This window comes from Elephas maximus, chromosome 4, assembly GCF_024166365.1.
Source record: "Elephas maximus indicus isolate mEleMax1 chromosome 4, mEleMax1 primary haplotype, whole genome shotgun sequence".
NCBI classification, from domain to species: Eukaryota; Metazoa; Chordata; class Mammalia; order Proboscidea; family Elephantidae; genus Elephas; species Elephas maximus.
The window spans coordinates 116,930,900-116,991,041 of record NC_064822.1 but is presented as its reverse complement, the minus strand read 5'-3'; the positions used below and the strand labels follow the sequence as shown (position 1 = coordinate 116,991,041).

General features: G+C 44.2%; 2 protein-coding genes across 2 annotated transcripts; both read left to right on the top strand.

Moving 5' to 3' along the window:
- The first annotated feature begins 3,687 nt into the window (after nt 1-3,687).
- On the top strand, nt 3,688-33,990 carry NEMP1 (nuclear envelope integral membrane protein 1). The gene is made up of 9 exons (XM_049883627.1): nt 3,688-3,820; nt 18,444-18,568; nt 19,724-19,943; nt 21,306-21,378; nt 25,837-25,930; nt 26,391-26,505; nt 27,208-27,433; nt 28,207-28,380; nt 29,069-33,990. Exons 1-9 carry the CDS (start codon nt 3,694-3,696, stop codon nt 29,247-29,249), a joined length of 1,335 nt encoding a protein of 444 aa, XP_049739584.1. The 5' UTR covers nt 3,688-3,693; the 3' UTR covers nt 29,250-33,990.
- Nucleotides 33,991-39,457: 5,467 nt separating this feature from the next.
- On the top strand, nt 39,458-58,081 carry MYO1A (myosin IA). Its single transcript, XM_049881576.1, has 27 exons — nt 39,458-39,571; nt 39,708-39,823; nt 40,082-40,176; nt 40,399-40,503; nt 40,715-40,761; nt 40,917-40,980; nt 41,187-41,285; nt 43,323-43,426; nt 43,546-43,693; nt 44,196-44,314; nt 44,396-44,482; nt 47,946-48,011; nt 48,362-48,466; nt 50,491-50,553; nt 50,731-50,931; nt 51,099-51,325; nt 51,691-51,891; nt 52,161-52,254; nt 52,711-52,860; nt 52,997-53,065; nt 53,437-53,511; nt 55,317-55,451; nt 55,884-55,990; nt 56,703-56,835; nt 57,021-57,173; nt 57,344-57,471; nt 57,758-58,081. The coding sequence occupies exons 1-27, from the start codon at nt 39,458-39,460 to the stop codon at nt 57,882-57,884; spliced, it is 3,132 nt and encodes a 1,043-aa protein (XP_049737533.1). The 3' UTR covers nt 57,885-58,081.
- Nucleotides 58,082-60,142: the final 2,061 nt, after the last annotated feature.

Here is a 60,142-nt window from a genome sequence, read left to right as displayed (position 1 = left end):
GTACAACCAAACACCTCATGGGATTTAGTTCCTTGCTTTGGAGGTTTAGGGTCTTGGTTTCATGGGACAGCCCAGTTAATTGGCCTAATATCATGCTTAGTGCTTCTGTTCTCTCTCCTAGTTTGTTGCATAGTGCCTGGTGTCTTAAAAGCTTGCAAGCTGCCATCCATGGTACAACAATTGGTCTTTATTTGCCTGGATCAATAGCAGAGGAAGGAGAGTCAGGAATAGGAGGAAGAAATGGAATGTGTGGCTAATTGCCTCCGTGAACAACTGCCTCCTTTGCCATGAGACCAGAAGAACTGGATGGTGCCTGGCTACCACTACTGAACTTAAAAAAAATTTTTTTTTTATTATGTTTTCAGTGAAGGTTTACACAGCAGTTTACATTCCCATTCAACAGTTTGTACACAAGTTGTTCAGTGACATTGGTTACATTCTTCACAATGCATGAACATTCCTATTGTTTACATTCTGGTTGCTCCATTTCCATTCATCTAGTTTCCCTGTCCCCTTATATTCTTATCTTTGTTTTTAAGTAATTGTTGACTGCTATTTATTACTAAACATTTTGATCAAAGATTCTGTAAAGAATCCTGATCAAAGGGAGAAAATGTAGAACAGAATTTCAGATTCTCATGGAATCCAGGACTTCTGGAGCCATGGAGACTGGATGAACCCCTGAAACTATTGCCCCGAGATAATCTTTAAATCTTAAACCAAAAATATCCTCTGAAGTCTCCTTAAGACCAAGCAGTAGCTTAGCTTAACTAGTAAATAATGTCTTCCTTGAGCGTGGTGCTCTTTTAAGATCTACCTATATGGGATCAACTTGACAACAGCAATTCAGAAGATTAGGTAGGAAACTTAGGGGGCAGTGAGTTTATGTCAATGGGAGAGGAACAGTTCCTAAAAGGAGAGTGAGAATGGTTGTACAACTTGAAGAATGTATTCAAGGTCACTGAATTGTACATACAGGAATTGTTAAATTGGTGTGTGTTGTGTATATTTTCAACAATAAAATGAATTATTAAAAATAGCTCTGTACAATAATATTTAACAGGAAAATAAAACCACCTTTAGACCGTATTTTCACAAATTGTTCTAAAGACAGTAAACTTTTGCTCAGTTGTCTTTCCTTTGCTTTAAAATTAGCTACCAATCTAAACCACTTTAAAATGTATTGTTCCTGGATCAAATATAACCAGTCATACTTTCTTGTTTTGCAATGGGTCCTTGGCCTCTATGAAAAGCATAAAACTGCTAAGGAGGTTCGAGTTTATTTTCAAATACTGTTACTGACTTCCAATAATCCCTTATCAGTAGAAGTATTGTCAAAATACCAGATATTTAGAATCAGATTTAATTTTTTGGTCTAAGCATGAAACTGTTATTAATAGCTTTCCGTGGCTAGCTTCCTAGTAAACCAGTAAGTAACCCAAAGAGCACAAGAACCAATGAAGTCTTATGACTACATTTTTTAAATATTTTTTTTTGTGCTTTAAGTGAAAGTTTACAAATCAAGTCAGTCTCTCACACAAAAACCCATATACACCTTGCTACACACTCCCAATTACTCTCCCCCTAATGAGACAGCCTGCTGTCTCCCTCCACTCTCTCTTTTCGTGTCCATTTCGCCAGCTTCTAACCCCCTCCACCCTCTCATCTCCCCTCCAGGCAGGAGATGCCAACACAGTCTCAAGTGTCCACTGGATGCAAATAGCTCACTCCTCACCAGCATCCCTCTCCAACCCATTGTCCAGTCCAATCCACGTCTGAAGAGTTGGCTTCAGGAATGGTTCCTGTCCTGGGCCAACAGAAGGTCTGGTGGCCATGACCACTGGGGGCCCTCCAGTCTCAGTCAGACCATTAAGTCTGGTCCTGTGAGAATTTGGGGTCTGCATCCCACTGCTCTCCTGTTCCCTCAGGGGTTCTCTGTTGTGTCCCCTGTCAGGGCAGTCACCGGTTGTAGCCAGGCACCATCTAGTTCTTCTGGTTTCAGGATGATGTAGTCTCTGGTTCATGTGGCCCTTTCTGTCTCTTGGGCTCGTAATCGCCTCGTGTCCTTGGTGTTCTTCATTCTCCTTTGATCCAGGTGGGTTGAGACCAATTGATGCATCTTAGATGGCTGCTTGGTGGCGTTTAAGACCCCAGATGCCACTCTTCAAAGTGGGATGCAGAATGTATTCTTAATAGATTTTATTATGCCAATTGACTTGGATGTCCCCTGAAACCACGGTCCTCAGACTCCTGCCCCTGCTACGCTGGCCTTTGAAGCATTCAGTTTATTCAGGAAACTGCTTTTGGTTTAGTCCAATTGTGCTGACCTCCCCTGTATTGTGTGCTATCTTTCCCTTCACCTAAAGTAGTTCTTATCTACTATCTAATTAGTGAATGCCCCTCTCCCACCCTCCCTCCCTCCCTCCCCCATCTCATAACCACAAAAGAATGCTTTCTTCTCAGTTTAAACTGTTTCTCAAGTACTTGTAATAGTGGTCTTATACAATATTTCTCCTTTTGCAACCGACTAATTTCATTCAGCATAATGCCTTCTAGGTTCCTCCATGTTATGAAATGTTTCACAGGTTCTTCACTGTTCTTTATTGATGCATAGTATTCCGTTGTGTGAATATACCATAATTTATTTATCCATTCATCTGTTGATGGGCACCTTGGTTGCTTCCATCTTTTTGCTATTGTAAACAGTGCTGCAATAAACATGGGTGTGCATATATCTGTTCTTGTAAAGGCTCTTATTTCTCTCGGATATATTCCAAGGAGTGGGATTGCTGGATCGTATGGTAGTTCTATTTCTAGCTTTTTAAAGAAGTGCCAAATCGATTTCCAAAGTGGTTGTACCATTTGACATTCCCAGCAGCAGTGTAGAAATGTTCCAATCTCTCCACAGCCTCTCCAACATTTATTATTTTGTGTTTTTTGGATTCATGCCAGCCTTGTTGGAGTGAGATGATTTTTTTTGTTGTTGGAGTGAGATGAAATCTCATTGTAGTTTTGATCTGCATTTCTCTAATGGCTAATGATCGTGAACATTTCCTCATATATCTGTTAGCTACCTTAATGTCTTCTTTAGTGAAGTGATTATAACTATATTTTTAAACGCTAATGTTTATGCCTGCAAAACATTGACAACACAATTTTTTGTGACTGCCGTTTTAAATCATTTAGGACTTTGGAGGTCCACACTTTTGTTACCCGTCTTACTTTAAAAAAAATTTCCCGTCAGGAAGACCTTAAAGATATCTCAATTACAGGCTTGCCGTAGCAAAAAGATGGTGATGAACCGGAAAGAAGCCTGATGGAACTCAAGACAGCTTCCACCGCAATATCAAGTTTGGTTAAGGAGGCGTCGCCCATTCTGATTTTCTATTGGTTAGGCTTACCGTCAATTGCCTTGGTTGTAAATAAACTGGAGACGGAAGCGTGTTGTTAAGGGGTGGGATCTTCCTCTTGCCATGGCTAATTTTCTAATAGGCTGAAAAGTGCTTTCCCGCCCTCTCCCGTCAGTTGCTAAGGCGGGGTAGCCATAAAAAAAAAAAAAGACTGAGTGATGATGCTCTGCTCATCCGATTGGTCGTTAGGGGGCGGGCCTTTTAGCTGATAGGCTGCTGGCCCTGCCTGTTCAGGGTTAGTTGCTGGGGACAGGCACGTGAGGAGGAAGCGGCTTGAGCGACCATGGCGGGAGGAATGAAAGTGGCGGTCTCGCCGGCAGTTGGTCCTGGGCTCAGGGGATGGGGGTCCGGGGACGGTGGGGCAGTGCGGCTGCTCTTGGTCCTCTCCGGCTGCTTGGTCTGCGGCGCAGGTACCGCCAGGGCAGCAGCAGCCAAGTGGGCGGGTGCTGAGGAGGTTATTTTTAGAGAAACGGTGATTGTTTAGCGGGCGTGCTCCATTATTCTGTCGAGGGGCGCTGGCGGAGTGCAGAGGAAGGAGCTCTGTTGTTGGCGAAGGGGCGTTGGGACTGAGGGTCAGGGTCTTGGGGCGTCTTGGGGGAGACGCCTGGATCCTTGGGACGGGGGCAGAGAGGGAGGCCTGGGCTGGGTGTGAGGTGGTCCTGGGGGCTGCGTAGCGCTGCAGAGGCCTCCTGGTTAAAATGAAAGAGATCCGAGACCATTCTGGGCCAGCGGTAGTGCCACTGAAAAGGGAGCATCCCATTCATTCAGCAAGTTAGCAAACACTTTCTGAGCGTAAACTTGGTCAGGCCGAGAGCACGGATGGCAGAACAGATCATTCTAGTTGACAGAAATGCAATGATTTGTATATATTTTCTGCCGTTGGAAGACGCTGGCGCCTACTTGCCCTGTAGAACAGACCTGAAGTCATTAAATCCCCCTATTTCAAAAGAGAGACCAAGGCCGTTCAGCATAGGGTATGTTTCTTCAGGCAAAATTATTTGGTACCTGTTGCTGTAGATTGGCTTTGGACTGAGAATGAAAGTATTTTCCTTTTCTGCTCTTAAAATCCAGGAAACCTAGATTGTACTTTTAAAAGCCTCCTTCTACCCCTTTGTAAAGTTACAAGAGCAAAATAAGTGAGGTTTCCAAGCTTCCGCTGGAGGGAGTTGAAACTCAGGTATAAAGAAATCTTATCTTGGAAACACATGCTGTGTGCTTTCACCTCTCACTTGGGTTGCTGCGTATCTCATGCTGTCACTTGTATTATCCTTAGCTGCAGCTTTAAGGTGGTCTCAACATCCCCAAATCTAGTTCCAAAGTATAAGCATCCTTCTAAAAAAAAAAAAAAAAATTATTTATTTATTTATTTATTTTAACATATAGAGGGGAAGAGGTATCCAGGAAGGCACTTTCCAGAGACAGGGCTCAGAGTAACACTTGAAGGGCTGTTTGTTATCACGATGAACTGGGCTAGATGGTTAGCTTCCAAAACGAGGCCAGCAATACCTACCTTGAGGGTCATAGGGATGAAATGAGAAAGTACGTGCAAAAATGCTGGCACATATTAGCTGCACAATCAGTGGTCCCTTTCTCTTTTAAGTTTCTTTAAAAAGAGACTTCTTGGCTTGGAGAAGGGTAAACTCAGGAGATAATTTGTTCTGTGTGACCTGATAGATTATATGGGTGGCAGCTACAAAGAAGCCATCATGTAGCAGAGAAGAACCTTCTAATAGTCAGATGTACCCAAAGATGATGACTAATAGCTCAAAAGATAACAGGTTCCTTCTCACTGAAAGTTTAAAAGCTTGATCGTAAGAATAAAGTATGTTTATTTTAGATTATTTGGAAACTACAGGTAAGTATAAAGAATTAGGAAAACCCAGCATATTAGATTCAGAGGCAATCCATTTTAGCACATTTTGTTGTCTTTCTCACATGTTTTTATTGAAAAAAATTTGTTTTGAATTGGTAATACACTTGTATGCCTGTGGGTAATCCACTTCCCTTCCTTGGGGTCTGCGAGTTGTTACTAGGGATAGTTTTCTCACTTGATGTTCTGTCACAAGAATTTCCCTATGCCACTTAAAATTCTTTGTAAATATTATTTTTACTTGTACTGCAATCCATTGTATGGACAGGCCATTATTTACTTTATGTTCTCCCTATTGTTGGTGGAATATTTGTGGTGTTTCTAGTTTTTCACTGTTGTAGATAACACTTTTTAAACTTTTTGTGTATGAATATTGCATTTGGATTTTTTTTAAAGGTAGATTTTCAGAAATAAGAATCAGAAATTATTATATCAAAAGGTAAAATATATTTAAGATCCTTGAAACAAAGGCTTCGAACTGGTTCTACCTGGTTTGGTCATGGCAGATGAAGTGACACCCAAATGAACCCAGAATTTTAAAACTGGGACTTTAAGTGGAAGGGGGAAAAGCCCTGCTAGAAATTTGATCTCCCTCTTAGAAAACAAGGGCAGCCTGTATGTTGCATAGCAACCAAATTTTTTGATGGGCAGAGTCAGAAACAGCAGCACCCCACTCAAAGATGGCAGCAGACTATCCTGCTTTGAATGTGTGTCATTCTCCACAGTCCTGGCAATAATCCAGCCTCCTGCATCAGCAGTCTCCAGAAGGGGCTTGCTATCCCTCCTCTGGGCCTCCCATTCCAGGGCTTTGACCCGTAATTTTTCTCATTCTGGTTCTCATTTCTCTTTAACCAAATTTTAAAAATTTGGCTCTGTTCTGGCCATGACTGAATGGGTTGGAACCGATTGGAAGCCCTGCTTGAAGCCTCTTGCTAAAATGCTTTCCTGAAAAGGTGTGCCAGTTTACACCACGGTCAGCAATGTTTGCTTGTGGCCCATACCCTGTAATATTTTTACTAATTAAATAGATCTGATAGGTGGCAGATCTGTTTTACATCTTATTTTACTTTGCATTTCTTTTAAGATTTGTGAGATAGTATTTTTCAGTTGTTAATAACCATGTTTATAGACTTGAAATTTTAGATGTGTGTGTGTGTCCTTTGTTCTGTGCCTATTTATTATGATTATTATTTATTGGAATTTTGGTCTATTTTAAATATCAATTAGTGTGAGCTTTTTTTATATATTAAGGATATATATGTATACCCATACCCATTGCTGTCGAGTCAACTCTGACTCATAGTGATTGTATAGGACAGAGTAGAACTGCCCCATAGTGTTTTGAAGGAGCGCCTGGTGGGTTTGAACTGCTAACCTTTTGGTTAGTGGCCGTAGCTCTTAACCACTGAGCCACCAGGGCTTCCGTATATATGTATATATCCTTAATAAATAATCATTTATTGTAGAACTATTCCTTAATTTTGTCTTTTTAATGTGTTCACTTGATTGTGTTTTTTAGATTTCTTCCATTGCTTTTATGCTGAAATAGTCCTTCAAAATTGAACTGATACTGGTTTTGTTTTTCTAGCAGAACTATTTCCCTATGTGTATGATTTAATTTTTTTCTTTTTAGTCTTTAATCTGTCTGTAAAAATTCATGTTGGCATTTGGTATGAAATTCTAGACAGATACTGTTTCCCAGATAACCAGCCAGTGGTCCCAGCATCCCATTGAGTATCTTTTGCTAAGCTTATTGATTTAAGACGCTAGTTTTTAAGGAGACTTTTAAGTGTAAACTGATTACCACTTAACAGAAACGAGTAGAGGTTATTTAAGAATTAGAAGAGTTTGTTTTTCATGACTTTTTAGGGTCCCTTCTAGCACCTACATGCTGTGAATCATTTTCATTACTTTCTATCAGCAGATGTTAAATGATTAGTGTTTGTAGGCTGAAAAGTAAGTTTGTAATGATTACAAGTGAATATGAAAGTGATTAAACCAAACAAAACCAAAGCTGGTGCCGTGGAGTCAATTCTGACTCATAGCGACCCTATAGGACAGAGTGGAACTGCTCCATAGAGTTTCCAAGGAGCGCCTGGTGGATTCGAACTGCTGACCCTTTAATTAGCAGCCGTAGCACGTGGTTACACCACCAGGGTTTCCTGATAGTGATTAGCCAAGAGAATATGAACTCGATAACTCCCGTATAGGTAAATACAGTAAGCAAGTTGTGATTCACTAAATTCCAAGAAGGCATTTTTTCAGAAGAGCTAGATTTTTAGGCTTAGAAGGGTACCTTCCTGAATGTTTAATTTATTCTGCTTTTTAACACGATGGCTAACCCAGTTTGGGGAGAGGAAAAAAGGCGATGTAATGTGTCGTTTTGCCATGGGAAGCACAAGGTACTATCGTGAGCGTTTTGACAAGTTGTGTATATTTAAGGCCATTTACTTTAATTCTGTCTCTAAAAATTTAAGCTACAGCTGAGTCGTGGTTGTTTCCACAGATCATCCCTCTCAGGTTGAATTCATCCCCCCTCAGTGAATTTCCAAAGATGTGGTGGCCAAGGTGCTGATTTTCACTGAAGGTTTAGGTTAAAAGATTTTTTTTTTTTTGACATTGTTTCCATCTTTCCCTTGAACTGGAGCCCTGGTGGTGCAGTGGTTTAAGTGTTTGGCTGCTAACCAGGTCAGCAGTTCAGTCCACCAGCTACTCCTTGGAAACCCTGTGGGGCAGTTCTACTCTGTCCTGTAGGGTTGCTATGAGTTGGTATCGACTCAGCGGGCAATGGGTTTATTTTTTCCATTGAATGGTGTGGAATTCTGGAAAGGAAAGAGCTAAATTTAAGAAGCTGTTAATTCTAACATTTTTTTGTTGTTGGTATCCTATTGTGTTTTAGGTGCAAGTTTACAAAGCGGATTAGTTTCCCATCCAACAAATTGTACACAAAGTGTTCCATGACGTTGGTTGCAATCCCCACACTGTATAAGCATTCTCCTCATTTCCCCTCTGGGTTTCCTATTTTGTTTCGTCTGGTTTTCCTATCCCTTCCTGCCTTCTCATCTTTACTTTTAGAAAATGTAGCCGTTTTGTTCTCTTGTAACTCTTTGTTTTACGGAGCAGGTTCTTTTCAGGTGTTATTGTTTATTCTATAGGCCTGTCTATTGCTTGGCTGGAAGGTGGTTTCTGAGAATGGCTTCAGTTGAGGTTGGAGGGGTGCTTGGAGCCATAGTCTTAGAGATTCCTTTAGTCTCTATCAGACCAGTAAGTTTGGTCCTTTTTTTATGAATTTGATTTTTTGTTCTACATTTTTTCTCTGACTCTGTCTGGGACCCTCTATTGCAATCCCAGTCAGAGTGGTGGTAGTGCTAGCCAGGCACCATCTGGTTCTGGTCTGGGGTTGTGTAGGATGTGGTGCATGTGGCCTGTTAATCCTTGGGACTGATCGCTCCCTTCTGTCTTTGGGTGTTTTCACTCTCCTTTACTCATGACGGGAAGAGACCACTAGCTGTATCTTAGATGGCCACTGGCAAGCTTTTAAGACCCCAGACAGTGCTCACTAACATGTTTTTATGCGCTACGTTATGCTAGGTGATATAGGTGTCCCCCGAGTTTTTTATGACCCTTAGCCTTAAAGTCTAGTGTCTTTATCCTGGGAGGTGTTTTGTTGTACATAAGAAGTTTCCCAATGCAATGCGTCTTGATTTCTTGCTGCTTCCATGGGTGTTGATTGTGGATCCAAGTAAAAATGAAATCCTTGACAACTTCCAATCTTTTCTCCATTTATCATGATGTTGCTTGTTGGTCCAGTTGTGAGGATTTTTGTTTTCTTTATGTTGAGGTGTAATCCATACTGAAGGCTGTGGTTTTTGATCTTTATCAGTAAGTGCTTCAAGTCCTCTTCACTTTCAGCAAGCAAGGTAGTGTCATCTGCATAATGCAGGTTGTTAATGAGTCTTCCTCCAATGTTGATGCCCCGTTCTTCTTCATATAGTCCAGCTTCTTGGATTATTTGCTCAGCATACAGATTGAATAGGTATGGTGAAAGGATACAACCCTGACGCATACCTTTCCTGACTTTATAGTTGTGGTCACATATAATATTTGTCCTTCTGTGATTGACTGATTTCACTCAGCACGATGCCCTCCAGATTCATCCATGTTGTGAGATTGTTCTTTATCATTGCGTAGTACTCCAGGTGATAAAGAACTGTAGTTTGTTTACCCATTCCTCTGTTGATAGCATTTAGGTTGTTTCCATCTTTTTGCTATTGTGAACAATGCTGCAATGAACATGGTTGTGCGTATTTCTATTTGTGTGGTGACTCTTATTTCTCTAGGATATATTTCTAGAAGTAGGATTGCTGGATCATAAGGTATTTCTATTTCTAGCTTTCTAAGGAAGTGTCATATCATTTTCCAAAATGGTTATATCATTTTGCATTCCCACCAGCAGTGCATAAGAGTTCCAGTCTCCCCGTAGCCTCTCCAACATTTTTTATTTTATGTTTTTTTTAATTCATGCCAGTAATGCTGGAGTGAGATGGTATCTCATTGTGGTTTTGATTTGCATTTCTCTAATGGCTAGTGATTGCAAGCATTTCCTCATGTATTTGTTAGCCCTTTGAATGTCTTCTTTGGTGAAGTGTCTGTTCATTTCCTTTGCCTATTTTTAATTGGTTTATTTGTCTTTTTGTTGAAGAGATGTTGGATTCTCCTGTAGATTTTGGAGATTAGACCTTTGTCAGATTTGTAATAGCCAAAATTCTTTTCCCAGGCAGTAGGTTCTCTTTTTACTCTTTTGGTGAGCACAAATGTTTACTTTTTAGAAGATCCCAGTTATTTAGCCTATCTTCTGGAGTTTGTGTGTTGTTAGTTATGGTTTGTATCCTGTTAATGCCCTGTGTTAGGGCCCCTAGAGTTGATCCTGTTTTTTCTTCTATGATCTTTATAGTTTCTGGCTTTATATTTGGGTCTTGATCCATTTTGAATTCGTTTTTGTGTGTGGTGGGAAGTATGGGTCCTGTTTCATTTTTTTTGCAGATGGACATGCAGTTTTGCCGTTTGTTAGAAGAGACTGTCTTTTCCCATTTGGTGGACTTTGGGCCCTTGTCGAAGATCAGGTGACTGTGGGTGGGTAGATTTACATCTGGGTTCTCAATCCACTTCCATTGGTCAATGTACTTGTCATCATACCAGTTCCAGGCTGTTTTGACTATTGTAGCTGGATAGTAGGTTCTGAGGTCAGGTAGTGCGAGTCCTCCTACTTTATTCTTCAGCAGTGCTTTACTTATCCGGGGCTTCTTCCATTTCCATATAAAGTAAATGATTACTTTTTCCATCTCTTTAAAGAATGTTGTTGGTATTTGGATCCGGATTGCATTGTATTTGTAAATGCTTTGGGTAGAATTGTCATTTTCACAATGTTGAGTCTACTTATCTGTGAGCATGGTATGTTTTTCTATTTATGTAGATCTCTTTTGGTTTCTTGCAGTTAGTATTTTGTAGTTTTCTTCGATAGGTCTTTTATATCCCCGGTTAGATTTACTCCTAAGTATTTTGTTTTAGAGGCCATTATAAATGGTATTGTTTTCCTATTTCCTCTTCATCGTTCTCCTTATTGGTGTATAGGTATCCAATAGATTTTTGTATTATTTATCTTGTATCCTGCTACTCTGCTGAATCTATTAGCCCCAGTAGTTTTCTCATGAAATCTTCTGGGTTTTCTATGTGTAGTATCATATCATCCACAAATAGGGACAGTTTTACTTTTTCTTTACCAATTTGGATGCCCTTTAATTCTTTTTTTTGCCTTATTGCTCTAACTAGGACTTCCAGCACAATGTTAAATAGGAGTGGTGATAATGGGCATCCTTGTCTTGTTCCTGTTGTCAAGGGGAATGTTTTCAGCTTCTCTCCATTAAGAATGATGGTGGCTGTTGGTTTTGTATAGATCCCCTTCATTATGTTGAGGAATTTCCCTTCTGTACCTATTTTATTGAGAGTTTCTATCATGAATGGGGGTTGGACTTTTAGACTGAGTATTTTTTAAGGAAGCTATAGGTTCTTGTTCAACATCTAGTTTTGGTAATGCTTCCCAGTGTTTTTGCAGGCCTCAATGAATTTTTAAGTACGGTATTTTTAAATTTCATGTAACCTTACTATTCACTTTCCAGAAGAAAATACACTCTTAATTGATATATGTGAGTAGGTATTCTTTTCAGTGGAGCCCCTTCGTGGTCCAAACAGTTAACGTACTTGCCGTTAACTCAGAGGTTTGTGGTTCAAGTCCTCCCAGAGATGCCTCAGATGAAAGGCCTGGTGATCTAGTTCTGATAAATCAGCCATTAAAATTCCTGTGGAGCACAGTTCTACTCGGAAACACATAGGGTCTACAATGAATCAGAACTGACTCCACGGCAACTGGTTTGGTGTTTTTAGTAGTCTTTTCGGTAGATTTGTGGACTTTTTAGTGAGACATATGGTCAACAGGGTTTTGGAATGGTTTCATTTTAGGAAAGATAGGATTGGAGAAAATCCAAATTACTATTAGGTTAAACCCTAGTGAGAAATTGATAGTGTATCCAGACTGTATTTTAAAAAATTGAGATATAATTCATATACCATAAGATTTACCCTGTAAAAGTGTACAGATCAGTAGTTTTTATTGTAGTCACGAGATTGTGCACCCATCACCACTGTCTAATTCCAGCACATTTTTATCACCTCAGAAAGAAACCCTGTACCCATTAGCAGTCACTTCATATTCCCGCCTCCTTCCAGCCTCTGGCAACAACTAATCCACTTTGTATCTGTATCTGTGAGTTGCCTATTCTGGATATTTCATGTAAATTGTTGTTGTTAGGTACTATAGAGTCAGTTCTGGCTCACAGTGACCCTGTGTGCAACAGAACGAAACACTGCCTGGTCCTGCGCCACCCTCGCAATTGTTGCTGTGTTTGAGCCCATTGTTGCAGCCACTGTATCAATCCATCTTGTTGAGGGTCTTCCTCTTTTTCGCTAACCCTCTATTTTACCAAGCATGATATCCTTCTCCAGGGACTGGTCCCTCCTGACAACATGTCCAAAGTATGTAAGACGAAGTCTCACCATCCTCGCTTCTAAGGAGCATGCTGGCTGTACTTGTCCCAAGACAAGTTTGTTCTTTTGGCAGTCCATGGTATAGCCAGTATTCTTCTCCAACACCATAATTCAAATGCAGTTCTTCTTCAGTCTTCCTTGTTCACAGTCCAGCTTTCACAAGCATGTAAGGTGAGAGAAAATACCATGGCTTGGGTCAGATGTACCTTCGTCCTCAAAGTGACATCTTTGGTTTTTAAACACTTTAAAGAGGTCTTTTGCAGCAGATTTGCCCAGTGCAGTACTTTGTTTGATTTCTCAGCTGCTGCTTCCATGGGCGTTGATTGTGGATCCATGTAAAATGAGATTCTTAACAAATTAAATATTTGGTCATGATGTTGCTTATTGGTCAAGTTGTTTTTTTTTTTTTTAATTGAAATGTAATCCATATTAAAGGCTGTATAGCCTTTGATCTTCATCAGTAAGTGCTTTAAGGCCTCTTCACTTTCAACAAGCATGGCTGTATCATCTGCTTGTCATTTTAATGAGTCTTCCTCAATCTTGATGCCCTTTTCTTCATATAGTCTGGTTCTCTTATTATTTGCTCAGCATACAGATTGAATAAGTTTGGTGAAAGGATACAACCCTAAGGCACACCTTTCCTGATTTTAAATCATGCAGTATCCTGTTGTTCTGTTCGAACAACTGCCACTTGGTCTGAGCACGGTTAAATGTTCTGGAATTCTCATTCTTCACAGTGTTATCCATAATTTGTTATGACCCACAGAGTCAAAAGCCTTTGCATAGTCAATAAAACACAGGTGGAAATCTTTCTGGTGTTCTTTGCTTTCAGCCAAGATCCATCTGACATCATTTCTGGCAGTTACCTATCAGTGTTCTGCTGCAACCATTTTTGAATGATCTTCAACAAAATTTTACTTGTATGATATTAACGATATTGTTCTATAATTTCTACGTTCTGTTGGATCACCTTTCTTTGGAATGGGCACAAATATGGATCTCTTCCAGTCGGTTGGCTAGGTAGCTCTCTTCCAAATTTCTTGGCATGGGCGAGTGACAGCTTCCAGTATTGCATCCATTTGTTGAAATATCTCAGTTGGTATTCCGTCAGCTCCTAGAGCCTTGTTTTTCACCAGTGCCTTCAGTGCAGTTTGGACTTTTTCCTTCAATACCATTTGTTCTTGATCGTATGCTGCCTCAGTGAAATGGTTGAATGTCCAACAATTCTTTTTGTACAGTGATTGTACAAAAGCATCTGCTTTTGATGCTTCCTGCGTTGTTCAATATTTTGCCCTTAGAATCCTTCAGTATTGCTACTTGTTGCCCGATTAGGGTCCGTGCCCTGGAGCAGTCGAGCCAATGAAATGTACTCCAAGTCAGAAAGAGTGAGAAAGCTTATTCAGGAGATGTATACATCACTGGGGACCCAACAGCAACACAGGCTGTCTCAATGGAGTCCCAAAGAGCAATTTTACATCAGAGTGTATATAGAATTTTACAAGGGTGAGAAGTGTCTTTGTAGCCTGCAGATGGCATGGCTGGAGGAGTTATTCATTACAAGATAGTAACAAAAGACTCTTTATCAGACTAAAAAGATACATAAAGTTATCTCTTTATCAGGCTGAAAATATACATATCAGACACTTGTGCTCTGATTTTCCTGTGGGGGGGGTCGTAAGTCAGAGGTGGTTGGACAGAACAAAACAGTTATTTGCAGCGGATTAAAACAAAGAACAGTCATTAACAAAGGTATGTGAAGGAGGAGCTAGGCAGAGAAAGGAGAAAAACTCACAGGTTCATCAGGCATTAGTTATGTCAAGCTCTCTGTGGCCGATTTTGAAAAGGAGAAAACATGCTGGGGAGTATTAGGATCACATGCTTGAGGCTTGAATTTTTTCTTCAATTCCTTCAGCTTGAGAAATACTGAGCGTGTTCTTCCCTTTTGTTTTTCTAACTGCAGGTCTTCACACATTTCATTAGAATACTTCCTCTTCTTGAGCTGTCCTTTGAAATCTTCTCTTCAGCTCTTTTACTTCATCACATCTTCCATTCGCTTTAGCTATTCTATATTGAAGAGCAAGTTTCAGAGCCTCTTCTGACATCCATTTTCTTTCTTTTTAATGACCTTTTGCTTTCTTCATGTATGATGTCCTTGTCATTCCGTGACTTGTCTGGTTTTCGGTCATTAGAGTTCATTGGGTCAAATCTATTCTTGAGATGGTCTCTAAATTCAGGTGGGATATACTCCAAGTCATACTTTGGCTCTTGTGGACTTGTTTTGATTTTCTTCAGCTGCAACTTGAAATTGCATAGGAGCAATTGATGGTCTGTTCCGCAGTTGGCCCCTGGCCTTGTTCTGATTGATGATATTGAGCTTCTCCACCATTTCTTTCCACAGATGTAGTCAGTTTGATTCCTGTGTATTCCATCTGGTGAGGTCCATGTGTATAGTTACTGTTTGTGTTGTTAAAAATATTTCCAGCGAATAGGTCATCGGTCTTGCAAATTCTATCATGCGATCTCCAGCATCGATTCTGTTTTATATAAATGGAATCACAGAATGTGGCCATTTGTGTCTGGTTTCTTTCACTGAGCATAATATTTTCAAGGTTCCTCCATGTTGTAGTGTATATCATTCTTTTTTATGGCTGAATAATATCCCTTTGTAGGTATATACCACATTATATTTATCCATTCATCTGTTGATAGACATTTGAGTTTTTTCTACTTTTTTGAGTGTTATGAATAGTGCTGCTACAGGTTTTTATGTGGGCATGTTTTCAGTTCTCTTTGGCCAAATTCCCTAGAAGTGTAAATGAATAATTTCCTTTATAAGGATCAGCACAAAGCTGGTTCCTGTGAGGCGGAGGTTAAAGATGTCCCAAACGTCTTAACTTTTCTAAGCTGCTGTACCACTCCATCATCTCTAACATCAACTACTCCCTCTTGCTTCAGTACTGTCCCTCCTGTCTTTGGGTTCCCCAATTCACTGCAATGTCTCACAGAACTCACGAACCATATAAAGGAAATGGCTCACGTGGTTGTGGAGACTGTCAAGTCCCAAATTCGTGGGTGTAGACTTCTTCCTGGCCCTCAGTCTCTGCCCAAAGGCACTCAGCTTTCTCACTCCATGGGTCAGGAAGCCCTCTGCACGGTCTCCTGCAGGTCTCTGCTGTGGATCTTTCCTTCTTTGGTGGAGGTGGGCTCTCCTCTGTGTTCTGGAATTGGCTTTTAAGGCAAAACTGACCAATCCCCTCAGTGGGCCACAATTATTTGCACAGCCCCACTCAGTCACCTGGATGGAAGTCAGAAGACCATGGCTAGAAAGGCCACACACAAAAATAATTCATTGCACCACAAAGTGGAATTGCTGGACCATTTGGTAACTGCGTTTAACTTTTTAAGGAACTGTCAAACTTTTCCAAGGCTGCTGCACCATTTCGTTCGTTATCCCTTCAACAGTGGATGAGGGTTGCAGTTTTTCCACAGCCTCACCAACACTTGTTATTTTAGTCTTTTTGATTATAGCCATCCTAGTAGGTGTTAAGTGCTGTCTTGTGGTTTTCATTTGCATCTCCCTAGTGACTAGTGGAAACCCTGGTGGCGTAGTGGTTAAGAACTAGGCTGCTAATCAAAATGTCGGCAGTTCGAATCTACCAGGTACTCCTTGGAAACTCTATGGGGCAGTTCTACTCTGTCCTGTAGGGTCGCTATGAATCAGAATTGATTCGATGGCAACAGGTTTGGTTTTTGTTTTTTTTAGTGACTAGTAGGTTTTAGTAGGAGCCCTGGTGGCACAACAGTTAAGAACTCGCTGCTTACCAAAAGGTCAGCAGTTTGAATCTACCAGCCGCGCCTTGGAAACACCATGGGGCAATTCTACTCTGCCCTATAGGGTTGCTATGAGTTGGAATCGACTCAACAGGAATGTTTTGGAAACCCTGGTGGTGTAGAATTATGGCTGCTAACCAAAAGGTCCACAGTTCAAATGCACTGGCGCTCCTTGGAAACCTTATGGGGCAGTTCTGCTCTGTCCTGTAGGGTCGCTGAGTCAGAATTGACTCGATGGCACTGGGTTTGTTTTGGTTTGGTATTGTCTATTTGTATATTTTTGGAGATGTATCCAAATCATTTGCCCATGTTTTAGTTGTGTTGTCTTTATTGTTGAGTTTTAAGAGTTCTTTATATATTCTGGATAGTAGACCCTTATCAGATACATAAATTGCAAATATTTTCAGTTTCTTGACAGTACCCTTTGAAGCATGAACATTTTTTAAATTTCATGATGTCCAACTTGTTTTTTTCTTTGGTTGCTTGTGTTTTTGTTGTCATATTTAAGAAACCATTGCAAAATATGAGGCTATGAAGATTTACAGCTATGATTTTTTTTTTGAAACAATGACAACATTTGTTGTATTCATGAAACTGCGTTTTGGGCAGGGCACAGAGGGACTAGTTTGTATCTGCTCTACGCAGGGTCATCAGGGGTGGTTCAAAGCCTAGGAGCTGGAATCATCTGAAGGCTTACTGACATGGTCTGACATTTGATGCTGGCTGTTGGCTTGGGGGAAATGCTGTTGGTATAGTGGTTAAGTGCTATGGCTGCTAACCAACGGGTTAGTAGTTCACATCCGCCAGACGCTCCTTGGAAACTCTATGGGACAGTTCTACTCTGTGCTATAGGGTATCTCTGAGTCGGAATCGACTCAATGGCAATAGGGTTATGGGTTGGCTTGGGGTCTCATTTCCTTTCCACATGGACCTCTCCATGTGCTCTCTCTGTGTGTTATTTTGGGCTTCAGGTAAAGAGACATATAGGGTGAAGTCTGGGACTGGGATGGTTCCCGGTAGGCGCTTCATGTACCAAAAAGGACACACTATCCGTCCATGTGCACGATGTCTTTCACCAACTAGGAAACACCACGCCTATGATTTTTTTCTTTTTAAGAGTTTTATAGTTTTAGCTCTTAGATTTAGGTTCAAGATTGGATTTGACTTCAATATTAGTCTTGGCTTCACCCTAAAACCATTTTGGACTGGTGGGCATCAATGCCACTCCGTAATTTTGGCTTTCTGAAATTTGATTGAAGGTTTTTTTGTTTGTTTTTTATTTAGTTTATTTGAATCAACCCACTTTAAACTCAGAACCAAAATGATAACTAAATTTCCCGATATAGTAGCACTTGATGAGTAGCTGAGCACAATGTAGAACTGAAGGAAGGAGTTATTTAAATGTTTTGTGATAAGGAAGGTAGCTTGGGCAAACTTGGGTGGGAAGGTACAGAGGAGTAGTCACTTGTAACCTTGAATTAGCTGAGATGGAATACAAACTCCTGGGGGGAGAATATTCTGTTTTGTTAATAACAAAGAGAATGTATATAACCATTGGTTGGTCTTAAGACTTGAGATGAAACAAAATAGCTGGAAAAAAGCCACTTTGCAATCTTTTCATATTCTCTTGAAGTACTGTATATACCAAAACTTTGTCAACTCTGCCTATCCCACTTAAGAGAGGGATGGAGAAAATCAACAAATGGGCTTACTCTTAGCTCTGCCTTAAAAGGGAGGCAAGGTATGTAGTGGTTAAAACCACAGTCAGACTTGGGTCTTAATCTCGGTTAAATTACTTACTACCTGTGTGATTTTGGGCAAATTACTTAATCTTCCTAAGTATTGGTTTCCTCATTTGTAAAATAGGGATTATGAGAGTGTCTCTACCTCACTGGGTTGTTGGGAGAGTTAAATGAGAGATCAAATGCAAAGTACTTAGCATACTGTGTGCCATAATAAACACTTAGTGATGGCTTTTATTATTACTTATTTTGGGTTAATGACTATTTGTAATATTTGGTTAACTAAATTTGACAGAAATAAGACTCTGCCTTATTCCTTTTCTCATCTCAGTTTCCTTCTTGTTTCTCAGTCCGGTTAACGTTTTAGCCCCAAGTTGAAGTACAGCCTTTGAAAAAGTATTGGTTTATTTCTTTTTATGAAATGAATTATAGTTATTAGCTTGCTGTGCTGTGTTATACTTAATTGTCATTTCCTTTCTTTGCATAAAGCTGAAACTGGTGTACATGTGGTCATGCTTCAGGAATCCAAAGTTTATTATAACAATATCAGCCAACAGTTCTGTTACAAAAATGTGCTTGTCCCACAGTGGTATGATATATGGACACGGATACAGGTAAGAACCTGGAAGCCTTGTCAGGAGCAGCTTCTGTAAATATGACTGTCTGTGATTACTGAATATGTGGACACATTTTTTTCTCTCACACACAATAAAAAATGTATCACTAACAACCTTGTTACAGTTGAGATTATCCTGGGTTGTATTTTTATCAGTAAGCGCTTTATTCCTACTTAGTGTTGCTCTCTCTGCTACCTGAGCTACTTAAAATACTCTGAATTCCTAAGCAGACCCTGTGGTAAACTTCTTTCCACCTTTTCCCTAGGAAATGTCTCTCTTCCCTCCCACCCCCGTTGACTTTTTCCAGCACAACACACCCTCTCTCTTCTCTTTCAAGGCCTTATACCTTCTTTGGGCTGGAAACTGTTGCGTGCCTATCAGGATGTAAACTGCTCCAACTTGCTGTTCCTATTCTATTTTGATCCTACACAAGATGTTTCATAAACCACCTGAGCTGAAGCTAACCCTTGATAGAATGATTTTGGTCTCATGTATTTTATAGCACTATTAAGTCACCTGAACAGCATATGTCTGGCTCTGATAGTGATTGAACAAAATGAGTCAGTTTGGAACTGTTGCTGTGCTATAAGCACAGCTGCTGATAAGGGCATTTATTGTTCATGTCAAGAACAGATGGGTGGGTTTGTAGGTTTTTTTTTTTTTTTTTAATTGTCTGATACAAAAATGATACTCCCTCTGGGGTACATTATAACCATAATCAGTAATTTGTGACAATGGGTTGAACTTCTCAGCCTGTCATTAAGGAAACATTTTCAGTTTTCTGGGACTGTTTATGCCTGGCAATTTTCTTAATATTCTAGACCCTGACTTTGTATGACTTCTCATAGAAAATGAATTGATAATTCTTTCATCTGGGAAGACTCCCTCCCCGCCCCCCCCCCCATGCTCTGGCCAAATAGTAGATTCAGCTCATGTTAACAAGACATTCTAACACCCGCCTCTCTGTGCCACGTGCAGTGTTATTTGCCTAATTATGTTTTAGCTGCTGCATCTCTGTATTTATTTTCAGCCTTGTGGAAGACTGGCACTAACACTGATTTAGCTATTTAAGGTTTTTTTTAAGATTGTATTTTGTGGAAATTTAAAATTCCTGCTTCCTTTGTTCTCATCCCAATGTTACTTGTCTTACAGATCTGGATAAATAGTTCCAAATTGATACGAGTCACCCAGGTGGAGAATGAGGAGAAGCTGAAGGAGCTGGAGCAGTTTAGCATCTGGAACTTTTTTTCCTCCTTTTTGAAAGAGAAACTGAATGACACTTATGTTAATGTGGGTCTATACAGCACAAAAACCTGCCTCAAAGTTGAGATTATGGAGAACGATACCAACTACAGTGTTGTTGTGACTCGGAGTAAGTTTCACCTCTATTTTGCTGATGGATCCTGTAGTGAGAAGGGACTGAGCTTTGGAGGGTATAATTAGTGAGAGAGAAGTCAGGCCAAGACAGCTCCATTTTGGTTCTGATTATAACCCTGAGTATACCGCTACTCCAGACAGTTCAGGGAGACTTCACCCCATGTAAGACTCTGGGTCTTGAATTGAGACTTCCCCCTCAGGTCATTCCAAGTACTTCCTTACCTAGAATTGCGCAGACTTACATTCCTAGTACTGCCAGTGTGCCTCATGGTTTTGAGAGTAAATCAGACAAATGTGTTCCTGCCTTCTGGGCATTTCCAGACAAAGGTAGATGTCACAAAATGTACAGGCCTATATATTTGAAGACATGAATGGTTAAACAATAAAAACTGAAGAAAGGTAAGATTGAATATTAATACTTCACAAATAAAAAGGATACTTTTGGACCTGTAAATAAAGAGGAAGACCACTGCAGCTTAGGTTTATTCAGTGGGACTGGGAGAAGTTTTCCCTTCTCTGAACGTGTCTGAGAAACTTTCACAGAGGAGCCGGCTTATTGTCGTGTTGAATTCTAACTTTTGGCTTCTCCCGGATTACTACCCAGGGTCCTGGGATGTTGTGAGTAGTGGGAACGATTCTAGGTTTTGCTATGAAATAGGTTTGTGCCCTTCCAATTGTCCTAGGATCCCAAAGTTCTTTGGTTGTAAAGAAATGGCGTATTTTTTGGTGTTCTTTCTACATTTACTGATCTCTCTTGCTCCTGTTCTGTTTGTGGGCCTCCCCTGGACTCCAGAGCTCTTGAAAGTGAAAACTGTGGGAGTGTCTGGTATGCCCCTGAGGGGCCTCTACTTGGGCCCCCTGGTACTGAGATGTGTATGAGTGCAGGCCTTTCCAGCACAGGGCTTGTAATAGCAAAGGGAAGTAGGAGGTGTTGGACAAGGAAGGCAGCCAGTTAGTGAACAACAGAGGGCCCTGACCCAAAAAAAAAAAATTCTGTGCCTCTGAGTGACTAAAGGCTTGAAAGCCTGAGTGGTGGAGACCCCTTGTGGATGATTGCATGAAGTGCTGATGGCACCATGCCTCACTTCATCCAGTGAGGCTTAGTTTCTTTTAGCCTTAGCATAGGTAGCCAAAACTAAAATAAGATCTTCAGGAAAGTACAGTTTAGACAGAGACCTAATTACACTTTCTCTTTGGAGGGGTGCCCAGGCTTTGTGTGGCATTTACATTGGTGTTTAGGTGTGCTTTTTGCATTTATCTAATTGTAGCTGACCAATAACACCAACATTGCCTTTTATTCTTTAGTGCCTTAAACTGTTTGGTTCTTGTATTAAACAGAAGTCTTTATTTATTTCAGGATTTGACCCCAAACTCTTCCTTGTTTTCCTCCTGGGACTTATGCTATTTTTTTGTGGAGACTTGCTGAGCAGGTAGGTTCCTAGGCTAGTGTACGGTATGATGAGGCTCAGGCCCACCCTCTTGACATTGGTCATAAAAATGCTAAGTGCTGGCATTTCCAAGTCCAGGATCTTTATGGCTAGGCCATTATCTGCTTGGAGATTTTTTTTTTTACCACTTTAGTATGTGCTATGATTTTTGTTTTTCTTGTTATTAATAAGATTGGCAATAATGAAATTTCCTCGTTAGAGGAACCCATCATGTGATGGGATTTAGCCAATATTATGAAGTTGAAGATTACCACCTGTTTCGGATTGACTTGTGTCCCCCAGAAATATGTGTCAACTTGGCTAGCCATGATTCCCAGCATTAATGTGGTTGTCCTCCATTTTGTGACCTGATACAACTTTCTTGTGTGTTGTAAATCTTGATCTCTGCCTGTGGTTAATGAGACAAGATTAAGTTATGTTAAAGAGGATTAGAGTGGGACTCAACACACTTACGCAGGCCACGGCCTTGATCCGATATAAGAGGAGTTTCCCTAGGATATGGCCTGCACCACCTTTTGTCTTAAAAGAGATAAAAGGAGAGAAAAGCAAGCAGAGAGAGGGGGATCTCCTACCACCAAGAGTGAAGAGCTGGGAGCAGAGCACATACTTTGGACCTGAAGTCTCATCACTTAGAAACTCCTAGACCCAGGGGAAGATTGATGACAAAGACCTTCCCACAGAACTGGCAGAGAGAGAAAGCCTTCCTCTGGAGCTGGCACCTTGCATTTGGACTTCTAGCCTCCTAGACTGTGAGAGAATAAATTCTGTTTGTTGAAGCCATCCACTTGTGGTATTTCTGTTACAGCAGCGCTAGATAACTAAGAGGGGAGTTAGCACCGAAAGTGGGGTGCTACTTCAACAGATACCTAAAACGTAGAAGTGGATTTGAATTGACTAATGGGTAGAGGCTGGAAGAGTTTTAAGGCGCCTAATAGTAAAAGCCTAGATTGCCTTGAAGAAACTCTTGGTGGAATTATGGACATCAAAGACAATTCTGGTGAGGACTCAGAAGGAAGTGAGGAGAGCTTTAACACCAGAGATGGTGCAGATGGTAAGAAGCAGCAGCAGAACCAGGAGACCAGTATAAGACAGCATGGGAGCCAACCCACGAAACGAGAGAGCTAAATGCCTTCGCACAGGAGGCTTTCTGGCAGAGTGGAGTGCCTCTGGACACTTACCCGTGGAGCTAGGCTTGCTGACCTATGGAGCAAGAGAGCTGAATTCCTTCCTGTGGAGGTTTACTGGCTGAGTGGGGTGCCTCCAGGCACTTACCAGTGGAGCTACAGAGCTTTGGAATGCTTTCTCGAGCAGACACTGGGCTGGCCTAAGGGCCCAAGGGGCCGAGAGGCCAAGGAACTAGGAAGCAGAAGCTGAAGAGACAACACAAGAAGTACAGCTGCCTCAGCCTCAAAGGGTAGGTCCATGACCTCCAGGGTCTCAAAGGATGTGGTCATGGCTTACGGGGCTTCAAAGGGTAGGGCCACAGCCTCCTAGGTTTCAAAGAGTCTGATCCTCACCTACTCGGTTCCAGAGTGTGGGGCTGCCTTTCATGAGTGCCAGTGTGATGGGGCCAGATCTGTCCAAAGCTGAGGGGGTGGGGCTGCCATGCTTAAGGGGCAGAAGAACAGGGCCTGCTGGGCTGAATGGGTGATGCTGCCACTCAGGCAGACTAGGAGAATGGGGCCACCCAAATGGGAGGAAACAGAGTTGCTGTTCCAGTGGGCCTGGAAGGCGGAGCTAAAGCCCAGGGCCGAGGGGCCTCCACCCAGAATCCGGAGAGAGTGGCCAACACAGAGGATTATTTTCAAGGCTTGGGAGCAAATGTAATGTGTTCTGCTGACTTGCTTGGTGTCTGTTATCTGTTCTTTCCCTCCAGTTTCTCCACGTCTACCTTGTGTCTGTTCCACCATTGTACTTTGGAAGCAGATAATTTGTATTCTAGATTTCGTAAATGAAGAGGATTTTTGAAATTTGGAGTTGATTTAAGACTTATGGGATGATATGATGGGGCGAAAATGTTTTACATGTGGCACGGATATGAATTTTGGGGGACCAAAGGGTGGAATGTTATGGATTGAATTGTGTCCCCCAAAATGTGTGTCAGCTTGGCTAGGCCATGATTCCCAGTATTATGTAGTTGTCCTCCATTTTGTGATCTAATTTTCCTATGTGTTGTAAATCTTAATCTCTGCCTGCGGTTAATGAGGCAAGATTAGGTTATGTTAAAGAAGATTAGAGTAGGATGCTGCACTCTTACTCAGGTCACGGCCCTGATCCAACATAAGGGGAGTTTCCTTAGGATGTGGCCTGCATCACCATTTATCTTAAAAGAGATAAAAGGAGAGAGAAGGAAGCAGAGAGATGGAGACCTCCTACTGCCAAGAATGAAGAGCTCTGGGAGTGGAACACATGCTGTAGACCTGGGATCCCTGCACTGAGAAACTCTTAGACCCAGGAGATTGATGATGAAGACCTTCCCCCAGAACCAACAGAAAGAGCTGGCACCCTGAACTTGAACATCTAGCCTCCTATACAGAGAGAGTAAATTTCTGTCTGTTGAAGCCATCCACTTGTAGTATTTCTGTTATAGCAGCACTAGATAACTAAGCCACTACCCTTTCCACCACTGGAAATAGTGGTAAGCCCTAATTTACGTAAGTCCAGGTGTCGATGAGTTTCATGCCGTTCAGAGGTGAAGAGACACTTTTAAGTAAGTGTTGTGAGTTTTGCTGTTATTTTTCATATCTTCCACTTACTCATTTCCTGCTTTTAGGAACCTACTAGCTAAAGATAGATGAAACTAACGTGCAAAATATAAAGAAAACATATAGATAACTAAACAAACATTAAACAAAGATAGAACTAACATTAACTGTGTACACAAATAAAAAGAGTATTTGCTGTTGTTATTGTTGTTAGATGCCCCCTAGTCGGTTCTGACCCTTAGCAGACCTATGTACAACAGAATGAAACACTGCCCAATCCTGTGCAATTCTCAAAATTGTTTTTATGCTTGAGCCTACTGTTGCAGCAACTGTGTCAGTCTGTCTTGTTGAGGGTCTTCCTCTTTTTCTCTGAACGTCTACTTTACCAAGCATGATGTCCTTCTCCAGGGACTGATCCCTCCTGATAACGTGTCCAAAGTATGTGAGACATAGTCTCGCCACCCTTGCTTCTAAGGAGCATTCTGTTTGTACTTCTTCCAAGACAGATTTGTTTGTTCTTTTAGCAGTCCATGTATATTCAGTATTCTTCACCAGCACCACAATTCAAAGGTGTCAGTTCTTCTTCAGTCTTCCTTATTCATCGTCCGCTTTCACACGTATCTGAGGTGATTGAAAACACCTTGGCTTGGGTCAGGCGCACCTTAGTCCTCAAGGTGACGACTTTGGTTTTCAACACTTTAAAGAGGTCTTTTGCAGCAGATTTGCCCAGTGCAATGCATCTTTTGATTTTTTGACTGCTGCTTCCATGGGTGTTGATGGTGGATTCACGTAAAATGAAACCCTTGACAAATTCGATCTTTTCTCCATTTATCATGATGTTGCTCATTGGTCCATTTGTGAGGATTTTTGTTTTCTTTATGTTGAGATGTAATCCATACTAAAGGCTAAGGTCTTTGATCTTCATCAGTGAGTGCTTCAAGTCCTCTTCGCTTTCTGAAGGCAAGGTTGTGTCACCTGCATAATGCAGGTTGTTAGTGAGTCTTCCTTCCATCCTGATGCCCTGTTCTTCTTCATATAGTCCAGCTTCTCTGATTATTTGCTCAGCATACAAATTGAATGGGTATGGTGAAAGGATACAACCATGATATACACCTTTCCTGACTTTAGACCACATGGTATCCCCTTGTTCTTTGTATTTGTGAAGTAGTAAATGAGAGATTAACAATCGAAGTTTGAAGTTGGGCTCTAGTGGATTGGTGGAAGTTGTTCCTTATTTTGGGGATCCTGAGAGAAACTCATAGTGAAGGAGGCATATCTAGTAGAAAGCCTGGAATGGTCGTAGGCGCTATCTGTTTTAGGCTGTGTGTTTGGTTAACCCTTCTGACTAAGCAGCTCAGTTCCACTTTCCACTCTCCGCCTGGGCAATGTTCTTGCCCCTTCTTTTTCCCCAGAGAAGTTGTGCAGCTCCTCAGAAGAAGATTCTTACGAAAAATTGGGTTGGAGGCATGCTGGGTGAGGGGGTTGGGAGGCTAAGCCGAGGTTTATTGTTATTGGTTTATTATTGGGATATATTTATTTGAGTGTTCTTGTTGATATTAATCTGGTAGCAGCTACATTGTACCAATATCTACACTTCTCTATCCTCAAGATTTTGGCAAATATCTGCTCTAATTTTGTACCTTTTTCTACTCTTTGACTGGAGTAGTTAACCTAGTTTGAACAATGGCATATGTGATGTATACACGTATAGTCATGAAGTAAATTTTCTTTGCAGAAGTCAGATTTTCTACTATTCTACTGGCATGAGTGTGGGAATTATGGCCTCTCTACTAATCATCATTTTTATACTGTTCAAGTTTATGCCCAAGGTAAGTAGCAGAATCCTTATATGCAGTTATGGTGAGCTTGGATAGCTGAAGGACTATTTGTCTGGATGTTGTTAGAACACTGAAAATTTGCATAATGACTGTCAAGTCAATGTCCTACTCTTTCCTTGATTCAGAAGGGTACTTTCTACCATGTAACTTGGAGCCTGATTACATATAAACTCTCCTTTTTTGTATAAAGTCCTGTGCTCAGTGGGGATTCAAGTCTCCTTCCTGTTTGTTAAGTACATAGCCAGGCTTTTAAGTTTTTTAGCATCTATCTTCCCAGTGTTCCTTGCAGACAGTATCATTTTAAATATAAAGGCCACCTTTTTTAAGAGGTGTGTTTTTTGTGCACTTTGAGTGGGCTGAAATTTTTTTTAAGTGATTGTTCCATTTTGCTTCTCTAATGTGTGGAAAGCCTGTTGTAACTTTTTGCTTTCACTTCTACCCTCTGTCCTAGAAAAGTCCCATTTACGTCATCCTGGTGGGAGGCTGGTCCTTTTCTCTGTACCTCATTCAACTAGTGTTTAGAAATTTACAAGAGATCTGGAGGTGTTACTGGCAGTATCTTTTAAGTAAGTGTCGTCAGTCTTGCTGTTACTTTTCGTGTGTTTACAGGCTGTTTTAGTTAATTTGGTCATGATAAGACTGTTGTCTGCTTCTGCGAGTTAATAATCATGTTATTTTATTGACTTCTAAAAACGAAAGTTCTTCATGTGTTTCTAACCTGTTTAATTTTCACTTCTTAAAATGATGCTGCTAGGGAGAAGACTTTAATTTGTCGGTATTTATAAGTGCACCTCTCTTTACATAATAGATTTCTTTCTGGAAAGCTATAAATTGATTTTATTAATGTAGTCGTATTTTAAATACACTTGGGAATCTTAAGAAGTAAAGGACTCAGCGTATCTACAGAATGAGAATCGTTTGGTCATATAGATAGTAACCCTTGATAATATCCTTTGAGAGGTGGTTAATCTGGATTTTCATATATTGGTGTTTTAAATAGACTGTTCCAGAGTTGTTCAGATGTGTCCTTATGTTCCATCTGAACCAAATAAATTTGGAACGGCAGAAAGCATAGAAATTTACAGATATAAATATATCCTAGTAATGACAGTGGTTTCAACGGCAGTGGTTTGACTAAAGATCTTGCTTTATTTCCTGATTCAATAGATGCTCTACAGTTAATTTACTGCTACCCCCCGCCCCTGACATACAATTACTTTTACCAGGTATAGAGGAAAAGGAATGTCTTTTGATGCCTCTTTTCATAGGCTACACCTTCACAGTTGGATTCATGAGTTTTGCAGTGTGTTACAAGTATGGGCCCTTGGAAAATGAACGAAGTATCAACCTGCTGACCTGGGCCTTGCAGCTGATGGGCCTATGTCTCATGTATTCTGGCATCCAGATACCGCACATTGCCTTTGCCATTATCATCGCTGCACTGTGCACCAAGAACCTGGAGTATCCTATTCAGTGGCTGTACATCACCTACAGGTGACTGAAAGGCGGTGTAACTTTGTACTGACATGTGCAATATGGGATGCAGTTGCAGCAAAAGGATACCAAGGTGTAAACCTGGCAGCCTCTTTGTTCATGCAAAGTTATTGTATTGTTCTTCTCTTTTGTTTTTGAGTCTAATGTTTTAGCGCTCTCTCTAGACATTTTCTAGTCATTTTACATGAAATAAAATCATCCAGTAAAATGTTATGTGTTCCTGTTACCACTAGGTGGTGCAAATTATAACACTATACCACATACCATAGGTCACCTGGTTTCAGATTGTTCCACGTTGATGTTCAGGTTGTCTGGGAGTCCGAGTCTTATTTTAAGATGTAACTCATAGCATATTACCATCTTGCATAGTGAAAATGTAATGGTCATACGTTATGAGGCTGTTGATGGTTCTTCTACGGGAGACAGTCAAGGTGATCCCTTTTGTTTGGGGAACCAAGTTAAAGGACCACAGTCTTACACCATCATTTTCTTGTTGTTTTTCCATTTATTGGAAAATAAATAAATATTTTATCATTTTTTGGAAAATAATTTATTCACATTAATGAATAATATTGATTGTCATGACATGTCACTCATAGCCTAACTTATCAAGAGTCCATTATAACTAAAGATGTCTTTGGAAGAAAGGTCAGGGTGTAATGACTCTTAATGTTCAGCTGTCTGCTGTATTGTTGCTCACTGAAGGGAGCTAGAGGTAAGGATGAGTATAGATTACTGATTAATGATTCATGATGTTATTTTGATGAGCACAGAAAGATGTGTAAGGCAACAGAAAAGCCTGTCCCCCCTCGCCTTCTGACAGAAGAAGAGTATCGGATACAAGGAGAGGTGGAGACCCAAAAGGCTTTACAGGAACTACGAAGCTATTGTAGGAGCCCAGACTGCTCTGCTTGGAAGACTGTTTCTCGAATCCAATCTCCAAAAAGGTAAACTCTTGGCCAAATATGCCAAGCATTTATCTCTGTAAATGACTTAAAGATCTAACAGAGATCATACTTCTAGATAATCACTTTGTATTTGTGGCTTTTGTTTTCCTGTTAACCTGGTAATAGCCAAGAGAAAGGTAAGTGTATCGTTATATGTTTAGCTATAGCCAGTTTCCTCAAGTCTTAAGGAACCGTTGACTCCAGCTTTGATTATAATGTTGAGATGGGAAGATTCCCATACCATGTTAAGTTTCTCTTCTGATAGTTTTCATTACCCCGAGTGTTTTTGTTTGTTTTTTGCCTTTTTATTTGGGAGCAGCTGTACAGTGAGTGTGTGAAGGTGCGGTTTTGAATCCTGATAGCATAAACTTTATAGGGCTATAAATGTATAATATCCTTTAATTTTCTCTTATCAGTATTACAGATGACCAATAGTACCTTAGCACTTCCATGACTAAAAAGGTTAATCTAGTGCCTATTAAACAGGATGGAGTTGTAAGGGATAGTGGCCTATGATCCCAGCTTTACTTTTCTCCATTTTTCTTACTTTAGTCCTTGAGCAAGGACAGTAATGTTGGCTAGATATAATTTGAGCTGTGAGCATATCAAGGGCATCAATTTGTTCTTATTTTGAAAGAGAGAATAGAGGGCAGGTTCCTAATGAGTGTTATTTTTCTCTTTTTTCCAGATTTGCTGACTTTGTGGAAGGCTCCTACCACCTTACACCAAATGAAGTTTCTGTCCATGAGCAGGAGTATGGATTAGGGAGCATCCTTACCCAGAATGAACTCTATGAGGACACATCCTCTGAGGAGGAGAACTCAGATCCTTGCCACCCCTCTATCACACAGAACAGCTTCCTGTCTTAGGTGGTGCTCAGTTATTTTTACATGGACTGACTTGGTATCTGAGTGGTCCATGTTGCGTGTGTTGTGCAATTGCTTTTTAGCTCTTTAACATAGGGCGAGAGTGCAGAAATTCTCCCACTGAAATTAGAGGCTTGCATAGGCCTCCCTCTGGAACTGGTCTAGGTGGTGTCTGTGGGATCCCTGGGGAAGGAGGATGGGTAGAGGAATGAATGCTGCCAACAATTTGTTTCCCTTTGGTTGAGCTATCAGTCCACCATTATGTTCTCAAAGAAACTGATGCCTAGAATGCCATGCCTAGCTAGCATGGCATTCTGGTGCCTCTTTGAAAGTTGATTCAGTTTTGGCATTTCTGCCTGTATTTTCCCAATAGGGTAATTTAAACATTTGTGGCATCTTTGACTGTGGCTGGCCCTCAGGAGTAAGAGTAGTTACAAGTGCGGTAATGCTTTCAGACCATAGGCTGCGTCTTCCGTAGAGAAATCCACAAATCTGAGCCTTTTTCACTTCTTTTATTTCGGTGACTTTAGGATAATCCTTGATTTAACACTTTTTAGAGGAAGATTAATTTTTTTCTGTCTTGTTTTTTAAGCAAGTGTATTTTTAAAAATATCGCAAGCTCGTGTTCCAGAACTAGCTAGCACTCTACAGTAACAAAGCCCACCAACCCGTAAAACCTATTGCCATTTAGTCAATTCCGACTCACAGCGACCGTATACTATAGGACATGGAACTGCCCATAGGGTTTCCAAGGAGTGGCTGGTGGTTTCGACTGCTGACCTTTTGGTTAGCAGCTGAGCTCTTAACCACTGTGCCACCAGGACTCCAATAAAACCCACAGGCCCCTACGTATTTATTAACAATGGATTTTCCATTAAAGCCCCAGGAGCTGTTGTGGTTGGTTGAGCTTTGAATTAGTTCTCAAACATACACTATTCTGGCTTTCTGCTTGCCTTTAGGGGGGATTGTGTCTATAGGTTCTTCCCTATGCAAGGTAGGGTCTGTTGGGCTTTTTATTATATTCAACTTTTAATTCCATCTTAAAAATGCATTTGCACTGCTCCCTTACCCTGCCTCTTCAGCTGCCTTGCTTCCTGCTTCCCTTTGTGAAGTGTCTGTCAGGTGAGGACCTGTGAAGTGTGTACAGTTAAGTGTTTGTTTCATTTCTTATGCCCATTCTCTCTTGGTTTATGGCATTATGCATGCCAGCTGGGAGACGTGATCTTATTTTGGGGATTTAAATACTTTTTATAGGTTCTTCACTTTTCCTGTCAGTGGGTTGTTTATCTTTTGGTTAGTATGGAATCAAGAAACAATCTCCTTTTCCTTTCCCTTCCTTTGTCTACTCATTCTACCCATTCCTTTCAGCCTTTCCCCAACACTCGTACTCCCTCCTCAACCCACCCCCCCCCCCCCCAAAAAAAAAAATCTGGCTAATTTGTAAGTCCTGCAACTATCTGGAAAGTTTCTTGATACACAAGCTGTAGCTTTGTGGCTGCCACAGTTTGCATTGCCAGGAAGGAAAAAGACCTTCAGGTAGTCTTCATGCCTCTGGATGCTCATTCAGTCATCAGGACCCAGGATTGGACACATTTTCCATGATCTTATTATCCTTATTTGCAGTTTTATTTCTACCCAGTGAGTCATGCTACCTTTCATTACAGTAACATTAATTTCAGGTTCCTTTGCCATTGGAGAGTAGTACCCTTATAAACCAGCAGTGTCTTTTATGAGGGGGCAAATTCCCAAGTATCGGTTATTTGCTTTGTTGTCTCTGTGGTCTTCATCCTTGTACCTTGGGAAAAGCTGTAATTACTTTAGGCAATAAGATAGACACTCAAGAAAAGAGCACATCATCAGACTTACTGGTTTACCATGATCATGGGGAAGGCAGTTTTTTTTTTAAAAAAAAGCTGTAATGACTCCTTTAGACCAGCCGTTTTGCAGATTATTTTGAAAGGTCCTGGGTTCCATTGCTGATTTCCAAAATGTCAACTCTGAGACTCCTCTCCAGGCAGCCAGTTGACGATTTCCACCAGTGTTTCCCACAGCTTTAAACTATCCTGAAGTGACAACTACCTCAGTTGGCAGCAGATAGACACACAGTAGAAAGTGAAAAATAAGCAGTATTTGGGCAGATGCTATGGGGTAAAGTTATAGGGTAAAAGGAGCTTTATATTGGGAAACCTTGGTGCCTTTATAAATTGTGTACATTGTAAAATTTATCCCTCTATGAAGTACTGTTAGATCTCTGAGATATAGTATTTTTACCTTATTTATAGAAATTTAGACCTAGCATGTTTGAGCAAAAGTTGTTTTGAAAAAATAATTCAGCTATACAAGTGGTCTCAGGACTCCCTGGTGACTTTGGTGCCTTCCCAAAATAGCCACTTAGGGTGGTAGCTTGCTTCCAGGGTGACTTTTCCTGCCTTATATCTTTATTTTAGTGATAAAAGATTGTGGAATAGGGAAGAGTCTCCTCTTTTTCTATTCACTAAACTTGTGAAACACAGTTTCCGTCTCAAGACCAAATTTTTCACTGTATTTGAATTTGGGGTGAGTCAAAGCAAACTCAGTTTATTACTCCCTGTCTGGTGGTTGGAGACCTGAGCTGTGGGCAGTAGAGATGACAATTGGTCCCGCAGCATGAGGGCCGCTCTCAGAAAGTGAAGGACAGTGTCACTTTGGTGTGCTGCGTGTCCTTGCCTTGCCTGCCCATGTGGCTCTGCCCCAGGTGCTTCAGAGCTCTGTGTGCCCGGAGATTGCCTGAGTCCATCAACCCTCTTTAGGAGCTGCTCTTGTCTCCCTCTTGGCCACTTAGTCTGCTGGCTCAGTCACTACTTGAAGACCCCATTTAATTTTCTCTGGCAGTTATAGCTCTTACAATTTCAGCATAGTCTCGTCCCCTCCCAGACCAATTTCATCAAGAAGGATTGAAGGGATAACTATGGGGTGAGCTGGCTGTTGGAGCCACGTCGGCTGCCGTGTCAGCGTCTTGCTCAGCAAATATCAAGCTGTAATTGGCCCTAGGGCTCAGGGTCTCATCAGCATTGGAAATCTATCCCCTGTAATGGTCTGACCAAGTTGTATAGAGCGTGACTCCCACTAATGGGAATAGAAGAGGCAAATGGCCTAAAACATTTCCCCTTCAGTTTCCTACTCAGATTGCTTTCATGAGACCAAAGGAACACAATGATCAAAAACAAAGAAAATTTGTCAACTTTGATATATTCTAATAAATTCCTGTCAGCTGTTGCTTCCCACCACAATTTTATTTCTTCTCCCAAATTCATGATCTTTATGTCTGTTAAGAAGGGGATTTGCTGATGATAGCTCCTTCGTCCCAATGTTCTATTTTGTGCTAATATATCCCATTCTAGGACCCAGCCCTCTCTTCATTGATTGTGTTCCCCTTACCCCAGTCCCCAGTTGGCATATATGATAGAGGTTTGATGAATGCGAGGACCCAGATAGGCCAAATAGTCCTCCCTGGCTCTGATATCCATAAAAGCCTTGGGAATGGATTACGCAATTGCCCTTAATCTTGTTGTTCCAGAAGAAAGATGGGCTCAGATGGATGCCTGCATAAAAATGGTTCCTAGCTATGTGCTCATAGCTTTTCTCTGAATTGAGTAGCAAAAGTTGAAGTAGGAGGAAAGGAAATGAAATGTCCTTCTTGTATTCCTTTGGACTTAAGTCTGACATATGAGATAATAGCCTGTATTGAAATGCCAAGAATGTTATCTGAATCAAGGAGAGGAGAGTCTGACAGATTTATTGTACGCCCATGTTCTATAGGCGCTGAACCCAAGTAATAAACATGTAAAATAGCCATGTACTTCCAAACCTCTTGCTTCTGTTTCAATGTAGCAGAAATTGATTCTAATTTTTTGGAAACCTATGCAATTGTGGTGACCCAGTGGTGTCTTTGGTAACTTAGCTTATGGATTCAGGTTACTATTGAACTGATTTCTAGATGGTTACTACCTTGCAAAGGGGTGTTTGGTGCCTTAGGTGATGGGAGCCAGAGCCTGCTGGGAATAAATAACGGAGGCTCACACCAGTGTCAACACACAGCTTTAGCAGGGGACAGGAATGGTTACACAGCCTCCCAAAATGTGGGGCTTTGGACTCTCACAGCCCCTGCCCATGTGTTTTGTCTTCCTCTTCACACTCTGGATAACTTGAAAATGGTGAAATCACCTTCTCTGAACTTCCCTACAGCATGAGGAACAGTCTTATGCCATGTTAACTAATAGCTCAAAAAAAAAAAAAAAACTCAAAATGTGAATATTGGACCTGTTAGAGCCTGCAGTTGCCTCAGTTTTCCATGAGTCTGGAATTCATGGTGAAATAGCAGAGGTAAGGAATTACTTGGTACGTTTTAGCCTATGGTAATGCCTTAGTGTTATTAAAATAAAAAAAAAAAAGATTTTGGTCGTTGTCATTTATATTTAAAATAAGTATTCATGAATATTTGAAAGGAACAAAATTATCAGGGACGGCTCTTTGCCATGGGTCTCATTTTCACCTACTTTTCTGTAAGAAAAAAAAAAGATGATGTCTTATTATATATTTTTTCATTTTTATTGTATAGTTTGTAAGTAATCCCAATTTTAATAAAATTTTATAGACCATATAGTGGTCTCTCTTGATGACCATGTACTTTTCTTGTTTGCATCTCTTGTTCTCAGGTAATCAGCAATAGCTCCTCACTTTCATCTTTCTAATAAGAGGGTTTACATGCCACCCATTTTTCTTAACACTCCCTCTACCATCGCAGGTCTGTACTGGTCAACTTCCATCGTTGGACTGGGTGATTTCCCAGGATGTCAGATCTCTAAGGAGTGTTCTCCCGCGAGTTACAGTTGTACCCCCACGCTGTCTCAGAAAAACATACAAAGTATAGCTTATTCCAGGGAGCTACTATGATTGTACTTCAGTTTGTTTATTTTTGGTATAAAGAATCCGCAGGTGGCACAAATGATTAAACGCTCAACTACTAGCCAAAAGGTTGGCAGTTGCAACCCACCCAGAGGCTCCTCAGAAGCCAGGCCTATCGATCTGCTTCTGAAAGGTCATCCTTGTTCTCTGTACACCATCGAATCGCCATGAGTCAAAATCGACTCCATATCAACTAACAACACCTTTTTTGTGTCTCCATAGGCCTTGACCAATTCTGGGTGAGGTCTGTGGAGCCAGTTGCGGAATGCCTGCCAAGAGCTTTGTGTAGGGTGGAAGAGGAAGCAGGGCTGCAGTGAGCACTAGGGGCCATGCAATAAAAACGTCAAGTTATGTCTAGGCCTAGCTTCTGCGGTAGGAGTCTGGCACCTTCCATTTTCTTTTATACATTGAGTATTTGCTTTGGGAATCCTTGATAGCATTTGCATTATTTATGTACCTGTTTTCCTCACTTAGACTACATGGAAATCCATTGTCCATTTTTTAGAGCCAATGTCAGAGGAAGAAAACAGAATGTAGGCCATATGTAAATTTATGTAGATTAATGTATGCTAATGACATCTTTTCTCCTTTTTATAGCTATCACTATCACTAGGTATATGAGAGACATAGGTGATCATTAATGGTTGAATGAATAAAAAAGCTACCTCATAGAGTTCTAGTGAGAATTTAAAAAGATAAGGCATGTAAAAATCTCTAAACAAGCATAGGGATCACCTGGTGATCTTGCTAAAATGCAGATTCTTACTTGGTAAATCTGGGGTGGGGCCCAAGGCATTTTTGGTAAGCTCCAAGGTGATTTGGATCTGCTGGTCTGTTGACCTCACTTTGAATAGCAGGGTTGTGTTTTTTTTTTTTTTTTAAAGGCCCTTAACTTGGTGCATGACAAAGAAAAAAAAATTTTTTTAAACCCCCCCCCCCACCAAAAGTTGCCATCAAGTCGATTCCAACTCCTAGCGACCCTATAGAACAGGGTAGAACTGCCCCATGAGGTTTCCAAGGAGTGCCTGGTGGATTCTAACTGCCAACCGTTTAGCAGCCGAACTCTTAGCCACCATGCCACCAGGGTTTCCATGACACATACTGCCAGATAACTGTTATTAGTTGATAATTTATGAAAGCCAAGAAGACCCTTTACTACCAGATATCTTCCCCATCATATCTGAAAACTTGTGTTTTTATTGTGTTACCATCTTTTAAGAAGTGAATACCCCTGGGAGAGTTAATGAGTTTGAATTAGTTTAATCAGATTACTGCCCTCCCAACCTGGCTTCCATTCCTAGCCGGTGCACCTCATGAGCGGCCACCAACCCATCGGCTAGTGGAGGCAGTCTGTCAGTGCATGTTGCTGTGATGCTGAACAGGTTTCGTCAGAGCTTCCAGATTAAAATGGACTAGGAATAATGGCCTGGTGATCTGCTTCCAAAAATTAGCCAATGAAAACCCTGCGTATCGCACAGTGGTCTGATCTGCAACTGATCATGTGGATGGCACAGGACTGGGTAATGTTTTGTTCCATTGTGTGTGGGGTCGCCACGAGTCGGGTCCTGGCTCAGCAGCAGCCAATAACAAACCACAGTCAGAAATCAATACTAAAGGATTTTTTTTTTTGGTCAGCTTTATTGAAGTAGAATTTCTAAAATAAAACTCATGAGTTTTAAGTGCACAGTTTTACTGAGTTTTGGCAAATGGGTATAGCTGTGTAACCAGCACCACAAGCATGAGGCAGAACAGTTCCATCACCCTCAGAAGTTTTCTCATGTCCATTACATGGGCTAGGGATTTTGATGGGAGGAAAAAGGCAGGGGATTTAGGGGTCAGATGCAAAGGAGGAAGACCAGTAAGCTCCAGTTGCTCCAGTTTTGCCTAGGAAGCGTCTCACACTCTCCCCCCTCCCCGCTTCCTCCTCATCCCTGGAACGCTTTGACAGATCTTGAGGTCCTGGCTGACTTGGATGTGTATTTTGTTCCTTGTTAACAAGCTTAGGGTGGTGAAAATTTACTAGGACTTTTTCTGGTTTTACCCACCCTAGCCCCAGACAAGCCAGGGCAGTTGGCGACCCAAATTGTGATGTTTATACCACTGTTTTCTAAGCCTGAGGTTGCCGTCTAATTTTTAGGGTCACACCCCTCATGCGAGCGTGTAGTAGGCACTCAGTAAGCAGGTGAATGGGTCGACACACAGATAAACCTGAAGTTGTAAACAGCCTGGGGAACAGGTAACTCGGGTTCTGGTCCCAGCTCTGTCAGGTTCATGATTGTTTTCTCACTTTAGGTCTGATTCCTCTACAAAATAGGGGATCTCTGGTCGCTTCTGCCTCTGACACTGTGATACTGCTCCACATGTACATGGGATTCGGTTCTTATGTCACTTTCTCTTTTCCTTGCCTTTCCTCTCTTCACATATATAGAGTAGATCAATAAATTATGTAAGGACAGATTGATAATGGAAATGTTGATGGGCCAGGCTTATACAGAGTGCTCCTGCGAGAGCTATAGAGTTTGTACCTTGAACCAAGCAGACGTGACTGGGAGTTGGAGAGGCAAGTCTCCACCTTCAGCTAAGTGCCTGTTTTGCTAGTTACCTAGTTTGCATGCCTGGGAGAGAGGATGGTGGGCAGAGGGAGCCTGCTATTTAGGAATTTTCCTGGGTGGAAGAGAGGGTACCTTAGTAGGATTTTATAAGCTTCTTATCTATCTGAGGCAGATATTTCCAGCTGGGACAGTGACTAGGGAATGACATCTCAGGGTCTTATTTATTGTCCTAACACCGAACTTGGGCTGCACCCCACGACAGGCTTGGGGTTAGAAGGCTTGTGTTCTGTCCCTGGTTCTGCCATGTACTAGCGGTGGAACCATGGGGACACATCATATAACCTCTCTAAACCTTGGCCTTTGCCTCTAATTTTCCCTTACAATGGAGTATCTGCACTTCCTGCCTCATGGGGTGGTGGGATTCAGTGAGACAATACAGGTGGAAGTTCAATGAAACTGACGTGCTTTACAAAAGCAAGGTGTTATTACCAGGTCTCTTTGATAGGGTCTGGGTCACAGGGGAAGGGAAGTGGAGAGGAATTGAGGATCTTGTCAGCTTAGCTCCCCAACTAATCTCATTAACACTCTCTGACCCCCAATAAAATAGGAAGGGTAGGTTTGAGGGAAGGACCATTTCTTTCTTTGCTAGGAAGACACTCTAGCTTTCTTGACAACATCTGACTTCTCTTTGGAAAAGTTCCTTGGTTAAAACTCTTTTTCTGCTCTCATTTCCAAATTTTGGGGGCAATGGAGCAAGAATCCTCTAATTGAGCCTCTCAGCTAAAGCCAGCCAGCCGCTCCTTCCTACCTAGAGGGGCTATCGGAAGTCACTGAGCTTCTCCCTTTGGGGCATCAGGCAAGCAAAGGGTTAAGTAAGCCGCACCCTCAGCAGGAACAGCCTCGGACTTTGTGCTGAGCAGCCGCCTCTGGCCTCTCCTGGCTTAACTGGCATAGGGATCCCAGGCTGGAGGAGGCAGCACAAAGAAAGGTCGAAGAGTGGACACTGGCAAGAGGAGGTCAGCCTCTTTCCTGGCTTCTGCGACACCATGGACAGCTCCCATTAACTAAGGCTCCTCTCCACCCTTGGGGCCTGGGACTGCTATGTCCATTCCTGTCAAATTGGAATTTCATCGCCATTCTCCAAGGGACACTGAAGTTACACTATAGTTCCAGTGCTGGGTGAGTCTTGCGTTGACCTGTCGCTGCTCCTCTTTCCACATCCTGTGTGGAATCTGCCTCCTCTACGCGCCCCCCCCCCCCCCACAACTACTCACATTCTCATTCCCCTCAGATTCAAACCCAAATCCAAAGGAGATCTCTTCTCCCATTCCCCCTTCTGCTCTCACCCTTCTCTGCCAAGTTACTTAAAAGACTTAATTTTTTTTTCATCTGGAAAATGGTGGAAAATAATACTACCTACCTCTTGGGGGTATCGTAAGCATAAAATGAATCTGAAAGTATGTGTAAAGTGGTGAGAACAGCACCTGGCCATGGTAAGTGCTGCATGATTGCACTTAGGATGGCTATTACCAGTATTATTGTGGCTTTCTCAGTTGTGTCCTTACAGGAAGTGACAAGTGCCCTCCCTTCCTGGGACTCGGAGAAAGCAGAGTGAAGGGAAAAGGAAGCCTATGCCCCGTTCTGGCCCTACCTTCCATTCCTGCTTCCTCCACCTCCCAGGTTCAGAGATACCTGCAGAGTAGGAGGATGTGTCTCTTTATTCCTGTGTGGGAGTGGCAGTGACCATTGTACTAATAATTCTGTTCTTCACCCAACCACCCCACCTACACCATCCCACAGGACAGACACAGGAGGGCTGGGCTTCCTCCTTAGGGAACATCTGCCATGTGCCTAGTGGAGCAGAGTCCCACAGTACTTCCTTCATTCTGCTCCCCCTTGCCCATTCCCTCCAGCTACTAAAAAGCTGGGAGTTGGGTGTGTCCCTGGGGCAAAGTCTGAGCCAGAAGGTTATAGGATGTAAAAGCTAGAGATCGAAAAATAGGGATAGATGTGGTGGCACATTGGAGATCCTGACAGCTACTTCCTTGTTGGTATTCATCTTTTTTAAGGTGTTCCAATCTTATGGAGCAACCCCTGCCCCTGTCATCTAACTCACCCCTCCTCCAGTCCCTGCTTCAAAAACAAACCTCGCTGTAGCAATGAGAGGAGAAAAGAGACCTTTGGAAGAACTCTTTCAATGGGTACGGGTGGGCTGGGTGACTGAAATGGGAGCTGTGAGAGGTAGGGCCTGAGAAGGAGAACTGGGGGCAAATAGGTGGTCTGGATCCTGGCCAGGGACCTCAGGGCATGAGGGAGAGTTTTCTGTAGATGGTTGCAGCACAAAGCTTGTTTAGCCTGTTCTCCCCAGCCTTTTCTCCTTCAAGCACAACTGTGCTTGCTCCCTTAGGCACCATGTTCGGGGTGTTTTCCTTACCCTGATGGTTGCAGGCAGATAGTTCTATCCCTCCTTTGCCTTGCCTCCACTGACCCTAACGCAAGGAGCAGGGCTCATTGCCGCTGCAAAAGTTGCAGCCTTGAGCTTGTCCAGAGACCTCGTCTAGGTTGGAGGCTCTCTCTAGAGTCAGGGCTGGGAGAGAGAAGTCTCTTTTAGGTCCTTCTGCCTTTTTCCCATCAGTTACTGGCACCTAAAGCTGAACAGACAGCAGCAAATTCCCACCCCCCCCCCTTACTCCCAGGATCAGTAGCCCTCTGGACATGCCTCTCCTGGAAGATTCCGTGGGGGTGGAGGACCTTGTCCTCTTGGAACCCCTGGTGCAGGAGTCTCTGCTCAAGAACCTCCAGATTCGCTATGAAAAGAAGGAGATTTATGTAAGTGCTGTATGGGTGCTGCTGGCTTTGGGTGTGTGGCCAGAGCACTCGCTTCCTCTCCCTCCCCAACTCTCAGCCTCATACCTCCTCTCCCAGCTTCCTGGCTCATTCCCTTTACCTTCTTCCCTGGCTCCAGACCTATATTGGGAACGTGGTGATTTCATTGAATCCCTACCAACAGCTGCCCATCTATGGCCCGGAGTTCATTGCCAAATACCGGGACTATACCTTCTATGAGCTGAAGCCCCACATGTGAGTAGAGGGCCAAGGGAAGGCTGGTAGGGCGCAGCTTCCTGACTATGAGACATATTAATTTCCTCTCCTTGCCCTGAGGGAGGTTCTCCAACTGTTCCTCCCTTGGCCCTCTGGAGGCCCCTTTTTAGGCTTATTGCTTCTTGCCTCAAACTGGTCCAAGTGAGGAAGGTGTATGAGCTTGGCACTGGGGTTTGAATGAAAGATGGTTTTCTAGACTACCCACATCTCAGTCATTGCCCACCTCCACCCCTGAAGCTATGCATTGGCCAATGTGGCGTACCAGTCACTGAAGGACCGGGACCGAGACCAGTGTATCCTCATCACGGGCGAGAGTGGAGCTGGCAAGACTGGTGAGGCACCCTACCTACTGGGGGAGCCCATGGAGTCCCTTCTGGAAGTCTCCCTTTGTCTCTCCAAGCCAGGCCTAGTCCTGTCCTATCCTCCACCGAAATTCCTTCCCAGCTTTTCTGAACCTGAGGGGTGCGAGGTGCTGAAATGAGGGGTAGTTAAGGAGGGTGCTGGGGGAATAGTCAGCTCTGGAGGGGATCCACGTGAGGATTTCTTTTGGACAGAGGCAAGTAAGCTGGTGATGTCTTATGTGGCAGCTGTCTGTGGGAAAGGGGAGCAGGTGAATTCTGTGAAGGAGCAACTACTTCAGTCAAATCCAGTGCTGGAAGGTGACATTTCTGGTCTCTGCCCTGCCCTCCCCACATCCCCAGAGGGTTAGCCTTAGACCCTCTCCTCCTATGTCCCTACAACCACTGTTTCTGTTTAGCATGAAAAATCTGAGATTGGTGTGATGACTAGGAGACCTTCTTCCTCTCCCTTCTCTAGAGCCCCATCTCTCCCCTCAGTCCCACCTCACATCCCCCCTTCTCATCTCTGCAGCTTTTGGCAATGCCAAGACCATACGCAACAACAACTCTTCTCGATTTGTGAGTGACCATCTCCCCCCACCCCCACCCCCATCCCCGCCCTGGGGAGGAGACTGTGGGGAGTTGAAAGGGTGAAATGCAGCACAGACCCCTTCTGGAGGCTAGGGCTGAGCAAAAAGGAGGAAACAAAGCCTCTGTCTGGTCTCTCTCTGAAGGGAAAATACATGGACATTGAGTTTGACTTCAAGGGATCCCCCCTTGGTGGCGTCATCACAAACTGTACGTGTCTCCCCTGCCCATTCACCACCTCTCTCTTCACTTGCCCTGTGGTGTCCCTTTCTAATAAACTGCTGCTATAGGGAGGAGGAATACTAGACTACCAGGAGATTCTCAACCACTAGGAAGATCAGGGATGAAGGCAGAATTAGGGAAAAGCTGTAGTCTCTCTCAGGCCCTCGGGACATTATTTTCTGATTCTCTGACAGATCTGCTTGAGAAGTCCCGAGTGGTGAAGCAGCTTAAAGGAGAAAGGAACTTCCACATCTTCTATCAGCTGCTGGCTGGGGCAGATGCCCAGCTGCTAAGTAAGTGCCTGCTCCAGACACATGGCAGAGCATCCCCAACCTCCACTTGATCCCCAAAACTTCTGGTCCCATTAGGCCCTCACAGTCCTCTTTCCTTGAGTCCCCCAGACTTGGCTTTGCCTGTATTCCCCACCCTGAACCTTATTCACCCATCATTAGAAACAAATCTCCTGACCCCTGAGCTCTTTTGCCTGTTTCTGGGGGTTTTATTGCCAAGGACAAACCTGCTTGCCTTGTCGCTGCTCTTACTCCTCTGTTCCTTCTGGGTTCCTCTTTCTCCAAGCTGGCTTCAAAAATGGAACAGCCATTTCCATCTGCCATCCTTTCCTACCTTCAGTCTTAAGGGACTTTATCAGTAATTCAGCAGGAAAAAGGGAGGATGCTACAAGTGTTAAAAAACTCTCAATGAGCTCTAGTTGAGGTTGTTCTGGGTCTACATCTGCCTCACCCAGGATCCTGCCACTGATTTCTTCTTCTTAGATAGCTCTATGGAAGTTCCATTAATTCATTAATTTATTCAATTTCTTGAATATCTACTATGATCGGACATTAAAGGAGATGAGTAAGACATGGACCCTGTCATTGAGGAACTTACAGTCTTCTAGGGATGGCAGATATATGAATAGTCACATTGCAGTACAGTGTGATTGGTGCCCATGGACCTGTGCAAGTGGCTATAGGAGCAGGAGGCATGGAGCACCTTGCATTGTCCCATGGGTGAATCCATCCCAGCCCGCCTGGCCTGAATCCTGGACTGGCCCAACGTGGCTCTGGGTGGGAATCACTGCAAGGCCGAGTGGGACTTCAGATCCTATCAGAATTTGCCTCCCAATCCCCCTCTAACTGTTAACACCTTGGGTGTCAGGCCCCCAAGGATCTGTCTCTTGGGTTTCTGTGCCGGACTTGTGCTCATCTCTTTTTTCCCTCCTAGAGATCTCTTTGGCTCAAGAACTCCCACAGCTCTCACCTCCCTCCTGGCGTAATAGTCTTGGTTGTGTTCAATTTGTCTGAATCATAGGCACTAGGATCTTGTTCTGGCTGACTGTCAGAGAAGGCCTTTTCACTTACTGATTTCAGCTGAGTCTGGGCTGAGTCTACCTGGTGTCATCATCTCAGGGCCTCTCTGACTCATTCTCCCTCCAGATACCCCTTCCCTACTAGGCTCCTATCTCAACATTTGTATCACAGGGAAGCTCTAGTTCGAGGGCACTTCTTGTTTCTGAGGTCATTTGTATAACATAATTGACATCCTTCAAGTTCCAGAATCAACCTAATCCTTCCTATGTCAGATGAACAGCTTTGGCTATTCCTTTGATTTATTTATCAAAAAAACCCCAAAAAGTTCCTGGATGCCAGCCAGGTGCCTGAAATATGGAGATGAGAGACATAGTCCCAACACACAAGTGTCTCATTTGTGGGAGAGACAGACACAAACAAAACCTAACCCATGTGACATGGGCTGGCATAGAGATTCACCATGGGGGAACATAAGAGAGCCATTTGTCTCAGCTTCGCAGTGCCAGAGAGAACCTTCCAGAACAGGTGTCAGAGTTGGGGAAGCACTGTACCTGCCACTTTGTTGTTGCTCAGTTAAAAAATAGTGAATGAATGAACCCAGGCCAAGGGTGAGGCATTGAGGCTACCTGTGGATGGGAGATACGTGCTTACCCTTCTCCCATCACTTTTGTTCTCCCAGGAGCACTGAGTCCTGAGGAGGATGGAGGATTTGTATTTGTTTTTATTGTTTAGAGCCCTGAGTACTGGGAGAAGGAGAGAATGAGGCTTTTCTTTCACAAGAGTTAAACAAAAAAAACCCAATATGAGCACTCAAACCCTACATACCACTTAAAAATTTAGTCTATTAATATAGGAAATAATGATCTCAAAACAAAAGGCATAGGGGAAGAACCTAAAACAAAAATGGCTCCTTTGAATAAATGAATGAACCAGCCTAGGGCAAGGGCTGTGCAATATTGAGGCTGGAAGGTTCTAGAGAGTTTGTTCACTAACCTCTTCCCTTCATGTTGGCCCTCCCAGAAGCCCTGAAGCTTGAACAGGAAACAAGCCTTTATGCCTATCTGAACCGGGAGATGTCCAGAGTGGATGGCATGGACGACGCCTCTAACTTCAGGGCTGTGCAGGTGGGTGCCCAGGGAGGAGTAGGCTTGGGCCCTCAGGCCACCCCTTGAACCCAGCTTTGAGAAAGGAGGCTTTGGACTGGCACCACCAGTCCAGCTTCTGATTCTGCTTTTCCCCTAAGAGTGCGATGACTGTGATTGGGTTCTCGGATGAGGAGATTCGACAGGTGCTAGAGGTGACAGCCCTAGTGCTGAAGCTGGGGAATGTGGAGCTGTCGGATGAGTTCCAGGCCAATGGGATACCAGCAAGTGGCATCCGTGATAGGCAAGGTCAGGACCACCCTGCTGGAGCCCCTACCCAGGCAATGAATCTCCTACTGCAGTTCCGACTCTTCCAGCATCTCCAGTTTACTTGAGTTCACCCTAATTCAATTCCACTCAGCCCACTCCTGAGTTCTCCCCCAAACAGGCTCATTGAGAACTCCCAGGGAGGCATATCGGAAAGAGGTTTTGAAGCTTGATAGACCTAGACTCTGGGACCCCTCTGAGTCTCAGTTGATTTTTCTGAAAAAATGAGAATATTTACACCTATTTCAGGAGATTCTCATATTAAAGTAGATAATGCCAGCAAAGTGCCCAGATCTCCCTTCTCTTCACCCACACAGAGATTCCTCCAGAGCCATAATTGGCTGCAATGACTTTCCCCAGTGAGACTCAGGGACACCAATCTCTGACTCAGTTTCATTTATCAGGCCACTTCCCTCCCAAGGTCAGGGGGTAGGGTGGCAGGAAGCCTCCTCTCAGGCCATGTTGCATTTTCTCATCACTCCAGGTGTTCAAGAGATTGGGGAGCTGGTGGGTTTAAGTTCAGAGGAACTAGAGAAAGCTTTGTGTTCAAGAACCGTGGAAACGGCCAAAGAAAAAGTGGTCACTGCATTGAATATCACCCAGGTAAGGGGCCCTATGAGAGGGGGCTTATTTTGAGCCTGTTTGATGGCTGCCCTTGCTGACCAGCTTGGCCCGGCCCTGCAGGCTCAGTACGCTCGCGACGCTCTGGCCAAGAACATCTACAGCCGCCTCTTCAACTGGATAGTGTACCGCATCAACGAGAGTATCAAGGTGAAGAGTCCTTCTCCTTTAACACTCTCCTACTTACCATCCATTTCCTGCCCTGCTCTCTAGCCCCATACCTTGAGTACTGAGATTAACAGAAAGGAGGGTGAAGGGTGGGGTACACTTCCTTTCAATAGTATGTTGTTGTGGAAACATAATTGGCTTCTGAATTAGACAGTCTGGACCCCCTACTGACCAGCTGTGTGGACTTTCAATTCCACAAAGATTTTGAGTTTTCTGTTTCCTGATTTGGAGTGTGGGGCACTAATGCCCATCTGCTTCATAGGGTTTGGTGAGGATCAGATACAATTATATGCATGGTGACCAAATGTCTTAGTTACCTAGTGTTGCTATAACAGAAATACCACAAGTGGATGGCTTTCATAAGACAAAATTTATTCTCTCACATTGTAGGAGTCTAGAGGGCGCTAGCTCCTGGGGAATGCTTTCTCTCTCTGTCGGTTCTAAGGGAAGGTCCTTGTCATCAATCTTCCCCTGGTCTAGGAGCTTCTCAGTGAAGGAACCCTGGGTCTAAAGGACGCACTCCACTTCTGGCACTTCTTTCTTGGTGTCATGATGTCCCTCTCTGCTCGATTTTCTCTTTTATATCTCAAAAGAGATTGACTCAAGATACAACCTAATCCTGTAGATTGAGTCCTGCCTCATTAACATAACTATTTTTAATCTTACCTCATTAACATCATAGATGTTAGAATTTACAACACATAGGATAATCATATCATATCACAAAATGGTGGACAATCACACAACACTGGGAATTATGGCCTAGCCAAGTTGACACAGATTTTTGAGGGACACAATTCAATCCATAACACCATATGACCCAACAATTCCACTCTTAAATATATATACCTAAGACAATTGAAAACACATAACCACATAAAAACTTGTACACGAATGCTCATAGTGGCATTATTCATAATAGCCCCAAAGTGGAAATAACCCAAATGTCCATTAGCAGATGAATGGATAATATATCCATACAATGGAATATTATTCAGCCACAAAAAAGGATTGAAGCACTGATATATGCTATAACACAGATGAACCTTGAAAATATGCTAAATGAAAGTAGCCAGATACAAAAGGCCACATATTATATGATTCCATTTGTATGAAATGCCCAGAATAGGCAAATGCAGAGAGACAGAAAACAGATTAACGGTTGTCAGGGGCTAGGAAAGAGAGAATGGGGGATGACTGCTAGTGGGTACGGGATTTCTTTTGAAAATGTTCTAGTATTAGGTAGTGGTGATCGTTGCACAACTTCATGAATATACTAAAACCCACTGTATTGTCTACTTTCAAAGGGTGAATTTTATGATATGTGAATTACATCTCAATAAATTATGTACATGAAAGTGCCATCTATTTAGAACTCATTGTTAAAGGCAGCAGGGTAGGTGGGATTTGAATCCAGGCTTGGGTAAATGCTTAACCTTCTGAGATTCAATTTTCTTCATCTGTAAAATGGGAATAATCATACCGTATAGGGTTATGATATATATAACTGCCTGGAAGAGATCCATATTTATGCCTATTCCCAAGAAAGGTGATCCAACTGAGTGTGGAAATTATAGAACAATATCATTAATATCACACGCAAGCAAAATTTTGCCGAAGATCATTCAAAAACTGCTGCAGCAGTATATCAACAGGGAACTGCCAGAAATTCAGGCCAGTTTCAGAAGAGGATGTGGAACCAGGGATATCATCGCTGATGTCAGATGGATCCTGGCTGAAAGCAGAGAATACCAGAAGGATGTTTACCTGTGTTTTATTGACTATGCAAAGGCATTCGACTGTGTGGGTCATAACAAACTATGGATAACATTGCGAAGAATGGGAATTCCAGAACACTTAATTGTGCTCATGAGGAACCTTTACATAGATCAAGAGGCAGTTGTTCGGACAGAACAAGGGGATACTGATGGGTTTAAGGTCAGGAAAGGTGTGGCACAGGGTTGTATTCTTTCACCATACCTGTTTAATCTGTATGCTGAACAAATAATCCAAGAAGCTGGACTGTATGAAGAAGAACGGGGCATCAACATTGGAGGAAGACTCATTAACAACCTGCGTTATGCCGATGACAGAACCTTGCTTGCTGAAAGTGAAGAGGACTTGAAGCACTTACTAATAAAGATCAAAGACTACAGCCTTCAGTATGGACTGCACCTCAACATAAAGAAAACAAAAATCCTCACAACTGGACCAATGAGCAACATCGTGATAAACGGAGAAAAGATTGAAGTTGTCAAGGATTTCATTTTACTTGGATCCACAATCAACAGCCATGGAAGCAGCAATCAAGAAATCATAAGACACATTGCATTGGGCAAATCTGCTGCAAAGGACTTCTCCAAAGTGTTGAAGAGCAAAGATGTCACCCTGAAGACTAAGGTGTGCCTGACCCAAGCCATGGTATTTCCAATCGCATCATATGCATGTGAAAGCTGGACAATGAATAAGGAAGACCGAAGAAGAATTGACGCTTTTGAATTGTGGGGTTGGCGAAGAATATCGAAAATACCATGGACTGCCAAAAGAGCGAACAAATCTGTCTTGGAAGAAGTGTGGCCAGAATGCTCCTTAGAGGCAAGGACGGCGAGACTGCGTCTTACACACTTTGGACATGTTGTCAGGAGGGATCAGTCCCTGGAGAAGGGCATCATGCTTGGCAGAGTACAGGGTCAGTGGAAAAGAGGAAGGCCCTCAACGAGGTGGATTGACACAGTGGCTGCAACAATGAGCTCAAGCATAACAACGATTGTAAGGATGGCTCAGGACAGGGCAGTGTTTTGTTCTGTTGTGCATAGGGTTGCTATGAGTTGGAACCGACTTGATGGCACGTAACAACACAACAACAACAACAACATAGGGTTATGATAAGGCTTAATGAAATACGGATATGAATTTTTTTGTAAAATGCTCTACAAATATAAGGGATGGCTAATATCTCAAGAAGATTTTAGTGTCTTTCTACCTCATAAAGAAAAAAAAAAAAACCAAACCAAAAAACCAAACAAGTTGCCGCTGAATTGATTCTGACTCATGGTGACCCCATGTATGTCAGAATAAAACTGTGCTCCATAGGGTTTTCAGTGGCAGAGTTTTTGAGAGTTGATTGTCAGGCCTTTCTTCTGAGGTGCCTCTGGGTGGACTCGAATCACCGATCTTGTGGCTAGCAGCTGAGCATTAACTGTGCCACCCAGGGACCCTCATACCTTGTACCAAGGGAGCACAATTATGAAATCTGTTTGCATCTTCCTTTCCCCCCTTTTCTCCCTCCTTGCTTGTCCTCCAGCAAATGGAGGAGGAAGGAGAATAAAATCACAACAGCTTCTTTTGAGCTTGGTCAAGGTCACCCTAGTTCTGTTCACCTCCTGCTCCAGCCACATGCGCCCCAGAGGGCCTGTCCTCAGCTTGTTGTTTCCTTCCTCTTCAGGTGAGCACTGGGGAGAAGAAGAAGGTAATGGGGGTGCTGGATATCTACGGCTTTGAAATACTACAGGTAAGGGAGCTTCATTCAACCTCAGTACCCTACTTCCCTAGGTTTAGAGATAGACAAAGGAGCCCGCTGGCACAATGGTTATGTGCTCAACTGCTAGCTGAAAGGTTGGTGGTTTGAAACCTCCAGTGGCTCTGCAGGAAAAGAGGCCTGACAATCTGCTCCAGTAAAGATTATAGCCTAGGAAACTCTATGGAGCAGTTCTACTCTGTCGTATAGGGTCGTCACGAGTCGGAATGACTCAAGGGCACACAACAACAGAGGTGAATAGGCTCAAAGGGGGCGATGTGAGAGAGGGGAGGAAGGGTCTTGGGGTGAGCTGCTCTGTCTTTAACCTGTGTACCCTTCCTCAGGATAATAGCTTTGAGCAGTTTGTGATTAACTACTGCAATGAGAAGCTACAGCAGGTGTTCATAGAAATGACCCTGAAAGAGGAACAGGAGGAATATAAGAGAGAGGTAAACGACATCTTCTCCCTGTTTCCTCCTTCTTAAATGACTTCTAAGATATATGCCAGATCTTTCTCCTGATTGCAATTTCCCCTAAGTTGTCCCCAGATGGGAACACAAAGGACAAAAAGTTCCCGTTATAGAGCTGAACGTTTTAGCATTGCCACATAGCCCTAATTCTCTGCTCTCGCCCACCCCTTTCCCGACTCCAGCCTCCCACTCCAGAAGGGCCAGACTGATGTGTGTGCGCGCGTGTGTGCGTGTGTGTGCGCGCGTGTGTGTGTGAAGAGTCCTGACAAGGGGGAAGTGACAGCTGTGCTTGGCCTATGGCAGACTGTGAACCCAATTTGGAAGGGACATTTCTCCTAGGCTTGGCACCCTACCACATCTCTTCCTTTGCCCTTTTCTGACATCTCAAAATCCTTTGTCTACTCTGGGGCCCTGGCAGCTGTGGCCATCGTCTTTTGCAGCACCCTGATTCCCAATTTCCTCACCAGAAGTACCCCATGGCTTAAAATTTCCACACTTCTTCCCAGATTCAGTGAAAACCCTGTTTTCTAAAGCGAGCTGTTAGAAAAACTCTCTGGTTAAACTAATCCACCCCAAAGCATGAATGGCAGAGAGCCTCGCTCATGAAAACCCTCCCAGGCTCTGCCCGTTCTCAGGAGCCTCTTCCGGCAGAATTTTGGACAACGTGGTCACAATATGTAGAATAGTGTTTTCAGTTGTCTTGCGTGTTTTAATTTAAAAAATTTAAATGACCGAATAGATAACACATGCCCGTGCTTCAAAATTCAAAAAGCTTAAAAAGATACATAGTGAGACATCTCCTTCCTATACCCCTGCCCCCTGGTGTCCTAGCTCCCCTCCGCAACCAAGGCAACCAAAGTGCCCCCTTCCAGAGGTGTTTTGTGTATATACAGGCACATCTGTAAATATACATTTTTCTACAAAATTTATACAAATGGCAGTAAATACACTGTTCTCCACATTATTTTCATCACTTAACAAGAGATCTCTCCATATCAGTATATAAAGATCTTTTGTTTTCAGCTACATAGGATTGTAAGGATACCATATTTCATTTAGCAATTTGCGGAAGTTATTTACGGGATGAAGTGGGAGGGCAACTTGACTTAATTCAACCCTGTGAGGGAGGAGGGAAAAAAGGCTTGTGCTCCCCAGACACACCTGGAGATAGCCTTTCCCTAAGGGGTCTGGCTCTTGGGACTGATGTGGGGTCAGAAGCTATCCTGTCTTCAGGGCTAATGCTCAGCAAGTCACTAAAGTAGGGAACAATTTTCTTTGGGTTTTCTCTTCTATACCACGACTGCTTTTTAAGTTTATTTTTTATTATACAATCTCAAAGGTATTATGTAGATCAGTGGTTCTCAAAGCGTGGTCCTGGACCAGCAGCATCAGCATCACCTGGGAATGAACTGTAGATTCCCAGGCTCCACCCTGACCTGCTGAATCAGAAACTCTGGGGAGGGGGCCCAGCAATCTGTGTTTTAACAAGCCCTCCAAGGTGATGGTGATGCAGACTCAAGTTTGGGAAGCACTTATAGTGATCTTTGAACTTATGTCAAATCAGCTTTGTTGTTTGATGATAAATTCTTCCTCATGGGCTCATTTTATAGTTCGTTGCCACAGTAGCCTGACCATTTGCTTTTCCACGTACACATGGATCCTTCTCCACTCCCACAGTGGGACAATGCCTACCCTAGTCCTCACCCAACATATTACACGCCCCTTTCCACCCTGCCCAACCTACAGGGCTCCCCGCATTGTTTTACCCTCCCTTAGAGGTGCTCTGGGTCCTCCCATATGTCTGTCCACCCATCCCACAAATTCTCTACCACTCTTGGAGGGATGGGAATGTAAATAGAAACTACACCAAAGTACTCCTCCAAACTATGGTGCTTTCTGATGTTCTCTTTTGGGGTGGTTGAAAGAGGCGACTGGTCCTGGTGAGGCCATGAAGACTTGTCTTGGACCCACTCCCTGTAATTTGTTAACATCTTCCTCACCAGGGCATACCATGGACAAAGGTGGACTACTTTGATAATAGTATCATCTGTAACCTCATTGAGCATGTGAGTTATCCTTCATTACCTCTGAGACCGCCCCTTCTAGACAGCCTGAACATCCTGCCCTGTTCCGCCCCTTGGTAAAGAAGGCAAAGATTGAGAAGGTTATGGGAGACAGCAGTGAGAGCATGGCCATCTTGGGGACCAGGTCTGGGCTGGGCTGATCTTGTTCCCCTGGCCCAGAATCAGCGAGGCATCCTGGCCATGCTGGATGAGGAGTGCCTGCGGCCTGGGGTGGTCAGTGACTCCACCTTCCTAGCGAAGCTGAACCAGCTCTTCTCCAAGCATGGCCACTATGAGAGCAAAGTCACCCAGAACGCCCAGCGCCAGTATGACCACACCATGGGCCTCAGCTGCTTCCGCATCTGCCACTATGCGGGCAAGGTGATGTGGCAGCCTGGGGGGAAAAGTCTAGGTCCGGGGCACAGACTGAAGGCAATGGGGAGGAGTTGAGGGAGGTGAGAGCTGGGAATATTTCACCATGGGACTGGAGAGGGCCAAGTGCTGGACAAGACCATGGGGCCTCCAAACCGATAGCTACTCCTCTACAGGTGATGTACAATGTGACCGGCTTCATTGACAAAAATAATGACTTACTCTACCGGGACCTGTCCCAGGCCATGTGGAAGGCCCAGCAACCCCTCCTTCAGTCCTTGTTCCCTGAGGGTGATCCCAAGCAGGTGTCTCTGAAACGTCCCCCAACTGCTGGGTCCCAGTTCAAGAATTCTGTGGCCATACTCATGAAGAACTTGTATTCCAAGAACCCCAACTACATCAGGTGACATGCTGGGCACACAGGTGGATGTGTTACATACATGATGGCACATTCAGAGTCCATGCACTATAGAACGTGTCCAAGGGGCCGGGGGGTGAGGGATGTCTCTGGAACAAGGGGATCAGAGGTCCTTTCCTCATGGAAGACAGAGCCAGACAAGGTGCTGAAACTCCTGTAGGAGTGAGACTATCAGACTTTGGTAGCAACAGCAGTGAATGAAATTGGAGGGCCAGCATATCCCCTTCCTCTGAAATTTGCCAAATTAGGGAAATGCATGCAGAATAGGGATGCAGAGACCAGGATGGGTGACACTGGCAGCAAAGGTCTCAGCTCCTGAAGCCCATGCCTCACCCTAACCACCCACCCAGGTGCATTAAGCCCAACGAGCATCAGCAGCGTGGTCAGTTCTCCTCAGAGCTGGTGTCTAGCCAGGCTCTGTACCTGGGGCTGCTGGAGAACGTGCGGGTGCGACGAGCAGGCTATGCCTACCGCCAGGGGTATGGGCCCTTCCTGGAAAGATACCGAATGCTGAGCCGGAGCACCTGGCCTCACTGGAAGGAGGGAGACCGGTAAGGCCCAGTGGGGAGACTGGGGGTCAGGGAAGGCAGTGAAGGAACATCTCTTGGGAAGAGACCAGGAGGGAATGATACGGTACACATCTGCTGAAGCTTGGTGAATGGATATTTGGGGAAATGAATTAAATCATCACTTTTTGGAAGCTCTGAGGTCTGTTTGAGTCCCAAACCCTCCCCCCAGGGTGAAAAGGGCTGGGGGAAGATGGAGAAGGACCCTCTCCTAGGAGATCCCTCTGCAGCTTTCCCCCATCTGCTTCCTGTAGGAAGGGGGTTGAGAAGATCATAGAGGAGCTGAGTGTGGCCTCAGAAGAGGCGGCCTTTGGGAAGACAAAGATCTTCATTAGGAGCCCCAAGACTGTGAGTTGGAGAGAATACTTGTGTTTGGTGGGATGGGAAGGTGGAGGAGTGTGAGGCTGGAGGGGAAGGAAGCATCTATAACCTGGAATGGACCGCGGATGAAGAAGTCTTCTCACTGCAGGGGCTTTATCCCTGAGATCTGAATCCTTGGCTTCCCACCCCTGCCTGAGCTTGGTGCTTGCTTGGCTCCTGAGTGCCTCTACCTGAAGTAGAACTCCTTGAGGGCAGGGGTGGTGTTGCACTCATGCCTGATTTCCCAACACCTAGCACAGTGCCTGGCATAGAGTTAGAGTTCAGCAGATGCTTGTTAAATGAATGAATGAACAAAGGAAGGAAGGAATTAACAAGATGATAGAATAATCCAATAAAATGCAGACTGGAAGCCTCTGGTATTGTGGGCTGTGGGGAGAGAGTGCTGCTCCCCAGCCTCTCTGCCCCATCTCTCCCTCTTCCCAGCTTTTCTACCTGGAAGAGCAGCGGCGCCTTAGACTCCAGCAGCTGGCCACGCTCATCCAGAAGATATACCGAGGCTGGCGCTGCCGCACCAACTACCAGCTGATGCGCAAGAGTCAGATCCTCATCTCCTCCTGGTTTCGGGGCAACATGGTATCAGCCACCCCCAAAGCCCCGTCCCCTTCACTTTAATGGGGACAGTGGGCAGCGGGAGAGGTGGTTCAGGAAGCAGGGGTTAGGTGGGCAGGTCCACAAGGGAGCTTTCTAACAGGCCCAATGTTTTCTGCAGCAAAAGAAGCGCTATGGGAAGATAAAGGCGTCAGTACTGCTGATCCAGGCGTTTGTGAGAGGGTGGAAGGTAATGGGGAAGGGGCCTCCTCCCCACGTGGTTCCTTCCCCCACAGGGCTTCTCCTGGACTGTGCCAGCTGCTGAGGAGCAAGTCCTGGCTGTATCCAGGGCTTAGCCCTGTGCGATGGCACGTCTGTGTGTCTGGCAGTGTGGCTGTGTGTTGGGGGATTCGTATATATGTCTGGTGGGATGCGGGCTCTGCCTTCTGTGTTCAGCGTCCTCCTCACTGCTGGGGTGTTTGACCTTATGCTGTCCACCTCCAGCTACAGTCTCAGCCCTTTCTCTTACTCCCCTCTTTGTGTGACTGAAAGAGAGTAGAATCTCTTCTTCTAGATTCCGTCTATCTTCACATTGGCTCCTTTCCTCTATGCCCCTGCCAGGCCCGCAAGAATTATCGAAAATATTTCCGGTCAGGGGCAGCCCTCACATTGGCAGCTTTCATCTACAAGAGCATAGTAAGTGGTGGGGACTGAGGGTGGGAGCTGGGGAAGAGGAGAGGGACAGGTTTGGAAGAGGAAGATGTGGATTTGAGGCTGCTCAAAGCCTTCCCCCAAGTTCTTCCTTGATCTGCATGTAGTTAAATCCTAGAGAAAAGGGGTGGAGTAGCAGCCTTCAGAGAGCAGCCTCAGTGCTTTGGGGCCCAGGGGTAGAATCAGAGAGCATTTTGGCTTGAGTGGACATTCCAGACAACCTTGGGGCAAGAAGGTGTCCCAGCACACCCAGCATCTGGTCCATGGGTGAATAGGCCCAAGAAGAGGCTGGGGCTGGGTGCTTAACAGTTGAAGGGGCTGAGCCTCATAGATAAGCACGGCAAGGACATATGTAGGGTTAACTAGCCCAACACTAAGAGGTGCATTTTAGGGTTGGGGTGAGAGTGGAAAAATGAGGCAGTGGAGGTTCTGTGGTTGAATTCTCGTCTTCCATGTGGGAGAACTGGGCTTGATTCCTGGCCAGTGTACCTCAAGCACAGCTACCACCTGTCTGTCAGTGGAGGCTTGTGTGTTCCTCTGATACTGAACAGGTTTCAGCAGGGCTTCCAGACTGAGAAGGACTAGGAAGAAAGGCCCTGATGATCTACTTCCAAAAATCAATTAATGAAAACCATATGAATCACAGCAATCTAATCTGCAACTGATCATGGGAATGGTGCAGGACTGGGCAGAGTTTCATTCCACTGTGGGTTGCCATGAGTCAGGGGCTGACTAACAACAAGCAAAACAAAAAAAAAAACCCATTGTCATTGAATTGATTCTGACTCATAGTGACCCTATAGAACAGAGTAGAGCTGCCCTGTAGAGCTTTCAGGGAGTGCTTGGTGGATTTGAACTGCCGACCTTTTGGTTAGCATCCATAGCACTTAACCACTACACTAGCAGGGATTCCTACTAACAACAAGGGTGGAGGAATCATACCTTCCCTCTATGCCCTCTGAAACGGTAGTAGGAGAGTCAGAAGGTAAATCTCAGGAAGGGCCTATCTTAATTCTGTAAGATGTGGATCAGAGTGGGCAGGAAGAAGCCAGGGCCAGGCCTAGAGACATTTGAACTATAAGCAGTTTCCAGTGGGAGGAAATAGAGACAGAGAAGGGTGGTTTCTGGAGACATTCACCAGATAGTGGCAGTGCATCTGAGGAGTGTCAGAAGGAATCCAGACAAGGGAGAGAGCAGCACTTCATTGGCACCTCGGAAAAGGCCAGAGAGGAGGACGAAGAGCAGGAGATCTTGGGCAGAGGGCTGGATTTGAACAGTAGCTGGGGCTCTGATTAACTGTGCTCGTTCAGATACGAGACACATTTGTTTGGAGACTCTCTTTGTTATTGGAGAGGCTGGATCCCTCGGCAGAGTTCTGAAGTGCTGGGTCACTTCCCTGCCACACAGAGCCTTTCCTGTGTCCTTCTCCCCTCCTTCTCAGGGGAGTTGCATCTGCCGGGCCTTTTAGGTTGCCTGGCCTCTTCTCATCCTGGCTCCAGAGTGTCTGCTTCCATGGAGTACGTGCTGTCTGGCTACATACCTGAGACCTGTAATCTGATTTTGCTCTTATCTCCTGACTGGCCCCCTTCTACCTTTCCTTTCACCTCTGTATTATTGGGCAGCTGCTGAATGTCAACTGAGAAGCTGCTGGGTTTAGACCAATATTGCAATAAATCACACCCCCAAAGAAGCATACAGGAGGTCTCTGGGCATGGATTCCCCCAGTGTTTCTGACTATAATAAGTGTCTCTTCTCCTCATTCCACCCTCACACCCCCTGCTCCCACCCAGGCACAGAAATTCCTGTTGGGGCTGAGGAATAGTCTGCCATCCACCAAGGTCTTGGACAACAAGTGGCCAACTGCTCCTTACAAGTATTTCAACACAGCTAACCAGGAGCTGCGACAACTCTTCCACCAATGGAAGGTGAGGGGCACCTGGGGCAGCATCTCCTGGTGGCCAGACACTTCTCCTCTCGTTTGTTCTTTTATTCAGGAAATACTTACTGAGAACCTGTCTGAGACTAGGCCCTGAGCTGTGTGCTGGGCATGCAGCCCTTGTGATGCTTCTAACCAGTTGATTCCACTGGACTCCCCCAGCATCCCCTCAGTTCCTGCCCTTCTCCTCAGTGTTCCTCCAGCTCCTGCCCTCTCCCTGAAGTGACTAGTGCCCATCCTTTTCTATGTCTTTTTTCTGATGTGTCTCCCCTAGTGTCTGTCCTCTCATCCCTGTCCTTCTCCTTCCATATCTCTCAGCTCCTACTCCTTCCTGACAGTGTCCTCCCCAACCCCATCCCCCAGCCCTGCCTATCTCCATCTCCACCTACAACCTTAGCTCCCGCCCTTCCCCCACAACCAGTGCAAGAAATTCCTGGACCAGTTGTCCCCGGAGCAGTTCGAGGTCCTGAGGGAGAAGCTCTTTGCCAGTGAATTGTTCAAGGGCAAGAAGGCATCATACCCCCAGAGGTGAGGGTCTCCCAGACCCTGCACAGCCAGTTTCTACAAGGGCAAAGAGAAGATTCCCTAGGTGGGGCCCTCCCACCCCCATCAGATAAAGCAATGGTCCTCAAACTTTAGTGTGCTTCAGAATCACCTGGAGGTCTTGTTATCACCCGGGTTGCTGTGCCCCCTCTTTAGAGTTTCTGATTCAGCAGGTAGGGTGTGGAGCCTAAGAATTGCCTTTCTTTTTTTGTTTTTTTCTTCTATTTTAATTTTAGTGAAAATATACACAGCAGAACATACACCCATTCATCAATTCCTACATGTACAATTCAATAACATTGGTTATGTTGTTCACATTGTGCCACCATTCTTGATATCTCTACCCATATTGTTTCACCACCATTGACTTAGACTCACTACTCCCTAAACTTTTCATCAATGCTTTAGAGTTACTGTTGACAATTAAAAGAGCGAAATGCTCATGGTAAACTTTCTTTACTAATTTAGCTAAATAGTTGTTTAGTTTAAAAGAAATTGCTTTTCTACTAAGTTCACAGGTGATGCTGATATTACTGGTCAGGGGCCACACTTGGAAAACCACTGAGACAGAGGATCAGTGGAGGATGGAGAGGGGTGTAAGGGGACTAAGAGGGGAACTCTGGGGGAAAAGCACAGGGCCTTGGGGGTCAGTGGTGAGGACCTTGTCTCCACTGTACATCCTCCTGTGTGTCCTCAGTGTCCCCGTACAATTCCGTGGTGACTACATTGGGCTCCAAGGGAACCCCAAACTGCAGAAGCTGAAGGGCGGGGAAGAAGGGCCTGTTCTGATGGCCGAGATTGTGAAGAAGGTCAATCGTGGCAATGGCAAGGTGAAGGCCTGATTTCTCATGTCCTCCCACAGGCTGATCCCCAGTGGTGGGGGCGGCAGCTGGGAACCAGACCGAGAGGGCTGTGTGTGTGCTTTGGGTTTTCGTTTTGCTAAAGCCTCTGGCTCTGAGTGCAGTGGAAGGGGGTTAATCCTTGCCTTTCCGTACCCTTTTCTGTTCCTCCCTAGATGTCCTCTCGGATTCTCCTCCTGACCAAGGGCCATGTGATTCTCACAGACGCCAAGAAGTCCCAGGCCAAGACTGTCATTGGGCTGGACAGTGTGGCTGGGGTATCAGTCACCAGCCTCAGGGATGGACTCTTTTGTTTGCATCTGACCGAGGTAACAAGGCCAGGCTGGGGCAGGGCCTGGGACTGGAGAAGGTGGTAGCATCCTGGGCCGGAAGTGACAGGGACCAGGTCCCTCACGCTGGTCCTGTTCCTTCAACATCTGATGTTCCTTCCCTTTGAGGAAAGTGAATCCCCCCCCTGGTATTTTTCCCTCTTCCTAAGATGTCATCGGTGGGCTCCAAGGGAGACTTCCTGCTGATAAGTGACCATGTGGTTGAACTGCTGACCAAGATGTACCGGGCTGTGCTGGATGCCACACAGAGGCAGCTGCCAGTCACTGTGACTGAGGAGTAAGGCCACAAGCTGGGGGCGAGGGGAGGGCCTGGGGCAGATGACCAAGCTGTTGGTCATTGTGACCGGGAGAATTGATGCAGTCAGAAAGTGGGGCATACCATGTTAGGGCAGGGCTGGAAAGTGTTTCTTAATCCCCCACCAAGATCTCTGGGGGATGTCACGGTACTTGGACTTGCCTCAGGGAGGGGAGAAGTAGCCATCACAAAATTTCTTGGAGGGAAGAATAAGTACCTTACAGAGGATGGGGATTAACTTTATCTTTCTGTCTGTTCCCCTCTCCAGGTTCTCAGTGAGGTTCAAGGAGAGAAGTGTGGCTGTCAAGGTCACCCAGGGCCCTGGGGGTGGTAGGGACAGCAAGCTAAGTTGCAAGAAGAAGGGGAATCATGGCCTGGAGGTGACCGTCAATTGAGGTGGGGGCCTAATGCAGAGACCGCAGCATCTTCCTCCTGGATGAGCACTCACTGTCCCTCCATTCACCTTTTTGGGAGGGTCTCATGTCTAACTCCTCTGATCTTGGGGCTGGGCTTGGAGATTGAAGAACCCTTGAAGAGGGAGCCCTTTCTTCGCCCAAAACGTCCCTGTCCTATCCTCCAAACTTAGTGTCCCCTGACCCTCACCTTTTTGCCCACAAATAAAACATGTGACTTCTGAAAGGTTTGGTCAGTTGGGGAAGGTCCCATGTTCCCTCATCTTCTCACCCACCTGCACTACCCACATACCCCCATTCCCTTTCCCCTCCCCATGCTCCTTGGAGCCAGCTAATGCAGATAATAAGAATGGAAAAGAAGGGAAATTATCTCTGGGCTTCTTGACCGGCTGAGCTCAGTTAAGGTTTGGAGAAGCTGGTGGGGAGGGCAGAGGGGGGAGCTGGGGATGGGGCTCAGGTCGCAGGTGGCCACTGGGCTGATTCATTAAGTGTGTCCCTGGAGGGAAGAAGTGAGGATCCCTGTCTTGGTGGAAGCTGTCTTTGGAAATTTTGCCTGAAAAGAGGCCCAGGGCCGAAAAGCTCACATAAGCTTAAGTGAGCTGGGGAAGGCAGGGTCCCCTGCACCCAGGAGCACCATCACCTCTCATCCCCAAGCTTGGCACCCCCACCTTGCCAGACACCCAAGATGCTGGCTGCTGCCAACAGCTTTTTTAAAAAAATTTTTAATTTAATTTTGTTGTTGTTGGGAATATACACAGCAAACATGCACCAATTCAACAGTTTCTATGGGTACAATTTCGTGGTATTCATTACATTCTTCAAGTCCTGCAACCATTCTCACCTTCCTTATCTGAGTTGTTCTCCCCCTCCCCCCACTAACATTAGCTCACTGCCCCTAAGGTTCCTATCTAATCTTTTGAGTTATGGTTGTCAATTTGATCCCATATAGATAGTACTAAGCGCACAATGTTCAAGGCAGACATTTCTTACTAGTTAAGCTAAATTATTGTTTGGTTTTAAGAAGACTTCAAGGGATATTTTTGGTTTAAGGTTTAAAGATTATCTCAGGGCAATTGTTTCAGGGGTTCATCCAGCCTCCATGGCTCCGGGAAGTCTGGAGTCTGTGAGAATTTGAAATTCTGTTCTGCATTTCCCCACTTTGCCAATAACTATTTGGTAATCACTGTCTGACAGCTGGGGCCTGAAACTGGTGGTACTTGGACAGGGGGAGGCATCCCCACCTGGACTCTCCCATCTCTATGACTCCAACTTTTCCCTGTTGCCTTTTGTAAATTTTCCCTGTGTCATCGTCATTATCTTTTTCTCTGTCTCCAACTGTCTCATACCATCTCATTGTTCCTGCTTCTGTGGGCTCTAATATCAATTCGTAATATTTTGTATAATGCTTTAAATATTTTTCTACCGTCCTTCATATCTGTTTTCTCACACACTCTGTCTTATCCCAGCCTTTCACCTTCCCAGTCTCTACCTTTGGGGAATAAGCAGCTCATGGATTTGCAGTATTTAGATCTGTGCTCTGTGAGAGGTTACAAATGGCTGCCTTCATTTCTGTCTCCAAATGTCTTCCTCCCTTCCCAACCTCTTCCTTCTCTGCCTTGTCCCTGTCTCCTCTGCTGAGCACACAGTGCCTTGAGGCTGGGGTCTCTCCCTGCATCTCAGCCCCCATCAGTAGGCAGCTCACGGCCCCAGGTAATCATGCTGGCGGAGGAGCCTTGATTAACTTCTCTGCTTGCCTGCAGATTAATCTTGCTCTCGGCACACAAGCTCCAAGCCTCTGGCACACCCTGCTCTGAGCTGAGACAGGACCCAGGGAGCCAGCTCTTCCCAGGTGGCTGAGGGGCTCCAGCATGTCTTGGTGGGGGGGGCGGTGTGTACGTGTCCAGACTTCCCCCATTCTTGACAGCCCCCCATCCTTGACTTCTCAGAACCAGGCCGAGAAGATCCTGTCTGGCGGGGGGGCGGTAAGAGGGGCAGGTGACCCTGAGCCTGACCGCCCCCGCTCTCTGCCTCATTTCCTGCTCCCAGGGCCCAAATTGTCGTCACTTTCCCAGTGAAGTGTCTGGTCATTTTCAGAAGCAATTTCAGAAGAATATGCAGCTGCTGCTCCCTACCCTGCTTTCCTTTCCCAGGGCTAAAGGCACTGTCAGTTCTCTGGGCTTGGGTGGGTGGGTAGAAGGCACTGGTCATGCCAACTGAAGTTAGTTCAAGGAAGGAAGAGG

Coding starts and splice junctions, on each gene's coding strand:
- NEMP1 (XM_049883627.1), top strand. CDS start 3,694: ATGGCGGGAGGAATGAAAGTGGCGGTCTCGCCGGCAGTTGGTCCTGGG. Junction 3,821..18,443: donor CTGCTTGGTCTGCGGCGCAG/GTACCGCCAGGG, acceptor CTTTGCATAAAG/CTGAAACTGGTGTACATGTG. Junction 28,381..29,068: donor CGAATCCAATCTCCAAAAAG/GTAAACTCTTGG, acceptor TCTTTTTTCCAG/ATTTGCTGACTTTGTGGAAG.
- MYO1A (XM_049881576.1), top strand. CDS start 39,458: ATGCCTCTCCTGGAAGATTCCGTGGGGGTGGAGGACCTTGTCCTCTTG. Junction 40,504..40,714: donor GTCAAATCCAGTGCTGGAAG/GTGACATTTCTG, acceptor TCATCTCTGCAG/CTTTTGGCAATGCCAAGACC. Junction 52,861..52,996: donor CCTGGTTTCGGGGCAACATG/GTATCAGCCACC, acceptor TGTTTTCTGCAG/CAAAAGAAGCGCTATGGGAA.